The sequence below is a fragment of the Quercus lobata genome, chromosome 9 (assembly GCF_001633185.2).
Source record: "Quercus lobata isolate SW786 chromosome 9, ValleyOak3.0 Primary Assembly, whole genome shotgun sequence".
In the NCBI taxonomy this organism is placed as follows: Eukaryota; Viridiplantae; Streptophyta; class Magnoliopsida; order Fagales; family Fagaceae; genus Quercus; species Quercus lobata.
In genome coordinates this window covers 13205077-13277165 of record NC_044912.1, presented here as the reverse complement: position 1 = coordinate 13277165, position 72089 = coordinate 13205077, and the positions used below count along the sequence as shown (strand labels likewise).

Sequence of the window (72089 nt, the reverse complement as noted above, 5' to 3'; positions counted from 1 at the left end):
ATTCAGGGGTCTTCTCCACATTAATGTGGCCAGAAAGATAGTTGTAGTGCATTCAATGTGGTGGTGGCAACTTTTGCTGAAATATTTTGTGTTTCCACCTTTTTCACGTATTTAGGGGATGGGTTTCAGTGGCTTGGACGTACCTCTGCTCTGGGTTTTCAGTGTCTGAGGAGGAATTCCTCCTCGAACCTTTTTTCTTTGTCTCCCGTGATAAGGCTTAAAACGTGGATCGCTGAGCCACGTTGCCTACTCGGACGGGCCTAAGGCCCAACTCATTATTTTGGGCCGTAGCCCTTACAATAGCCCCTCAAAACTCCGGTTTTTTATATCCATCCAAGGAGAAAAGCAGGGTTTTGACTTTTGAAGGGGCAGGACCAATTAATTTCCAGTTTGCACGTGTGGGGAACAGTTGATCTTGACGCGTTGTAAGTTACGAGGCGTTACTTATTAATCCAAGCGGCTTTATGTCTCCCATATCCAACGGCGAAGCGCAAATCCAACGGTTGGCATTTCTCCTAGATCTTTGAGTGGGAATGACCTTCTCTTTTTCCCCTTGCTATATAAAACCCTGAGGAGACTCTTTTTTGCTTTTCTCCTCTACTATCATATAAGAAGTCCAGAGAACTCCAAAGAACTCCAGCGCCCAGATATTCACGAACAGTCCAGCCCTTTGAATTTCCGTAGTTATTTTCGTGAGACGTCTTTCCCTGAAGAGATTTCTAAGTGCTTCAGAGATTGTTGTAAGGACACGAGTAAGTTTTCCTTCCTCTTCGTAATCTCGATTTTCATCTCGGCCCTCCTTCTCGGCTTATCAAATTGTCTAGATGGGTAAATTCAAGCGTCTAGTAGATACTCCGGCCGCCATGGAGGCCTTTAGAGCTAGGTATCGCATCCTGCAGGGGGTGGTTTTGGAGTATTGTCTTCCGGAACGAGTGCTGACCGATAGGGAAGAGGGTCAGGTCATCATTCCCATGATCGCTTTTATAGAGGGAGAAATGACGCTTCCCATGCGTAGGATTACTCGGGATTACCTGTTTAACCATAGGTTGACACCACATCAATGCGCTCCCAACCTATTTAGGGTTTTGGGTAGCATAGACGTTTTGAACGAGCAGATGGGCTTAGGCCTTACATGGCACGACATAGTCCACCTGTACGAGTGTCACCATTTTGACAAGGCGGGGCACTACCTTAAATCCCGGTCTGAGGTCGTTAGGCTAATTTCCTGTCTTCCTAAGTCCAATAAGAGTATGAAGAATGACTTCCTAATTGTCTTGGGGGAGTGGAGTGACGATCTTCATTGTCCAACTCGGGCAGGAGAACCAGGTGCGGTACCTTTAGGATCAATCCCTTGGGAAGGGAGTTTAGCCCTTTAGTCTTACTTCATTTGAAGATTTAAACACTTTTTTTTTTTTTTTTTTTTTAACTACAAATTTCCTTCTCTGTTGTTTTACAGATAGGCGCCACGTCGCTCCTCGGCTGAGTCTCACGAATGTTCAAGCCTTGAACTACCTCCTAAGGTCGAAGATCTTCGTTCATACGGACGAGCAACTGCGTGTTGCTCATTTGATCCTAGGTTACGAGCCTTTATCCCGCGCTTTCACGGACGTCGGCCATTCTATAAGAGTTGGTAGTCCAAAGTTGGCCAGGATTGACGTGTCGAAGCCAGGATTTTTGGCTTGAAGGGACCTCTCACTTGTGGTTTTGCCCGTCTTTCAGAACCTTCAACCAGCCGCATTGCCTCCCCCACAAGAAAATCTTGAGGCTGCCACGTTTGTTGAGGAGGAGACTGAGTCCTCTCGTCTCTCTTTAGAAGAAGAGATAGACGAATTTTACTTTGAGAAAGATATCCCAAAAGCTCATTTGATCGAGCTTTCAGAACTTGAGGGAGAATAGGATAGGAATTCCGTGGTCGGCGTTCCTCTTGTTATTACCTGCTCGAACGACTCTTCAGATGAGGAGGTGGACAACATGGCCTCTAACAAAGGAAAGAGTTTGCGAGAGCTGATGGCTTCCCGAGGCAAAGGGCAATCATCGAAGGTGCCCTCCAAGTCCCAGACCCCTATCCTTCCTCTCGTTGCTCCACAACTCCCTGCTGATCTTGGCTTAAAAGTTAATCCCGACCTGAAGAAGAAAAGGCCGGCTGAGTCCCTTGAGGAAGGCGAGGTGGGTCCTCGCCAGGGGGGTAAACAGCAAAAAACGACTCGGGAGCATAGGGACAAAAGGGCTCCATCTGTAGAGAGCCGAGAAGAGATGGAGCGGGCTGAAGTGAGCGTTACTCCGCGTACTTGGAGCCCGAAACTTGAAGTGGACTGAGCCGCCATTCCCTATACTGCTTCAGTCTGAGAGTACAACAGGGGCCGAGCAGGGTATATAGCTGAAGCCCTAGAGCAGGCCGTGCTCCTTCCCAGGGATATGGAGGCTTACAGGCGATTTTCACAGCCCGAGCTCTTCCTATCCCTGAAGAGAGATCTTGCGATGGTAAGGCAATTCATCTTTTCCTCGGTAAGATCATTAGATCTTATCATGTTTTAACACATCATTTTGTCATTTCTTGGGCAAATTACTCAGCAAGTGTTTGTAGCCGAGGAGTATTGCCACAACAATCGCAAGTTAGCTAACGTCGAGGCCCTTTCTCGTGCCGAGGTGGAGAAGGCTCTAGGAACCCTTAAGCAGGAGCATTACGAGCTATCTGAGAAGCTCAAAGAGGCTGAGAAAGGCCGCAGGAGCACTGAGGCTGGCTTGAAGAATGCTGAGAGTCAAGCCGAAGATCAACGCCAAAAACTGTACGTGATTGAGACCAACCTTGCCACTAAAAAGCAAATCGTGTTGGATCTCAAGGCCGCATTGCAGAAAGCCCAAGAAGAGGCCTGACTTGCAAAGGAAGTGGCTTAGCTAGCCAATGAAGCATCTGAGGCTGAAAAAAGGGTTGCCTACCAACTAGGGGCGGAGGAGACTGAGGCTAGACTTTCCGAGGAGCTGCCAGAAGTATGTAGGGATTATTGTAGTATTTCATGGGCTCAAGCTCTTGATGCTGCAAGGATCCCTGCAGATTTTGCCTTGAGATTGCCTGAGAGTGTCTTCTTCCCTCCAGAGATTCGGGAGATCCTTGCCGATACCGCTGAAGCTTCCGAGCAGCCTATGGCCGTTCTTGATGTCATTCCCTTAGCTGAAATTGCTGGGGGCTTTGGCCAGGTCGAGGATGTGGAGGAAGAGAAAGGTAGGGGCAAGGGTAAGGGAAAGAAACCCTCCTCCAAGGCCAAGGATCCCGCTAAGGAAACAATCACTGAGGCTGAAGACCATGGGGCAGATTCACAGGCCAAAGATGCTCTTCCTCCTCAGCTAGAGCAAAAGTGTGATCCTCCTGCTGAGGCTTAGTTCCTAGGGTCCTTACTATTAATATTATCTTTTTTGCTTAGGACGAAAGTTGTATTGCCTTTGGCTTTTTGCATAGACCTCTTGTGTTATTTTTGGTTATCAATACAAGTGCTCCTTTCTTCATTTTTTATGATTGATGTTGATGGAATTTTATTATATTGTTCCGAGTTAATGTTATTGTTTCTTTAGTTGATGTTTGCAACCCTACCAAAATAAATAAATGAGAAGAAATAGAACTGTGTAATGAACTTAGAACAATAAATGCTATCACGCCTGACTATGAACATACCTTAGAATGGGATAGAAGTCCTGAGTTGTTAATTTCCCCTAAGTCTGTGGTCCGAAGAGCTATGAAGGACTTAGGTTCTGTTTAAAACTTGGATATATGCCATAAGTTATTAATTTCCCTTCGGTCTGTGGTCCGAGGAGTCATGCAGGACTTAGGTTCTGTTTAAAACTTGTATAGATGCCATAAATTGTTAATTTCCCCTAAGTCTGTGATTCGAGAAGCTATGCAGGATTTAGGTTCTGTTTAAAACTTGTATAGATGCCATAAGTTGTTAATTTCCCCTAAGTCTGTGGTCCGAGGAGCCATACAGGATTTAGGTTATGTTTAAAACTTGGATAGATACAATAAGTTGTTAATTTTCCCTAAGTCTGTGGTCCGAGGAGCCATGCAGGACTTAGATTCTGTTTAAAACTTGGATAGATGCCATAAGTTGTTAATTTCCCCTAAGTCTGTGGTCCGAGGAGCCATGCAGGACTTAGGTTCTATTTAAAACTTGGATAGATGCCATAAGTTGTTAATTTCCCCTAAGTTTGTGGTCTGAGGAGTCATGCAGGACTTAGGTTCTGTTTAAAACTTGTATAGATACCATAAGTTGTTAATTTCCCTTGAGTCTATGGTCCGAGGAGCCATGCAGAATTTAGGTTCTGTTTAAAACTTGGATAGATGCCATAAGTTGTTAGTTTCCCCTAAGTCTATGGTCCGAGGAGCCATGCAGGACTTAGGTTCTGTTTAAAACTTGGATAGATGCCATAAATTGTTAATTTCCCCTAAATTTGTGGTCCGAGAAGTCATGTGTTGACACCCTATTTTGCAACCCGTATTTAATCTCACATGGAGGGTAAAAGGGTAATTTCACATTGGAACTATGCATCTTGATTCTGGTCATTAGATCCTTAATCTCATTTCACCAAAATTATCTTGATGTTGTAACGATCAAATCAACTGGTCATGAGCCATAATCGGACCATTAGATTAAAAGTTATCATCAAATCAAGTTTTAATGGTTGAGATGCACTATCACAAATTGAGTCCGACTATATGTGATTATGAACAATTGATTTCAATTGGTTATAAGTATAATCAATTTGAAATCGATGATGTGTCATAATTTGATTGGTTAAGACTATATTTTATGGTAGGGTTACGCACACCTAATTAACTAGATAGTTAAACATTAATTATTTAATAAGTAATTTGTGCAATTATCTTTTAATTAGGATAAATTTGGAACCAATTAAGTCTGAAATGGGAGTGATTTGAGCTATTTAATGTTAATTGGGAGCTAATTTGGAATTTATTAATGTTAATTGTGTTGAAACCATTTTCTAATAAATGACCTCTACTCACCATTTCATCAATATCTCTCAGAATATTTTGAATCTGTGAATGAGGTTAATTTTCCCAGAAACTATACATCCCGGGCTTCAATTTGAGTACAAGAATGAGACAATTCCGATCAGAATTGTGTCAGATATGATTATTCGAAATTGGCTTTACAAGCTGTTACAGCAGCTACGGGAAAATCGAATTTTGGTTTGCTCCTCACTCCTACCAATCTTTCCATTTAATGCACCAGATTTCCCCCAAGGCTAAAATGAGGTCTAGGTTTATGATTCTTTGTCAACCCTCATTAAATGGCATTTCATTCATATTTCCTCCACCACTACTATATAAACCCCCCCTCTCCTTCATTCCAAAGCACAAAAAAAACCCCCTTCTCTTTTCTTCTCTTGAGTTCTAGTGAAGTTGAGTAGCCTTGTCATATCTTGGTCTTCCTGAGGACTCAAGATATTGAGTGAGACTCACTCTCCCTCTCCTAACTCTTCTTTTCCTCCACCCTTAGAACCTCCATGAAGAGTTCCTTCTTCCACCATATAGATCTTGCATGAAAGTATAATCCCCTTCACTAACTGTTTGTTTATGTTGCCATGATGAGAATTTAAGATTAAAGTATGATAATTCCCTTGAATATGTTTGAATGTTCTTAATTGTTCTTATGTGTTCTTCACATGTTCTTGATTGTTCATCATATGTTCATGCATATCACTAGATTTAATCTTAAATCCACATAAAAAATATGAAAGACATGTTTGTTTAATAATTCTTTCAAATCCTCGAATCTAGGTTATCACCATCCACACACATTCACTAGAATTTATTTTTCAATCCAAATGTCATGCTTAATAAATTGAATTAGGGTTTATCACATGCACACACATTAAATTCAACATGCAAATTGATTGACATATTGGATGATATGATATGAATGTTGACCACCATAGTCTAGAAGACCGGTTTCACCGGGTAAGGTGGGTGCCTAACATCTTCCCACCTTGTAACATAGCCTCCAAGTTTAGATCAAGGGTTAGTAGATCAAATGCTTATCTATGTAATTTTTGATTTCTAGATTGTAACTAGGAAACATAGCCATGTACTTTATCTTAGATTGTATCTAGGACCAAAGTCATGTAATTTTCTTATGATCAATGTAAATTCAATTTCAAATTAATAAAATTAGGAATTTTTCAATTATGATTTTCTTATTTTTCCAACAATTAAATAAGTGGCAACTCTATTGTAAAACCCTTAATCTAAAGGGAAAAGTATAACTAGTCGAACCTCCATTTTGAGAGGTAATAACACGACTCCACCCATTCACGTGGATTTGGCCCAACATCCTATAAAAATGGGCCGGGGGCGCGGTCTCTCACACCATGCAGGACTTCGGTTCTATTTAAAACTTGTATAAATGGAAGTGAGTCGACAAATGCGCGATAATCACAGGATGCGACACAGGCATAGCTGTTTTCATTAATAATAATATCTTTTCAAATTGTTTACATTCCATGGGCGAGGTACAGTTTTCTCGTCTAGATCTTCCAGATAATAAGCACTTATTCCTGCCACTGAGGTGATGCGATATAGTCCTTCCCAGTTGGGTCCCAGCTTACCCCAGGAAGGGTTCTTGGCCCTGCCAAAAATTTTTCTCATCACGAGGTCGCCTGGCCCTAGCGGCCTTAGTTTTACATTAGTATCGTACCCTTACTTTAGCTTTTGGTGGTAATAGGCCAATTGGATCATTGCCTTTTCTCTTTTCTCCTCGTCTAAGTCTAGACTCCTCCCTAGCAATTCGTCATTATTCCTTAGGGTAAAAGTGCTGGATTTCAACGTTGGGAAGCTAGTTTCCAGGGGAAGCACAGCTTCAGCCCCATAAGTCATTGAAAAAGGGGTTTCTCCCGTTAACCGTCGTGGCATGGTTCGGTAGGTCCATAAGACATGTGGTAGTTCTTCCACCCACCTTCCTTTTGCATCATCCAATCTCTTTTTCAGCCCATTCACTATGACCTTATTCACAGCTTCGGCTTGCCCATTTCCTTGGGGATAGGCTGGAGTGGAATATCAGTTTGTGATTCCAAAGTCGCCGCAGTATTTCCTGAAGGTTTTACTATCAAATTGAAGGCCGTTGTCAGAGATGAGGGTGCGAGGAGTTCCGAAGCACGTAATGATGTTTTTCCAAATGAACTTCTTTGCATCCACGTCCCTGATATTGGCTAATGGCTTGGCCTCTACCCATTTGGTAAAATAATCAGTGCCCACTATTAAGTATCGCTTGTTCCCTGCTGCTTTCGAGAAAGGGCCGACAATATCCAGACATCACTGAGCGAACGGCCAAGGACTGGAGAGGGGGTTAAGGAGTCCCCCCGGTTGGTGGATATTTGGGGCAAATCTCTGGCATTGATCACACTTCTTTGCATATTCTTGGGCCTCTCTCTGCATGTTCGGCCACCAGTATCCCTAGGTGAGCGCTCTGTGTGCTAGCGATCTCCCTCTCGTGTGGCTCCCACAAATTCCCTCATGCAATTCTTCAAGCAATGATTTTGATGCCTTTGGGTGTAGGGGTGTCAATTCGGGTTAGCATGTCGAGTTCGTGTCGTGTCAAGGTAGGGGTATTCGACTAAATGGCTCAACCCTAACCCGACCCATTTAATAATCGTGTCATGATTCTTCAACCCTAATCCGACCTGTTAATAAGGCGGGTTGACCTGACCCAACCCATTTGACACGCTTAATAAACGAGTCGTGTTGGGTTGACACGAATGTAACACAATCCATTTCAACCTGCATAATATTAAATATAACATCCATCTAGAAATAATTTTTTTTAATCCCAAAAAGCAGTGCATACACTTTTAGTCTTCAACTCACATTCAAAATAATATAGTTCAACAAAAATATAACATTCATCTAGAAAATAAGTTCTTTACACTCCAAAAGAAGTGCATACACTTCAACCCAAATTCAAAATAACTAAGTTTAACAAAAATAAAATAACATAGTTCAAAAAATATATATATAATATCCTTAGAACTCGTCAAATGCTAAGTATTAATATTGAAAGAATTTGAGTAAACAATAGACTAATCTTGACTATGACCACGATTATCATCCATAGATTCTTTGTTGATATCCAAATTCATAACATCTTCCACAAGCTCATCCAATTTTATTTGTGCAAGTTCTATGCCAAAAAAGAAAAAAAGAAAAAAAAAAGTATTAGTAGTTCTAGGGTCTGTAAAGTTTCAATTTCCAATTATATCCCTTATAAATTTTTGTAATTACTCACTTTTATTTTTAAATTTAAAATATATATTGGATATAAAAGGTATTTGACAAATCTAAATAAAATAAATATTTATTTGTTAAATGAGTTAAACGGGTTGTGTTAAGTGGGTCATTTCGAGTTGACACAAATAAATTGACGTGTCAAATGTGTCTATTGCGGGTTATGCAGGATCGTGTTGCTTTCGAGTCGACTCGTTTATGACCCAAACCCATTAAGGTCCAACCCTAACCTGAAAAAACCCGTGTCGGGTTCGTGTCGTGTTCGCAGGTTAGGTCGAACATTGACACCCCTATCTGGGTGTACGCATAGTAAGTATGGCCCAGAGTAGGAGCCCTTGTATAGCTTGTGGTCTTCTGACAACCAGAACTGAGGAGCATTCCTCCGTATCTTCTCGGCCTCTAATTTCTCTTCAGGTAATATATTATCTTTGAGGAAGTTCACTATGGGATCCATCTAGCTCGGATTCCTTCTGACTTGATGGATTCGAACTGTATACTCTGTGGTTGTACCTACTTGCATAAATCCTCAACAAGGATCATCTGGGGTAGATCCTATGCAGAAGACATGGCAAGCATGGCCAGCGAATCTGCATGTGTCTTCCCACTCCTAGAGATATGCGTCAAATTAAAAAATTCAAAGTCTGATTGCAGGCGTTTGACTCGACCGAGGTATTCCTGCATTCTTGCATCTCTAGCCTCCAACTCGCCCTCACCTGGCCTACTATCAGTCTGGAGTCCGAAAACGCTTCTATCGCCTTTCTGCCCATTTTTTGCACCATGACCATTTCTTGCAGCAAAGCCTCATACTTGGCCTCATTGTTTGTAGCCGAGAACCCAAGTCTTAATGATTTTTCAATGGTAATATTCTCGGGCGATATTAGAACTAGCCCTACCCTAGATCCTTTTTGGTTTGCCGCGCCATCCACATAGACCTTCCATCGCGAGGCTCCTTGTGCAGAGATTGTTCCAATCGATTTTCCATCCATATTTTCATCCTTGGTTACTACTTCTACAGTGGGTTCAGCAAATTCAGCGACTAGATCCGCGAGGACTTGGCCCTTGATAGAGGTTCTAAGCATATATTTAATATCGAAAGCCCCTAGAAGTGTACTCCACATGGCGATTCTTCCTGTGTAATCGGCGCTTCGGAGCACCGATCGGAGGGGGAGTTGAGTCAGGACAATGACCATGTGTGCCTGAAAGTAGTGGGGAAGTTTTTGCGTGGCATACACTACTGTAAGAATTGCCTTTTCCAGTGGTAAGTAGCGTATTTCAGTGTCATGTAACAATTTACTTACGTAATATACCAGTCGCTGTATCCCATTATTAACTCGTATTAATACCAAGCTTACAGCGTGAGAGGCCACTGCTATGTATGCGAACAAAACCTCGTCAGCCTCAGGGTTGGACATGATGGGTAACCGGGACAGGTATTCTTTAAGTTGCTGGAAGGCTATGACACAGTCCTTGGACCATTTGAATCCCTTCCACTTATTCACCAAGAGGTAAAAAGGTCGATATCGGTCTGCATATCGGGAGATGAACTGATTCAACGCTGCAATCATACCAGTGAGTTTTTGTACTTATTTCGGCTTTCGAGGAGTTTGTAGGCTATTAATCGCTTTGATTTGGTCCGGGCTTACCTCTATTCCTCTGTGGGTTACCACATATCCCAGAAATTTCCCAGAACCGACCCCAAATGAACACTTAGAAGCATTGAGGCGCAGCTTGTGCTCCCTTAAGATGCCAAAGATGACTTCAAGGTCTTTCACGTGCTCGAACACCACTTTACTTTTTACTACCATATCGTCTATGTAGACTTCAATAGCCTTGCCTAGCTGTGGTTCGAACATTCTGGTCATCATCCTTTGGTAGGTTGACTCTGCATTCTTTAAACCGAAAGACATCACCTTATAGTGGTAGTTTCCGACGGGTGTCATGAACACCGTTTTCTCCTAATCTTCTAGAGCCAGTGGTATCTAATGATAACCCTGGAAGGCATCCTGGAAGCTCATTTTAGGGTGGCCTACAGTGGCATCTACTAATCGGTCTATTCGAGGCAACGGGAAAGGGTTCTTTGGGCACGCCTTGTTTAAGTCTGTGAAGTCTACGTAGACTTGCCACTTCCCTGTCTTCTTCTTTACCACTACTGTATTTTCCAACCATTCGAGGTAAAAGACTTCTTTGATGGCCCCTGCCTTTTTTAGCTTCATCACTTCATCCCTAACAGCGTTAGCATGCTCTTTCGACGGGCGCCAGGGTAGCTGCTTCTTTGGAATGGAGGACGGGTTAACGTTCAGGTAGTGACAAATGAGGCTAGGGTCAACCCCCGAGGCATCGTAGGCATCCCATGCAAACACATCGACGTTCCTCCTCAGAAACCTTACCAGTTCCTCTTTTTCTTGAAGAGGTAATTCCGAGCCGACTTGAAAAAATCTTTCTGGATTATCGTCAATGGCAACCCTTTCTAAACTTTCACATTTTATCTCCTCGGCTAGTTCGCTGACTTGTGCTGCCAAGGTGGTTGATTGCTATAAGCCCTTCACAGAAGCTAAGGATTCGGCATTGGACCGGCCCAAGATGGCGGCCACAATGCATTACCTAGCCATGGCTTGATCTCCATGAATTTCTTCCACTTGGCCCCTAGATGGGTATTTTACCTTCTAGTGAAGCGTAGAAGACACTGCTTCCAGGGCATGGAGCCAAGGTCTGGCTACTATGGCCGGGTAGGGTGAGTAGGCATCGACCACGATAAAATCTACCTCCACCACATCTGATCCGGTTTGTATGGGTAATCTGATCTGCCTTTTTGGTACAACAGTCTTCCCTTCGAAACTTATAAGAGGAGAGTCATAAGCCGTTAAATCCTCAGGCCTTAAGTTCAGCCCTTTATACAGATCAGGGTACATTACTTCCACTGCACTGCCTGGATCTACTAGTACCCTCTTCACGTCAAACCCTCCAATCCTCAACGTAATCACTAAAGCATCATCGTGAGGTTGGATAGTTCCCCCCTTATCCTCGTCCGAGAACCCCAATATTGGTGAGTTTCCCTTTTTAGGTCTTTTGGACTCCCTCTCACCGTCCTTGGTGGGGAGCCGAGCCACGGTCAGTACCCTAGAGGGAAAAAGCCGGTTCTTCCTAGGGCGGTGAGGATGACGTGTATCGTCCCCATGGGATGTCTCAAAGATACATCTTTCTGAGGCTCTTGAACTGCTTGACCTAGATGACTGCTGGAGGAGTGTAAAAGGTGACGTAACTTTCCTTCTCGGACCAACTGATCCAGGTGATTCTATAAATTTCTGCAATCCTCGGTGGTATGCCCGTGGTCTTGATGATAATGACAATACAGGTTCTGGTTGCGCTTCGAAGGGTCTCTGACCATTTTACTTGGCCATTTGAAGAAAGGCTCGTTTTTTACTTTCTTCAAAACTTGTTGCACCGACTCTCTGAATATGACATTAACCGTTTGCATGTTGGTTTGTCCAGCCTGTCTCGAAAAATCCCTCATTGGCTGGTTACTGTTATATCGTTCCGACCTATAATCATTCCCTTTGGGGGGGATGATCTTCTCCTTTCCTTTCTCTTGTAGCTGGTCCTCTTCCACCCTCTTATATTTGTCAATCCTAAACTTTACACATCAGAGCCTCATTCTGGGAATGGATAGCCATTCTCTGGTTAAACTGGCTCATGTGTTCCATAGGGTCTGCTCGGCCGTTGTAGATGGCAAATGTAGGTTGATTGAAGCGCCGAGGTAATTTAGCCCCCTCTATCCTGTGCGCGAAGGGTGATTTGGAGATCTGATCCAGTGCCTTGTTCATGGCATCATTACCCAAACCCTTACTGGATGGGCTCTTATATCTCTGTTCAGGGCGTAACTCCTTCTTGTAAGAAAAGGTTTTACTTGGGGGAGTTCTTGACTTCCGTCTGTAACTGACATCCTCCTTCTCGTTAGAGGATGTATCTGAGTTGGAAAGGGACTGTCTTTGCTGTGCACGGCGCAACTTCTTTTTCAGGTCGTCTATCTCTCGCTGCATGGTTTGATAATTGTTTCGCCTTTGGGATATGCGAATACCTACTTGGGAGTGGCTTTGGCTCGTCTGAGTAGTATGTACGCTTCCCTCTCAGGTTCTTCCATTACCTGGATTTGGCCCAGGGTTAGGAGGATTATTTTGCCACTGGGGCCCAATAGGTTCTGTCTGTTAAGGATTAGCTTGGTGTGGACCTGATCCTGCCATGCTTAGCCGTTGTACTTACTATCACTTAAGTTCTCCCCACAGATGGCGCCAATTGTGGGAGGACAATTTTTGGAGCCCAAACCCCAATCGTGTGAAGTTTTGATCCAAAAAGCCCAACACAATGAATTTAGTAGAGTATGGGTTTAAGAACTAAGATTAGATAAGTTAGACAAAGACTTGCATGGGACAAAGGTACATATGAACAAGAACAAAAACCATTACGTTGAAAAATCTTCTAGTCCGAGGAGATTCAAAGTTATATTTATGTATACAGACCAGTACATTAGGATTTATTTGCATGCCACAGTATTCTTGCCTCTCTTTTTTTCTCCCCCCTCCTTTTGGGGGTTTCTATACATTATATAGACCCTTCTTTATTATCTGGGCTTTATACTTGTTGATCATCCAAGTCTCCACTTGAGCACCCATCTCATCAGACATCTCTTTCAGTCCTTTGTGAGTTGCGATGGCCAAGGCAACACTGTTCAGAGGTCTTTTCCACATTAATGCGGCCAGGAAGGTAGTTGTAATGCATTTAATGTGGTGGTGGCAGTTTTTGCTGAGATATTTTGTGTTTCCACCTTTTTCACGTATTTAGGGATGGGCTTCAGTGGCTTGGACGTACCTCTACTCTGGGTTTTCAGTGTCTGAGGAGGAATTCCTCCTCGGACCTTTTTTCTTTGTCTCTCGTAATAAGGCTTAAAACGTGGATCGCTGAGCCATGTTGCCTCCTCGGACGGCCCAAGGCCCAACTCATTATTTTGGGCCGTAGCCCCCACAAGTTGGACAATACTTTTGAACATACTGACTGATGACATCTTTAAGTCCTTAAAACAACAAGGAAATTCCTAACTATTCAAATTAAAGCTACCTGGAAACCAACCGAGCCGTTTATTTATCGTAAAATGCTGGATTTCTTTTCCCACTGTGGTACATATTTTGTCACATTATAGTCTAGATGTTAGTTTTTTTTTTTGGGGGGGCTATATATTATATCCTTATGAGTTTACCATTTTTTTTTTTTTTGGAGAAAGTATGAGTTTACCATTTGAAATAAATAATTTTTTTTTTTTAAAAAAAAAAAACTTGCATATATTTTCCTGTTCTTGAATTCATTATTGAGTCTCTAACTTAGTAATTTCCATCAGCCTATCATTTTGTAATCCAAATATGATTTTACCATGTCTGACATATCACAACATTGCACACAGATTACAGAAATGGGAAATTTGCTCTTAACATGTTAATATGTTTGCAAAAAAATGTAAATCTTGAGACAGAAATGGGAAATAAATAATCTTTGCCCATTTTCTACAATGTCAGCTAAGTGCATGTACAACATACATTCAAACTGGATCTAGTTTGAGAGATAACAGGACTCTTTAAATTTAAACATCTGCAACATGCATATCCAATTACGCAAGATACTGCTAATTCCAGCTATGAAAATTGGAGTATCATAATGCCACACTAATATGATACCTGAAATCACAGGTTGAACACTGTTAAGAACCATGGTCACACCAAGGAAGATTGCTAGGCGAGAGACAGCTTCTTGTAACTCTGTACTGCTTGTAAATATGACAGCAAAATAGTCTTTAGTTATCAGGATAGCAACCATGAAAAAGATCCCAATAAGGAGAGACTGAAAGACTGTCACATAAACAGAGTGTTTGGCAGTTCTTGGATGCCCCAACCCGAGCTCTTTGGAAACTCGGACACTGCCACCAGGAAGGAAGAAAATTAACTATAGAGTAACAAAAACTTTTAAAAAGGGAAGGACAATTACCCAATAAAATAACGAGATTAAATTATATACGGATGTGGTGTAAAACCTAAGTTTTATCATTCCAATCTTAACATGCCACATCATCATATTACATATTATAAAACAGACACAGAAACACTCATTCAATTTTAATATCCATTTAAAAATTGAACTGAATTGTGAGTTTATTGAAATGTTATTATGTATGGTAGAGTGTATTGAGTTTTAAGTAAAAAGTTGATCTAACAATATCTTATTGGATGGTGTAAAACATAGGTTTTACATCCGATCCTTACTAAATTCAGACTCTAAAATAATATTTATAAGAATGAAAACACAACAAGGATAGACCAAACGCAAACACACACTATAGCAAGATGCACACAAATGCACGTATTCACATGGGCGCTCATAGTTTGTCCAAAATATGAACATCTTCTCAAAAATATGTATAATTTGAACGTCTTTTCAAAAATATGTATAATTTGAATTGTATAATTATAATTATTTTTAATTGTAGTCGTGCATATGCACGGGACTACACACTAATTTCTATTAATTGTTGGATATTGTATAAGGCAGATGAAGTGCATTTATTTTTGGTGAAAAATCAAAGCCACAACCTATGTTTTTGGAAAGGAAAGTAAGGTGTAGAAAAAATCGAATGACTTTTATCCATAACTGGAGAAATTATACGGTCCTCATGGTAGATCATGTCATTTGTCCACCATTCCAGTAAAAGATTCTCACCTATTTAAAATTGCTGAGTCAATATTTAGTTTTTATTTAAAACTCTACAATTTTAAACAAATGGGAGTCTTTTACTGGAATGGTAGACCACGTCACTTGTCCACCATGAGGACTTTATAATTTCTCCCATAATTGATAAATGATGGAACAAATATGGAAGTGATAAATCTTATTAGAATATGCTAGACAATAGGCTCATGAATTAATAATTCACTTAATTTGTGTTGATATTATTCTTAGTTGGGAAAGAAAAGAAAAAAATTGCCAAATAGAGTAATTGTTTTAAATTTAATTTCACAGGAGATACTACTGTATGTAGCTGAAACAGGTTTGCATTAGATTTAAATTTTTTTTTTTTTCAAATGTAGTTATTTTGGTTAATTTTGAATACTTGCTTGAATTTTAAATGCATTAGGATTATGATTGTCTCAAGTGAAGAGACATTTTTCAAAATTTTCATTCAACCAGCCCCTTGTTGGTGCATCTTCACATTTTGAATTTATATTGATTTAATTGTTATTCCTATCTTGCATGCTTTCTTTGTAGCATAATCGCTAATCATGATAAGCTTGCATATGTAATGTGTGGTCTTATTAATAGTTAAATATATATGAGGGAAAGTATATATCTTAAATTCTTGTTGTAATTTGGTAGTGCATTTTAGTTTAATTTTGGTTTTTATGATTTTAAAACAATTAATAATACTGCATTTTTTATTTAATTAACTATTCCGTTCATTGCATGAGTTAGCAACTAATAATTTAATAAGAGTCCTATTTTAAAAAAAAAAAAAAAAACCTTAATAAGAGCAAAAACAGTGCACTCTGAGAGAATCCTTAACAGTAAAGATTAAAAAAGAAAAAAAAAGAAAAAGAAAAAAAGAAAGAAGCTTTGAATTTGTTAAAAATCGTAGTCGTACAGCCGGATGGAAAGAACGCATCTTGGTCTGAGTTGGCCCAACTGTAGGTCCTAGTTCAGGCTTGGAGTTCTTGCTAAGCTTTGAAATGTATTTATTTTGCTTTAGGGCCTTCAACCAGTTTTAATGGGGGGAAAAGAAAGTTTTTGTACAGTTCTCATATAGCATGAGAACGTGAACTTCGATCTTAACTCAAGAACTGAATAGAGGTGGAATTGCGACGTTTGAATATAAGTATACAAGTTCTATCTATTTGGCCCAAATTTTTGTTCAATCGAATTTAGTCAAATTCTATCCATTCAATATGTTTTTTTTTGGCTCAACTTGAAATTTAACTGAATATAATATAAGATCGATAGTAATATTGTTCTCCCCAGTAGTCTATTTAGAACGAGTACTAACAGCCATTAGTGCACACAAGGCCAGCTCAACAAACTTTAGGGCCAGTCCAACAAATTTTGACGCCTAAAGCAATATATATAAATTGGGCCATTTTGTTACTATTTAAATAATATTTAACTAGTTTTTAATATCATAATTTTTTAATTCTTTATATCTTGTAATATGGTTTTTTTTTTTTTTTTTTTTTTTTGTGAAGAAATGCTAAAACTATAACAAATTTTACTACAAAAAATTTACTAAAGATGTAGTAATAAATGTGATTAGTGATACTTTAAGAAAATAATAAACAAGTATTTGAATGAATGATGTTAGAGATATTATAAATTTTATGAGGTTTATAAAAATGTATCACTAATGTTAGAATTGCATAGAACCCAAGTTGGTAAATGCATCAGCACATTGAGATTGACTTCCCTAAATAATTGTTAAAGGCTTAAAGTGTCCTGAGGTCAATTTCAATCAATGTTATTTTCCATTAATTTTATCAAAAGGGCAACAGGCATTTAGGTGAGAGTTTGTACTTGGAAAGGTTGGCCTATTTGGTTGTGTTGTTTAAACAACACAATACGTATTTCCACAATACTTAAAATGTTACTAAGAAAACAATACAAACGGGCCTATTGGTATCAATGGTGAAGTCCAAATTTCAATTCGAGGAAGGCAAGATTTAAAAACAAGATTGGAAGCAAAAGAAAGTTGTAATACTAATATAATATAAATTTAAATTGTAATATATCTTCCTAATACTTGGTTAAATTTACTCTAGGGGTGTCCACCGGAACCCAGAAACCGACCCACCCACCCAAACTACTCGAGCCAACCCAAAAACCTGTTAACCCGACGCTAGTGATGGTCAGAGACAGGTCTTCACCACCAAAAACCGACTTAAGGTGGGTCAAATGGCGGGTTTTCTTCTTCAAAACCCGATTTACCCGATTCGATTGACGAAACCCATGAAAGAAGGTTGGATTTACCTAGATCAGTTCAGATTCATCGATATTTCGGTGAAGGTTTGGTAGTTTTTGGTTAGATCTGGTGAAGATCTAGGTTTTCTTATTTAGATTTGGCAATGAGATGAAGATTTTGCTCAGATCTAGGCTTGATGTGGTGCTTTTGCTTCGATTTTTACTTAGATCTTAGTGATGAGATGAAATTTTTGCTCAAATTTGAGTTTGATGTGGTGGTTTTGATCTTTGATTTGGCAATGATCTGATGGTTGTAACTCTATACCAAGGCCGACTTACCCAACTATTGTCTATCGGAGATCGATCCAACTTGACCTGAGGTCGTCTGCGGTCAGCGGTTGGTTGTTCAACCGTCCACCCGATGTAAGCGGGTCGGTTGTGGGTTGGGCATAAACCCGACCCGTGGACACCCCTAATTTACTCAGTTGCCATTAATGTTTTTCATTTTTGAAACGATTTTTTTTCCATATCTAATAATTTGATTACTCAAAATAATAATAGGGAAATGTTAATGAATGTCCTAAGTGCATTGGTTTATAAACTATTTTTACAAATATTTTATGAAAAAATGAAAAAATAATTAACTTTTTTGACAGTTTTTTATATTTCCCATGAAAGTGGTATTAAAAACTTTCATAATATATTTTATTAACAATTTAGGGCACTCGTTAACATGACCCATAATAATATACTTGGAGAGTTGTCTACTTTGTGCCTTAATTGCTTTTAAAAAATTATATAGATTTCAATCTTTCTTTCTATATTCTTTTAATTATTTAACAAATTTAATTTTATAACAAAAACCTAGAGTTTGAACTTTAAATAGTGAAAGAATCAAGAGATTGATAAAAAAATATTAATGGAGAGATGGAGTCATTGGAGAATTATTGTTGTGAACTTTAAATAGTGAAAGAATCAAGAGATTGATCAAAAAAATATTAACGGAGAGATGGAGTCATTGGAGAATTATTGTTGTGAGAAAATAATATACAAATAGTGGATATTTTAAATTATTTTGAATATAAAATATAGGATTTGATTTAAACAGAAACGATGTTATGATATGGGATATAACACATTGAGTTTCAATTCCAGTAAAAGACTACTATTTCTATGGTAATTTTTTTTTTTATTTGTCATATGGCAAAGAAATAATCCCATTTTTAAAATAAGGATTACAAATACCACAAGAGAAATGCCAACTACTTCCACAATGTCTACTTCCGGATAATGCCAAAAATAGTTGTGGTAATAGCCTTCCTCAATCCTCACTCGATTAAGCTAATAATAGACACAACTTTTTTTTTTCTTTACAGTATTTGGGTACAATTTTTTTTAGATTTCATTTTATACCTTAATTTTTTATATTTAAATTCAACCATATAATTTTATTGTTCAAATTTTCAATGATAGTTAAATTTAAGGTTAAATTACAAATTGCACCCTTTAAATTTACATAAAATTCAATCCAGTTTTTTCACTTTATATTTGCTCAATTCAGTCATTTAAGTTTCAGTTTTATTTAATTCAATCTCCTGTTAGTTTATGTAAAAATTGTGCCAAAACAACATAGTTTTAAAATTTTAATTAATAAATAAAAAATATTTGTTTCTAAAAAAATATAAAATATATATTTTATTTTATTTGTAACTCTTTAAAGGAAGAGAGAGACAGAGAGAGAAATATTTAATTTTGTTTTGCACATGATTAAATAAAATAAATTGTTGGGTCAGTCCGTTTGATGATTTGATCTTATTCTGTTCCACTACATACATACAATACATACATGCCACCGAATCTAATCCATTCCAAATGTTCAAGAAAAGATTTTTAACTTTTACATGCAAATAAGACCCGGTCCAAATTTGGAACTTGCAGTTTCCGTTGACTTCTTCTTGGTCCAGAAGTAGAGAACATACCTCTTTTTCAGGTTAGAAATTGTTTGTTTTTACATTTTTTTTTTTTCGTTTTCAGAGAGAGTTTCATTAACAAGAAGATTTTCTCTTGCTGAGCAGCAAAAATGGCTTTGGCTTCTCCTGTAAAAGTGGTTCTAGGCTCAATTGCTTTTGCAATCTTCTGCATATTGGCGGTTTTCCCAGCTGTTCCTTTTCTTCCAGTTGGGAGGACTGCAGGGTCCCTCCTGGGGGGCATGCTAATGGTCATATTTCAAGTCATAACTGCAGATCAAGCATATGCTGCAATTGATCTTCAAATCCTTGGTCTTCTCTTTGGGACAATGGTTGTCAGTGTATATCTTGAAAGGGCAGATATGTTCAAGTACTTGGGAAAGTTGCTCTCATGGAAGAGTAGAGGGGCAAAGGATTTAATTTGTCGAGTCTGCCTGATTTCTGCCATTTCAAGTGCTTTTTTTACTAATGATACCTCTTGTGTAGTTTTGACTGAATTTGTCTTGAAAATTGCAAGGCAACATAATCTCCCACCTCATCCTTTCCTTCTTGCCCTGGCCTCTAGTGCAAATATTGGGTCGGCAGCAACTCCAATTGGCAACCCCCAAAACTTGGTTATAGCCGTTCAGAGCAAGATATCTTTTGGAAATTTTCTAAAAGGAATTCTCCCTGCAATGATCATGGGTGTAATTGTCAATGCCCTACTTCTTCTATGTATGTACTGGAAGTTGTTATCTATCGAAAAGGTTGAGGAAGATGTAGATTTAGAAGTTCTTGCAGAGGAGGAACTGAATTCTCATCGTTTTTCACCAGCCACAATGACACATTTTACACCCTTGAATTCTCAGGAATGGAACTCTAGATTGGAAGTTATGGCTGTGCAAAGCTCTCCTGGCATGAGTGTTCCCATGGGACATGTTGAGAACCTTAGGAACCGATCAATTCCGAGTGAGAATGAAATCCAAGGGGTTCCTAGTGGCACATCGGAGTCTGCAAGAAATCAAAAGAGGCAGCAAATGATGTATCTTCTCAGGTAAAGGAGGAAACAATCCCTTCAAAGAGAGGTACTTTCTGTACTGTCTTCAGAAGGAAAAGATGATTTGACCACGAAATGGAAAAAAATATTGTGGAAATCACCACCGGATTGAGCCTAAAAATCACAAAATTTAAGAAATTCACAAATGATTATAAATTATAAAATAATGTCAATCGTACAAATTTCAAGGCCATGGCATATAATTACAAAAAATTTCAAATAAAAATTGTAGTGGAAATTGCACGGACCGTTGAAACCACGAACGGCTGCGGAGACAATTTCTTGAGTGCGAGCCTGATAGACCTGAAATGTGTTGCCTCTTCGCTGAAAATCCGATCTACAAAACAAAAAAATTCAAAGAAAAGTGAATTTTTCAAGTTTTAAAACCCTAAAGAGAAAGAGAAAAAGGAAATTTGAGGTTAGTACTTAGTATCGAAAACGAATTTGGAGGAGTTACACAGTTCAAATTTTAAAATCTCCTCCAATTATATAACAAAAAAATAAAAATAAAAAAAAAGTGCAAACTCTCATTAGAATTAAAATTTTCAATTTTTTTCATCACTAAATTGAGGTTTTACAAAATCAAACATTATCCATAAACACACAGACACATTGAAATATAAGGGTTTTTTTTTTTTTTTTTCTCAAAAATAAAATTGTCCTACTAGAAAGCATGACACACAGAAACCTATGATAATTTTGTTCTCCGTTTGGTTTGTTTGTTTAAGTACCAAAATAATTTTTTTTTTTTTTTTAAAAAAAAACCTAAAAAAATGTTAATTGGTGAACCAAACTGAGCAATGGAATATGAAAAGGAACTCACCGGAAGCCATTGTTGGATGGATGGTAATAATTAGTAATTTAGGGCTTAGTTGGTTCTTTCTTGGTGAAGGAGAAAAACCTGAAACAAACTCCTTCAGAAATCACAAGGCGTGGAAGGGAGAGAATGAGACTCAACAATCCGGTGGTGATTTCCACAATATTTTTTTCCATCTCGTGGTCAAATCATCTTTTCCTTCTGAAAACAGTACAGAAAGTACATCTCTCTTTGAAGGGATTGTTTCCTCCTTTACCTGAGAAGATACATCATTTGCTGCCTCTTTTGATTTCTTGCAGACTCCGATGTGCCACTAGGAACCCCTTGGATTTCATTCTCACTCGGAATTGATCGGTTCCTAAGGTTCTCAACATGTCCCATGGGAACACTCATGCCAGGAGAGCTTTGCACAGCCATAACTTCCAATTTAGAGTTCCATTCCCGAGAATTCAAGTTTGTAAAATGTGTCATTGTGGATGGTGAAAAACGATGAGAATTCAATTCCTCCTCTGCAAGAACTTCTAAAGCTACATCTTGCTCATCCTTTTCGATAGATAACAACTTCCAGTACATACATAGAAGAAGTACGGCATTGACAATTACACCCATGATCATTGCAGGGAGAATTCCTTTTAGAAAATTCCCAAAAGATATCTTGCTCTGAACGGCTATAACCAAGTTTTGGGGGTTGCCAATTGGAGTTGCTGCCAACCCAATATTTGCACTAGAGGCCAGGGCAAGAAGGAAAGGATGAGGTGGGGGATTATGTTGCCTTGCAATTTTCAAGACAAATTCAGTCAAAACTACACAAGAGGTATCATTAGTAAAAAAAGCACTTGAAATGGCAGAAATCAGGCAGACTCGACAAATTAAATCCTTTGCCCCTCTACTCTTCCATGAGAGCAACTTTCCCAAGTACTTGAACATATCTGCCCTTTCAAGATATACACTGACAACCATGGTCCCAAAGAGAAGACCAAGGATTTGAAGATCAATTGCAGCATATGCTTGATCTGCAGTTATGACTGTAAATATGACCATTAGCATGCCCGCCAGGAGGGACCCTGCAGTCCTCCCAACTGGTAGAAAAGGAACAGCTGGGAAAACCGCCAAAACCCAGAAGATTGCAAAAGCAATTGGGCCTAGAACCACTTTTGCAGAAGAAGCCAAAGCCATTTTTGCTGCTCAGCAAGAGAAAATCTTATTGTTAATGAAATTCCCTACCTGATGCCATATTATTGCAATATCTACATGCAAGAAAAGAAATATGGTTAGAAAAAACCAATTAATTAATTTAAAGTGGGTTTCTGAAGTTATCAGTCATTCAATGCAATCTCATGATACTTAAGCTACAAGATAGAGAAATTCATGGAAGAACTGTTGGGTGCCTTACCGTGTGGGTCCAGTCCACTTGCTTGCCATGCCTTGTCAAAGCTCATTTATGAGCTTGGTTCCAAGAGTCTTCAAATTCAGCTTTCCGTTTAATGAGAAGTGTTCCAAAGTCAGCATGCCATTTTCCTTGGGCAGTGACTTAGGCGTGTGAGACACGCCGAAACTGACAGAGAAGAAAAGAAGAAAAACAGAGAGCCATTCTCAGCCATTGTGTGTGAGTTCCAGAGAGAGCAAAACACAGAAAAGAGAGAGCTTCAGCTGGAGGTGCAGTCTGAAAAATAGAGAGAAACGTAGTGAGAGTGTGAGAGAGTGAAAAAGAAAAAGAAAAAGGAGACTTTTTTTTTGCTCAAGTTACACAAAAGGAAGATAAATTGGTGGAGTTCTCATGGAGTTTTTGAGTGCTACAACCATGAAGAGTTGGAGTATTCAAAGGAAGATTTTGCTACTGGCTTTATGGTGAAATTGTATTTACTCATTGAGATTAATTTGTTGTATATCCAATTTATTGTGAACATGAGTTTAGCATAAACTTAATAGTTGTAATCTCTATTTATAGTGGATATTTTTCGGAGCTGCCCGTGGTTTTTCCCTCTACACTAGAGGGTTTTCCACGTAAGATTTGGTGTTCTTGTGTTGTGGTTGTGTGGTGCTTGCTGAATTTTTTTTTTGTTTCCATAATATTGCTATTGTTTGATAGTTATATATTTTAATTCACACATAGACATAAAGGGGATTAGGATTTTTTTCCCAACAAGAACAGTGAGCAAACAGGCAAACAGCTAGAAGGCAAATAGTAAGCGTGTAACAAGTGCTAGGAAGATAAGCAAGTAAAGTTGTTGCAGCTATTAATAGATTATAAGGCATATTAAAGTAACAGAACATTCAAAATCAAGAAATGTAAGGGATTGGGGAGTTCAACTAATACTAACTAACAATATAGACTCTTTTTTTTGTTTTTTCCCTCGTTTGTTCTTATTTTTCCAGAACTTCTTAAGAGAAGAAGCCAGAATTCAAATAGAAAGCAGAATTTAGCCAAATATGATACTTCGCATCTATTGCAATACCCATAAATCTTGATATTAACAGAATGAATTATTTGACTATTTTCAAGAAATGTCATTTCCATAACCATCTCAGTAAGATTCCAAGGTAAATCTCGAAAAATCAGAAATTCACAAATTCTCAGTGCAAAGAATTGTAAAAGCATACATTGATATGAACCCAATAAAGCGCCACACGTATGATCAAATGCAAAAATGTCAGACTGGCTTTCTGCATGACCCCACAATTTATATCGCATGCAACTTGATTCTTGAACAGCCATTTCAGTCAATTTCTAAGCTAAATCTCAACCAAATATGCAATACCCAGATTCCAAAACTCTCTCTGAAAACGAAAAAAAGTGTAAAAACAAACATTTTCTAACCTGAAAAAGAGGTATGTTCTCTACTTCTGGACCAAGAAGCAGTCAATGGAAACTGCAAGTTCCGAATTTGGACAGGGTCTTATTTGCATGTAAAAGTTAAAAATCTTTTCTTGAACATTTGGAATGGATTAGATTCAGTGGCATGTATGTATTGTATGAATGTTTTCCAAAAGAAGTGGAACAGAATAAGATCAAATCATCAAACGGACTGACATATATAAAAAGTGGAAGCTTGCTTCCCCAAAAAAAAAAAAATGGGAGCTTCCACACCTGATAAGGAGACATTAAAGTGGAGCTTAGTACTTCTCTTTCAAAATCCAAGGAGCCAATAAATAGATCGAACTGAATCTGAATGCCGTGTAACCGATAACGACACGTCATGGCCTCATGGTAACGGTCCAAATCTTCTGTAATATATTTCATGTATCACATTATTTCCACCAATCACTGCACATTCAAGTTTGAATGTGTGACGAGCTATGTTGCATGGACACGGACACAGACACGGACACGACACGGACACGGACTCGGGGATACGGCAATTTTTGAAAAATAAGGACACGACACGGCGGGGACACGGCAGTTAAATAATTAATTAAATTTTATATTTAGGCATATTTTTTAATATTTTTAGACATAAAATACGTTTATGTCTAGAATTTAAATTATATAAGTACTACAAATAAGTAAACTAACACCCAAAGTAGTATAATAATACACATAAAATGTTTAGAGTACAAACCAAAAGTTTAAACAGGCTACATTCAACGTCAAACTAAAAACATTAAGGAAAACCAGATTTAAACTTTTGGGATATATATATATATATATATATATGTAGTGAGAGTGGGATTAAAAAAAAAAAGAAAAAAAAAGCGTCATAACTTAAGTAAACAGAGTACACAGCATCTCTGAAAGAAAGAAAGAAAAAAAAAAACAGAGAGAGAGAAGAGAAGAGGTCGGACTCGGACCTGTCCACGCCGAGAGAGAGAGAGAGAGAGATCGGAAGGGACAGAGAGCACGGCGTCGACGGCGACTGTCTACGGAGCTCGCCGACTCGCCGATCGGCCCGATCTTGCACCGGCGACTGTCTATGGGTTTCAACTTTCACGGTATCAGACTCTAAACTTTCATCGGCGACTGTCAAAATCTGTGATTTTCTGTTTTTTTTTTTTCACTGCTGGCGTGTCCACCGGCGACTATCTATGGGTTTTCAACTTGAGATGTGGGTTGAGAACTTGAGATGGGTTGAGAAATCTGTGATTTTCTTTCTTTTTTTTCTTTTTTTTTTTCACTGCTGGCGTGTCGGAGCCATGTCGAAGCCGTGTCAGTGCCGTGTCGGAGAAGCGAAAAAAAAAAAAAAAAAGAGACACTCGCCGGACACGGGAATCCGGCGAGTCGTACCCGTTCCGGTGTCCGACACGTGTCCGACACCGACACGACGCCAAAAATGGCGTGTCCGTGCAACCTAGGTGATGAGTTCTCTGACCTAGGGTAAGGTGCGCCGAACCCAGTCAGGAGAAAAGTAGTGCCTCCCTTTGATGCGAGGCAGTGTAGTCCTTTTGAAGTAAGACAGTTTGCGTGTAAGGGAGATAGCTAGTGCCAACTATTGAAGTGGGACAGGTGTTGTCCTACTCCAAAATCTAAGGAGCCAATAAATAGATCGAATTGAATCTGAATGCCGTGTAACCGGGTAACACGTTATGGCCTCATGGTAACGGTCCAAATCTTCTGTAATATATTTTATGTATCACATTATTTCCACCAATCACTGCACACGCAAGTTTGAATGTGTGATGAGTTCTCTGGCCTAAGGTAAGTTGCGCCGAACCCAGTCAGGAGATACTTTGATGTGAGGCAGTGTAGTCCTTTTGAAGTAAGACAGTTTGCGTGCAAGGGAGATAGCTAGTGCCTACTATTGAAGTGGGACAGGTGTTATCCTTCTCCAAGTTAGATAGTTGCGTGTAGGGGAGGGTGTTTTCTTTTTGGGTTACTGATATGGAGAAACTGATGGGTTCGTGGGAGAAGTTGTCTCTTTCGGAGTCTGAAGGGAGCAAGTTTGCTACTAGGGATGATCAAGAGGCTGAGGGACAGGTGTTGTTCTTCTTCTCCAAGTTAGATAGTTGCGTCTAGGGAAGGGTGTTTTCTTTTTGGGTTACTGATATGGAGAAACTGATGGGTTCGTGGGAGAAGTTGTCTCTTTCGGAGTCTGAAGGGAGCAAGTTTGCTATTAGGGATGATCAAGAGGCTGAGGAACATCTTTTGGCAGCGAAATTTCTCACTAGAAGAGTGCTCAACATGGAGGCCATTGCTAAGACATTCACATTATTGTGGAAAACCAGGAAAGGGTTCGAAATAAGAGACATGGGAGACCACAGAGTTATGTTTGTATTCCCAGAAGCCTTGGATATTGACAGGGTATTGATGGGAGAGCCTTGGACTTTTGATAGGCACTTGGTGTTGCTAGAGAGAATGAAGAGAAGTATGCCATTGAAGAGCTGAAATTTAATCAGACAAGCTTTTGGGTGCAAGTCCACGATCTACCAGTTCGGCGTTCGTCACTAGAGGTCAGGGCCGGCTCAAGGCCTAGGCCTAAGGCCCACCAAAAAACAAAAATTTTCTTAGAAAAAAATGCCCCACATTCCATAAAAGACCCAAATTTTTATAAAACTATATATATATTTTCTAAAGGTTGTACATTTTTTTTATTAGTGATGTTAATGATACTAGCTTACAAATTGTCATATTATTAATCACAAAAAAATGATATAAATATTCATTAGTTAAATTGATGAAGTTTATCAATGAGAGACAATGTCACATTATATTTTAAACATTTTATAGTGCTTTTAATTAACGTATTTTTCTTTTTAATTTCTATTAAGACTCTCAAATTACGAGATCAATAAAACCTTAACTCAATAGAAACCCTAAAATATTTCAAAAAGATGTTGCAAATGTGTTAAATCATCAATTATAGATTAATCTCCCCTGATAATTTGAGACTTTGATTTTTATAAACTAATATCCTACAAAGCCACACACCAAATAATATCTATCTCTCTCTCTTAAAATCAAAATATAAAATTAAAAATTAGATTACAACTTTATTTAACTATGCATCGTCTTATATCCAAAATAAAGTATCTTTTTCAATCGCAATATATTTTTATTTCTTTTTATTAATATTTATAATTCAACTATGATATTCAATTCTTTATATGAAATTAACATTAGTCTAGTTGGTATTATTTATGTATTTAATGTATCAAATTAACCTTAATTTGATTAGTATTAAATAATTTTGTTTAATTAATATTTACATATTAAAAGCCCCGCATAAATTTTTCGCCTTAAGCCCTAAATTATGTTGGGCCGCCCTTGCTAGAGGTTGCAATGGAGATTGTATCGTTGATGGGGAGAGTTGATGTGAGAATGTCGCGAGAAGGGGGGAGTAGCAATTTCAATTTCTTCAAAATTAGAGTCAATGTTGACATAACTAAACCCCTATGTCGTGGGCGTAGGATTGCTTTGGCTAGTGGAAAAGAGGGGTGGGTGAGTTTCAAGTACGAGAGACTACCCAATATTTGCTATTGGTGTGGTAGACTAACGCACAGTGATAGAGAATGCCAATTGTGGGTCAAAAGCAGAGGCACCTTGAAGGTGGAAAACCAGCAATTTGGAGTGTGGCTGCGCGTGTCTCGGAGAATGATGATTCGGGTGGTGGGGTTGGATGAAGAGAGTAATGGAGATGAAGATGGCCAACAGAATGATAGTGAAGGGGTGGAAGAAGATATCAGACCAGGGAAGAGAAAGGATAGTACGGCGGAAGATGCCATGGCTGCTGGACACGAAGAAGCTGACAGTGACGTGTCCGACAAAATTAATGAGGGTGCTGCTGTTACGGAAATCCCATTGATTTTAGAATTCCATTAAAGAGGGTCATTTAATCATGGAAATAATTCCTAACAACCTGGCTCCATCAAACTCGAACTTAAATAATCAGAGGGCAGTATTCTCGGCACAGTTAGAGGATATTGATAATGAACTTTCAAAGTTTGATAACGTACAAGTTAGAGAGGAGGAATATACAGACAGTACATCTAATGGGCTTGGGGGCCTAGAAAGTGAGTCTATGAGTATTGGGCCTGAAGTCTTGGGTTCTCAATCAATTCATAATGTAGCAACGGGAGAAGGCTTTACTCAAAAAAGAAGTAGGGTCCGTAGGGAGCAACACAGAGGTGAGCCCAGTGGCAAAACCTCCTCAGTTTTAAAAAAAAGACATACCAGGGAGCCTGAAGTAGAAGACGGGATAACAGAAGGGAGTAGGAAAAAGATGACTAAAGAGATTCTTTTAACATCAGCGAAGGCTGGTTACTAGCTTCGCCGGGACCAATGAAGCTCATAGCCTGGAACTACGGGGGGCTTGGGAACCGCCATGCAATTCGAGAGCTTGTAGATATCGTACAGGCACAAGATCCCATGATCGTGTTTTCGTTAGAAACATGGTCAAGTTGTGAACGAATGGAATGGGTTCAAGCTCAGTTGAAATTTGATGGATGCTTTACTATTCCTAGTACTGGCTGGGGAGGTGGATTAGCTCTTTTGTGGGAAAATGAGGACATAGTGTGGGTGGATAGCTTTTCAAACTATCATATTGATGCTATTGTGCATGGAGGCTCAGAGAATGCATGGCGGTTGACAGGATTTTATGGAGAACCAGAGACAAGCAAACGTAATGAGGGTTGGAACATGCTAAGGATGTTGAGCATAAAGCCGAAGTTATCATGGTGCTGTTTCGGTGACTTTAACGAGTTGTTGAAGGTGGCGAATAAAAGGGAAGTGCCCCACAATCTCATAATCTAATGCAGTCATTTCGAGAGGCATTGGATGATTGTGGATTTCTTGATTTGGGTTTCTCAAGACCGAACTTTACTTGGCATGGGAAAAGAAGAGGAAAGTTGGTTTGGGAGAGATTGGATAGAGGAGTGGCCAACTATGAGTGGCTGAATAGTTTCCCCATGGGTAGAGTTCATCATCTACATTGTTTTACATCAGATCATAGACCCTTGCTACTTGCTCTTGATCCAAATGGGGAGAGTCATAAGTGGAGAAGGAAACCATTTAGGTTTGAGGCTGTGGCTAATGGATCCTGGTTGTGGTGAAACAGTGTCTAGAGCATGGGCACACCAAACCGAAGGCACTCCTATGTTTCAAGCAACACAGAAGTTAAGGAAATGCAAAAAACTGTTAAAGAAGTGGAGCAAGGCCCAATTTGGTAATGTAAAACAACAAATAAAGCAAACTAAGGAAAAACTTTGGCAAGCAGAGGTGGCTTTGGCTAGGGATGGGAAGGATGATGAGGTAGTGCGGTTGAAGGTTGAGCTGAATACATTATGTGAGAAAGAAGAGCAAATGTGGCATCAAAGATCAAGGTTACAATGGATTCAAAGTGGTGAGAGAAATACCCAGTTTTTTCATGGGACAACAACTCAAAGGAAGCGAAAAAACTTCATTAAGGGGCTTAGGGATAGTGAAGGGAGATGGCAGACAAAGGAGGGCATTTACACAAAAATACTTGTGGACTTCTATGTTGATTTGTTCACAACATCCAATCTTCACAATCTTGATAAAATTATGGAAGGAGTGCAGGAAGTGGTCACAGAGGAGATGAATGCAAAGCTTACAGCCATGTACACAGCAGAAGAGGTGGAGTTGGCAATTAAGGAGATGGCACCTCTAAAAGCACCGGGCCCAGATAGAATGCCACCTCTTTTTTATCAGACTTATTGGACTGATGTGGGTATGAATATTTCTCAAGCTGTACTTTATTGTCTAAATTCAGGTTCTCTTTTAAAGTCCATCAATCATACTTTCATTACTTTAATCCCAAAAGTAAAAAACCCGGAAAAAGTATCTGAATTTAGACCAATAAGTCTATGCAATGTAATCTATAAAATTGTTAGTAAGGTTATAACTAATAGGCTTAAACCTTTTCTCAATAATATTATCTCTGAAACACAAAGTGCCTTCACTGCGGGTAGATTGATCACTGACAATATTCTGATTGCATTTGAATCCTTGCATCACATGAAGACTAGCTATTTAGGAAAATCTGAGTACATGGCTTTAAAATTAGACATGAGTAAGGCGTATGACAAGGTGGAGTGGATTTTTTTGGAGAAAATTCTCTTGAAGTTGGGTTTCCAAAATTCTTGGGTTTCTTTGATTATGGAGTGCATCACTAAAGTGACATATTCTATAATGGTTAATGGGGAGCCACAGGGTATGATTACCCCCACTAGGGGACTTTGTCAAGGGGACCCATTGTCTCCTTATCTTTTTCTTTTTTGTGCGGAGGGTGTTGTGAAATTTTAAAATACTCGCAAGTGTACGGACCGTACCGAAGTGTAGTTGGACAAGAACAAGGTCGAACCCACAGGAACTTGTATGAACGTAGGAAAATTAATTAAGCCTTAACCAAATTAATCCTAATCTAGTTTAAATAAAAATTGGTTGGTTACAATAAAATAAACTAAGCAAATAATAAAATTAAGCAAATAGTTAAACTAAGCAAAATATATAAAGCAATGAAAAGATGTAAACAATCAAGGGAAAGGAATTAAGGTTTTGGAATCCGCCTTGTAAGTCATATCAGCATATATTTATGATCATTAATTTTTCCCAACTCACTACATGATAATCTAGAAATCAATCTTGCTATCATGGAAAATATCATCATTAAAACTTATGTTTAAGAATCTAAAGCATGTTCTTCTTCGCTTCTTAAGTATAAAACCAAATCATCAATTATATCCGTAGCCAAACAAATCACAAGATATATCCAATTTTAAAAATCAAATCATAAATTGTATCCATTGACAGACAAATCACAAGCGATATCCAATTTTATAATTAAGAATTAATAAACCAAGCGTTCAATTAATTAAGATAAATCCTAAATCATGAGAAAAACATGATTGAACTCATATCTAGAATCCCATCTTAGTCAATTGATATAAAGCAAGAACAATTTAAATCATTAAAGAACAACTATTGTGGGAAAAATCAAATCACATAAATATTATTGATAATCCTTAACAAGGCTTCGTCTTCAACTCTAATTATAAATTTAGCTACTCATAGTAATTGAAAGAAAACACAAAAATAAAATACTAAACATTAAATTAGACAAATAAAATAAAACTAACTGTCATGGAAGAAAACCAAAGAAGTAGCCGCACTCTCTATGTACAGCCCTCAGCCCTAGCACTAGCCTCCCTGAATTTGCCCTAAAGAGTCTTTAAATAGGTCAATGAATCCTATTACAAGTTGAATTCCCGTTTGGAGAAAATCCCAAATTTTTAGGCTTCACTTAACCGACGGTTTTGGCCCATTTAACGTCAGAATTTGGACTTTTGGTAAACTACAAAGTTGTAGCCCTTTAAGTTAACGTTCCATCCCAACTTGAATCATCTCTATTGGACATCTGAGCCGAAAGTTATGCCAAAAATACTAACTGATGTGCAGTTTGGAATCCTAATCCGAATTGGACTTGGATTTGGTACAAATTTCCTTTGATTCCTTGCTCCAATTGGACTTAAATTTAATTGGGTTGGTCTTTTCTTGAATTCATGCCTGGCTAAATGTAAGTTGGCTTGATTCAATTGGCCTAGCCCCACTTTGCATGTAAAGCCCTTGTTACCTACAACACAAAGATATTATATAATCAGTCACAAAATAACATAAAAGTAAGGGTAAATATGTAGATATGTGAGTACTTTATTGTATATATTTCATGCACATCAGGGCCGGAATGCTATCCTTCAAAGGACAGCTAATGATGGGGAAATCAATGGTTTTTCACTTTGTAAAAGGGGGCCGAAGATTACTCACCTCTTTTTTGCAAATGATTGCCTATTGTTTTGTAGGGCAACCTTGGCAGAATGCGAGAAAATAAAAAATATATTGAACATTTATGAAGCTGCCTCTGGTCAAATGGTGAATAAGTACAAGACTACTCTATTCTTTAGCAGAAACACAAATGAGGCTACCCAAGAATCAATCAAAGTCTCCCTTGGTCTTCCGGCTATCCAACATTATGAGAAGTATTTGGGATTACCCTCCTTTGTTGGTAGGAACAAGAAGGCTTGCTTTACTCACATCAAGGAAAAGATTTGGTCCAAGATGCAAGGATGGAAAGAGAAGTTGCTATCTCAAGCAGGCAAAGAAGTCATGATAAAAGTAATGATCCAATCAATACCGGCCTACTCTATGAATGTTTTTAAGTTGCCGGTAAGTCTATGCAAGGACATTGAGGCAATGATTCAGAAATTTTGGTGGGAAAATGGTGAAGGAAAAAAGATTCATTGGGTAAAATGGAGTACACTTTGTTCCTCAAAATCAATCGGAGGTATGGGATTTCGAGATATAAAAATTTTCAATGAGGCCATGCTTGCAAAGCAGATTTGGAGACTTTTCCATCAAAAACACACCCTACTGTACAAGGTATTTAGTGCTAAGTATTTTCCGGGAGGTAATATCTTAGATACACCAATGCCTACTAATTGCTCTTATGCTTGGAAGAGCATCCTACAATCTAGGAAGGTGATATAGAAAGGAGCTGTTTGGAGAGTAGGGAATGGGTGGAATATAGACATCTAGGATCATAATTGGTTGCTTGAACTTGGTATGAGCAGAGTGGTGTCGCCAAAAATTGATAAAGGGCTGAACCGGGTGTGTGACCTCTTTTATCCTAATACAAAAATATGGAATTGAGAGGTGCTGCAAAACTCATTTTACCCGTGGGAAGCTGAAGCAATAAGGAACATTTATGTAAGTGAGATGTGCAACATGGACTGCCTTGTTTGGCCCAAAACAACTGATGGGTGTTACACGGTTTAGTCCGCATATCAAATGCTTGCAACAGAGGCGATCAACGAAGCGCCATCATCGTCAAATGGGGAAGATTCGAAGGTGTGGAGGAGTATTTGGAAGATCAGAGCACCTCCAAAAGTCAGGCACTTCATGTAGAGAGCAGCAAGGGATTCTCTACCTTCAAGACAAAATCTAGTTCGACGAAAAATCGCCTTAGACGAAACGTGTTCACTGTGAGAAGAGCAGCAATAAATGGTCATGCACGTGTTATGGTTGTGCAACCAAGCCAAGGCTGTATGGAAGTCCGTCCCTAGCTTCTCACGTGGAAGTCCGTCCCTAACTTCTCACGTTTGTACCAGACTAGGTATCGGTCTTTTTTTGATCTATTTGAAGTGGTGCTTGATCACAGATCAGCCTTCACAGTTGCTTTGTTTTCAACCATAGCTTGGAGCTTATGGCAGCGACGGAATAAGATTCGGGTGCGACAACCTTCATGGCCTCTACATGAAATCAGCAAAAAAGAGAAGGAATTAGTGGTGGAGTTCTTCGACAATCACAAACGACCCCTTAGGCCAACGGTGCAAACTTCCCCAAGTGCGATGGACAAAGCCTCCACAGGATTTTTACAAAGCCAATTTTGATGCAGCTCTCTTTGATAGCAGTAACATGGCAGGAATAGGAGTGGTGATTAGAGACTATAATGGAAATGTTATTGGTGCTCTGAGTCAGAAAATAGCTTTGCCTCAATCAATAGAACATGCAGAGGCACTTGTGGCAACTCGAGCTGTGGCTTTTGCAAAGGAACTCAGCTTATTCAAAGTAATATTTAAGGGAGATTTTTTACGAATAATAAAAGCTATTAACACCAAGGAGCCTTGTCATACTCTGTTTGGCCATATCATTGAGGAAATATGGAGTTTGAGTTCCTCTTTAAGGACATGTAGCTTCCAACATGTAAGAAGAGAGGGCAACAATTTGGCACATGCCTTAGCTAGACAAGCAGTTGTATCTGCAGATACTGATGTATGGGTATAAGAACTACCCTTGGATTTGGATGATGTATTCAATCTTGATTTAACTTAATAAAATTCACTTACTTGATTCTCAAAAAAAAAAGTTTAAAATAGAAAAAAATTATACATATGGTAAGTAGTGATTAGTGGAATATAGAGTAGTACACAAAAAGTAGTACAAATGATTTACATTCATGGTAATGCTAGGGACAAATATTTTTACTATTGGTGGTGACGTTGAGCTCGTAAATTTTATTTTTTATTTTTTATTTTTTATTGTTCATTATTATTCTTAACTAGTTGCTAATTCGTGCTATGCATGGAAAATTACCTATTTGTGAAGTAGACTAAAATAATTTTATAAAAAATTAAAGAAACTACACCATTGCATGAATTGCTATTGTATGACTTCAATTTGTGTTATAATTTGATGAAGAAGTCATTGCTTGAACGTGCAATGTTTTATAAGAAATTTGTCAGACAGTTTTAGATACTTCAAAAAAAAAACTCAAAATTTCAGATATTAAAACTTCTGAAAGACCAAAAAAATATTAAAAAATCAGATGATTCACTGCTTTGAAATTATTGAAACAAAGATGGGTTACAATCAAAAAAATAATTTCAATTATTGCAATCTTTTTTATCTTGTAAAAAACAGCTAAAGAGAGTTTAGTGGTTCATGTACAAAAATTACTTTTAAAAAATACATGAAAAACCATAATATATAGTAAGTGTCCTATACAAAAATAGAAAGATATATAGTAACATTTATAACTGAAATGAGGAGTCATTGTGCGATAAGATATTGTAACTTAGTCTAAGTGGTATGGCTAAGATATATAGTAACTTAGAAAGTGGTATGGCAAGTGGTAGTAATGCCCTATCGTGGGTTAATATCATATTTTGACTCTCTTTTTTAAACAATAAAATTTGGAATTTGGAGCATCTATTGTACAATTGCAATGTCTTGTTATTTATATTTAAAAAAGCAAGATTTGAAATTTTGAATACATTATCTACATTGCTTTATTATATTATATGTGGGGCCAGAGAACTTATGACCCCGACCCACTTTACGTTAGGGCCCAAGGCCCGAGCCGAGGAGGGACATTGCCGAGGACATACAATGAAAGTCCAAATGGCCTAGAGATATAGTCGAGGACGATTCTGTCATCGGCATCCCAAAGCACTTCTGGAAAAAAGGGCAAGTACGGTATAGGAACAGTTTAAGGAAAAGCTGAACACCTCCGCATTGATGGAGAAAGGACCCCTGAACATGGGGCGACGAAGGACAAGGGAAAGACTGCCATTACTGCAATTAAATACTCTGCGCCTAACAGAGCAATACTTTTCAGCTTTTGCAACCACCCCCAACCATTTTTGGGTATGGGCTGATAGGACAAGTATCAGCCCTAGAAAGCTGAACCTACACGTGGACGTTAGAGAAAGGGTAAAAGTTAGTATAAAAAGAGAAAGAAGCAGTCCAAATAAGGGGACTGGGAAAAAAAGCCAAGAACTAGAGCCTCCCATGCCATGCCGAGGAGAAAACCTTCTTAGGCAAGCACGGTTCATCCTTGTGCAATTACCATGAACACCATGACCAACCACCGTCCGGTGACTAAGGCCTAGCCTTTCAGCCCACTCTCTACAAATTTTATTGTTTGGGCCTTTAACGTACGAACCCAATACCAGTTTGGGATCGTTACAAATTGAGTCCTTACAATTGGCGCCGTCTGTGGGAAAGGCTTGTGCGTTGGCACAGGCGGAGGTAGGATCAAGCCCCTGTCTAACAAGGGTCTGCGAAAGCCCCTCCATCATTTCCAACAGCTCGCTGTTGTTGCCCTAGTATAAAGTTCCACTAGGGACTACGCTTCGAAGCGCCAGTGGCACGGGCAGTTCTAGGGACTTCCAACATCATGTCAACACCCCACACCTTGGTCTAGGGGCTAATCTTAGAAACTATTTAAAGAAAATCTGAGTTTTGTACAGAACCAAGGTATTGCATGATTCTCGAACTCAAACCTATAGGGAAACCAACTACTTAAAGAAAATCTAAGTTTTGGATAGAACCAAGGTCTTGCATGGTCCTCGAACTCAAACCTATGGGGAAACCAACTACTTAAAGAAAATCTAAGTTTTGGACAGAACCAAGGTATTGCATGGTCTTCGGACTCAAACCTATGGGGAAACCAACTACTTAAAGAAAATCTAAGTTTTGGACAGAACCAAGGTATTGCATGGTCCTCGAACTCAAACCTATGGGGAAACCAACTACTTAAAGAAAATCTAAGTTTTGGACAGAACCAAGGTATTGCATGGTCCTCAAACTCAAACTTATGGGGAAACTAACTACTTAAAGAAAATCTAAGTTTTGGACAGAACTAAGATCTTAGATGGTCCTCGGACTCAAACCTATGGGGAAAACCAACTACTTAAAAAAATCTAAGTTTTGGACAGAATAAAGGTATTGCATGGTTTTCGGACTCAAACCTATGGGGAAACCAACTACTTTAAGCAAAAATCTAAGTTTTGGACAGAACCAGGGTATTGCATGGTCCTCGGACTCAAACCTATAGGGAAACTAACTACTTAAAGAAAATCTAAGTTTTAGACAGAACCAAGGTATTGCATGGTCCTCGGACTCAAACCTATGGGGAAACCAACTACTTTAAGCAAAAGCTATAAGTTTTGGACAGAATCTAGGTATTGCGTGATCCTCGGACTCAAACCTATAAGGGCTATGAATGTTGTCAGGAGCGTGGCAAAGCCTCCTAGTGCTTGGCGACCCTCTCGGATGGTTCATTTTAAGTTACCCATCCTCGGGTGATCACCCCATATGCAATACAAAGCATTCAGCTGTTATCTCGATTAGTCTTATATGTTTAACCTACTTCAAGTCGGCATTATTGTGCCTATTAGTTTTAATAAGTTCAAAATGATAGCTCTTCGTTAACAAGGGTTTCGGCCCTAAGTATTGTTCAAAAGAAAAGGATACCAACACACCCGTTCACAAAATAATTATGGAAGAAATGAAAGAACATGCAAAATGATATAAAGTTATCTTTTATTAAACAAAGAAGTAGTACAGCGTACAATAAGGGGCTTAAGCAAACCTATACCGAAAGTTAACTACAGAAGCAAAAAGAAAAGCAAAAAGAAAAAGATACAGGGAAACGTTAAATCCTTTAAATTCTACTTTAGCAGCGACTAAGCATGTCAGGATGGCCCCAGTGATGGAAAAGAAGAAGAAGAAGCAGAGGCAAAAGGTGGCACCATTGAAGGAAGAGAGGAAGAAGCAGTTGAGCCTAACCCCAGTACCACCTCTTACTGCAATCAAGCAGGTTTCATATTAGCAGTGCTTGAGAGAGAGCGGATGGTACCGATGATGAGAAACCTCAGTGCTGTCACACCAAAAATTTGATGCGACCTCCACCTGCTTCGGATTTTGGCTGAACGAAGAAGAGGCTCATTTCTTGCCTTGTCAAGAGAAAAGAGTGTCTTGAGTCTTTGTCTCTCTTGCCCTGACCAGGTCATCTTGAGTCTCGGGGAAACCCAATGCTTCTGGAGAGGGTGTGGTCCCTTTGCCCTCATCCCAGATTTGACCATATCACTCCCTAGGGCTTAGTCACACTGGTAACAGAGGCTATGGGCACAACTGGAAAATTAGGGATTTGGAAGGCCTAAAGGGTCTACGAATAAAGAAAATGACCTCCCACCGCACTTCTTATATGGGGGGCAAGCCTGGTGGCATTTAATATGTACAAATCTCTAAGAAAAGCTACAAACGAGATAAGTCCCACCCAACTCCCAACGCCGTCTTCAACCGTTGGATTTGCGTCGTCTCGTAAAGGGAACTTATTAAAGATGCGCCTTGTGCACCGAAACGGCAAGAACACGGCGTGAGTAAAGCTAAGGGAATGTCTCATAACAAGGAGCATGTCCCAAGCAAATGAAGAGACACCGGCATTAATGAAGGACGAGGCTGGGCAAGCAGTGACATAGGCCCGATGTCACCAAAACCCTCCTCTCCGTCCGAGGGGCTGGACAGCAGGATTTTGAGGGACTATTGTGGGGTCAGAGAACTTGTGACCCCAGCCCACTTTACGTTAGGGCCCAAGGCCCAAGCCGAGGAAGGACATTGCCGAGGACATACAATGAAAGTCCAAATGGCCTAGAGATATAGTCGAAGACGATTCTGTCCTCGGCATCCCAAAGCGCTCCTGGAAAAAAGGGCAAGTACGGTATAGGAACAGTTTAAGGAAAAACTGAACACCTCCGCATTGATGGAGAAAGGACCCCTGAACAGTGGGGCGACGAAGGATAAGGGAAAGGCTGTCATTACTGCAATTAAATACTCTGCGCCTGACAGAGCAATGCTTTTTAGCTTTTGCAACCACCCCCAACTACTTTGGGTATAGGCTGATAGGACAAGTATCAGCCCTAGAAAGCTGAACCTACACGTGGACGTTAGAGAAAGGGTAAAAGTTAGTATAAAAAGAGAAAGAAGCAGTCCAGATAAGGGGACTGGGAAAAAAGGCCAAGAACCAGAGCCTCCCAGGCCATGCCGAGGAGAAAACCTTCTTAGGCAAGCACGGTTCATCCTTGTGCAATTACCATAAACACCATGACCAACCACCGTCCGGTGACTAAGACCTAACCTTTCAGCTCACTCTCTACAAATTTTATTGTTTGGGCCTTTAACGTACGAACTCAATACCAATTTGGGATCGTTACAAATTGAGTCCTTACATTATATATATATATATATATATATATATATTCCTATTTAGATACAATAGAATTTAAAACCTATGACGCACATTTCTTAATTATTACTAAATTTATTATCAGATTAAGATGCTAATAAGTTTTTTTTAGGTATAAATGTGTTAGGTAATTTATACTCCGATTGTGCCAATTAACTAAATCATTAAACCTAGGTTATTTAATCTAATTATCATTATGGCTATGGTTAAACAACAAAAACTGTTGTTTAAACAACACAACCACAACAAAAACTATTGAAAAAAAAATCCTACTCTTTTGATTTTATTTGTTCAAAAAACCTATTATTCTATGTGAAAAAATAGTGGTCTGATAATGTTATACTGGGGCTACATGTAATCACCCAATTTCAAGGATGATTAGATTAAAATGCACTTTTGTGAAGACTACATCTAGTTATGATTGCTCGAATGGGTTTAAAATTTCAAACCCTGTGGCTGCTCCAAAAATTCTTTTCAGGGTGGTCATTAAAAAAAAAAATTAATAATAAAACTTGAATATATTAACACAACTATTTTTGAGGAAGGCTATTACCACAACTATTTTTGGCATTATCCAGAAGTAGACATTGTGGAAGTAGTTGGCATTTCTCTTGTGTTGTTTGTATTCCTTATTTTAAAAATGGGATAATTTCTTTGCCATGTGACAAATAAAAAAAATTACCATAGAAATAGTAGTCTTTTACTGGAATTGAAACTCAATGTGTTATATCCCATATCATGACATCGTTTCTGTTTAAATCAAATCCTACATTTTGTATTCAAAATAATTTAAAATGTCCACTATTTGTAAATTGTTTTCTCACAACAATAATTCTCCAATGACCCCATCTCTCCATTAATATTTTTTTTTATCAATCTCTTGATTCTTTGACTATTTAAAGTTCAAACTCTAGGTTTTTGTTATAAAATTAAATCTGTTAAATAATTAAAAGAATATAGAAAGAAAGATTGAAATCTATATAATTTTTTAAAAGCAATTAAGGCACTAAGTAGACAACTCTCCAAGTATATTATTATGGGTCATGTTAATGAGTGCCCTAAATTGTTAATAAATTATATTATGAAAGTTTTTAATACCACTTTCATGGGAAATATAAAAAACTGTCAAAAAAGTTAATTATTTTATCATTTTTTCATAAAATATTTTTAAAAATAGTTTATAAACTAATGCACTTAGGACATTCATTAACATTTTCCTATTATTATTTTGAGTAATCAAATTATTAGATATGGAAAAAAAATCGTTTAAAAAATGAAAAATCATTAAGGGCAACTGAGTAAATTAGGGGTGTCCACGGGTCTGGTTTATGCCTAACCCGCAACCGACCTGCTTACATCGAGTGGACAGTTGAACGATTGACTGCCGACTGCAGACAGCCTCGGGTCAAGTTGGATCAATCTTCGGTAGACAACGGTTGGGTCGGTCGGCCTTGGTGTAGAGTTACAACCACCGGATCATTGCCAGATCGAAGATCAAAACCACCATATCAAGCCCAGATTTGAGCAAAAACTTCATCTCATCACTGGATCTAAGTAAAAATCGAAGCAAAAGCACCACATCAAGCCTAGATCTGAGCAAAATCTTCATCTCACTGCCAGATCTAAGTAAGAAAACCTAGATCTTCACCAAATCTAACCAAAAACTACCAAACCTTTACCGAAATATCGATGAATCTAAACGGATCTAGGTAAATCCAGCCTTCTTTCATGGGTTTCGTCGATCGGATCGGGTAAATTGGGTTTTGAAGAAGAAAACCCGCCATTCGACCCACCTTAAGTCAGTTTTTGGTGGCAAAGACCCGTCTCCGACCGTCATCAATGTTGAGTCAACCAATTTTTGGGTCGGCTCGAGCGATTTGGGTGGGTGGGTCGATTTCTGGGTTCCGATGGATACCCCTAGAGTAAATTTAACCAAGTATTAGAAAGATATATTACAATTTAAATTTATATTATATTAGTATTACAACTTTATTTTGCGTCCAATCTTGTTTTTAAATCTTGCCTTCCTCGAATTGAAATTTGGACTTCACCATTGATACCAGTAGGCCCGTTTGTATTGTTTTCCTTGTAATGTTTTAAGTATTGTGGAAATACGTATTGTGTTGTTTAAACAATACAACCAAACAGGCCAACCTTTCCAAGTACAAACTCTCACCTAAATGCTTGTGGCCCTTTTGATAAAATTAATGGAAAATAACATTGACTGAAATTGACCTCAAGACGCTTTAAGCCTTTAACATTTATTTAGGGAAGTCAATCTCAATGTGCTGATGCACTTACCAACTTGGGTTCTATTCAATTCTAATATTATTAGAGGCCTTTCTCTAGTCACAAACAGGCCAAAAAAAAAAAAAAAAAGCATTAACATTAGATGGCCTACATTGTTCTAGGATGCAGGTTTTGATTTTTTGGGGACACGGTAGCCACCAACCACACAAGCATGATCACGCTCATAAGGTTCAAGAGTAACTTGTTCAGCTGGCCTGAACTGATCCTGCTTTAGCTTATTCACTTCACTGTCAAATACGGCCACAGCAGGCTGTGTGGAATCTATGCAATTAGCCTGAAATGATTAAGGTAGATATCATCAACAAGTACAACACCAAAAGGCAAAATTCTAATTAGGATTTTACTAACGTGTGTTGTAAGGACACACAATAATAAACCATTTTATGAAATTTTTTATCGAGAAAAATGAAAAAGTTTACAACTCTTTTGACAGTTTTTTCAATTCTATATAAAATGTTTCAAAAAATGGATGGTTAATGTGTATCATTAACCAAACCCTTTTAATTATTACACTTTGAAATTGTCAAAAAAGGACAAACACTTCTGTCAATCATGTAATCATGAGTCCAAATACATAATCAACATGAGAAAAAGAACATATACAAACCTTGATGGAAATTACAAAATGACCTTCAGCTTTCAGAAAATATGATGCATTCAAAGCTAGAATCCTTGCCTGCAAAGACAATAAAAGGAAAAAACAGATAAAGTATGAAGGATATGTGAGACATATCAGTTTACATTGTCATCTTTTTGAGGGGGTTCAGTAGTTTTAATTACAAGTTTTGGTCATGAAGATGTATCAACATGAACAGCATCTTTGTTTATGTTTCTTTCTAGGAACATGGGAGTCTACCACCACCAAGTTTAAATTAAATTTTCCACATTTGGCACTTTGATTTATTCCATGATGCTTCTTAAAGATGGAAAATTATCAATCAGTTGGAATTTGTAAACATCCAAGTACTCTATCAAAACTATCGTTGGGAAACAGGACTTATAAGGGTAGTAAATTCATTGAGCATTCCATTTACAGGTGATAATTTTTTCATTATATTAATATCCATCCTAGAAACCATTTTACTATGCAATTGTCAATTTTTCATATATGTATATTTAGAATAATAGCCAATTCTTCCTACCTATAATGTAGGAATAAGTGTTCATCTTTGAGTATAGCAAGAAAATTCAAGTGAAAAATACAAGCATCAGAGTATATGCTCATGATGAAAACAGGATTAAAAGTTCTAAAAATTATACATTTGAGTATATATAATAATTATAATAATAATATTGAAGAAATGACTTAATAACAGCATCAGAAACTCGAGCTTGCATCACCCATTATGTCGGGGATTCCGAGTAACTCATCATATGTGTAATGACATAAAACAAGATACAAAATGTGAAAAATTAAAAGATTCTAGTAAGAATTTACTAGAAAAATGTAGCATTAAATGTTCATCTTTGAGCATAGTAAGTATTTTTTTCCCCCTAAATGATATAGATAAGGCCAAATAACCAAACCCCAATGCCTAACAAGTGAAATATACGTAAAAACATTAAATGATAAAAAAAAAAGATACATATACACAGTATTTTTTGAGTAACTTATCATATTCTCAAGATGAAAATCAGATAAAAAGGTAAAAATAATATAATATAATATAATATAAATTCAAACAATAAATAAGACATAACTAAACAACAGCATCAAAAACTCGGGCTTGCAACACCCAATATGTCTTGAAGCGGAATCTAAAGTAACTCATTATAAGAGTCATAATATAAAACAAGATACAAAATGTGAAAAATTAAAACCAGACAGATTTGCATATAAAGCTTAGGTTTCTTAACTAAAATATAAATCAAATAAGATATTTACCATTAAAGAATGAAGACAAGGAAAACAAACATAAAACTATGCATCTCAAGTCCAAATGACATATAAAATAGTCAAAAAGAGTTTCAAAAAAGAGCAATCTTTTTTATAGGGACAAACCATGCTTAAATTTGTGAATTTGTTTTCCTAATTTAGACCACTTAATACCTTGGGCATCTCTTTTTGATAGAGACCATCATTTCATGGCCCTATCTATTAAAAAAACAGATAAAGAACAAACCTGATCCGGTTGAGCAACATCAGAAAATATCACATCCACCATGCCAACCAGCATTCGATACTTGGAAGGATGTCTAGCATCTTCAATGATTGGGATAACATTAGTACGCTTCTTTGCCATGTTAACCAAATCTCTACCACTTCTATGAGAAAACTCCACTGCATAAACCACTCCAGTCTACAATCAAAGTACAAAAATTTTAACTTTAAGCAACTATTTCCAATAAACCAAAGCATGTAAAGACCACATATTTCTCAATAAATACTCACAGGGCCAATAATGTCAGACACGTGAGAGACTGTGGTTCCAGAAGCAGCCCCAAGGTAAAGTACCCGCGCACCAGGTTTCTTCATTTTAGGAAAAACAAGTTCAGTTCTTTACAGATTTTTAAAAATAATAATAACAATAATAAAAATCATAATGAAGCAAAGACATATACATGCAGTACACGAATGAAATGAAATTGAGAACTAAAAAGAGACACTCACAATCCATATATTATCAACCCCACCAAGAATGGCAGAAGCAAGCTTTGACCGAAATGGGTTCCAAACCCTGTATTCAACTTTTGTTCCATCTTCATTCTGTAGAAGCAAAATGAGAGTTTTTAGAGTCCAAACATCAATACTAACAAATATATTTACCACTATGTAAACAAAATAGGCTCAAAAAATCTAAAAAGTTACTTTTTTAAAATATGTATAAAATATTAAAAATAAAAAAAAATAAAAAAGATCAAATATTTCTAGGTATTCCAACTTTCAACAAATCAGCAAAATGTTTTTTTTTAATAAAAAAAATCAGCAAAATTTTAATCACCAAACAATGAACACAAAAAGAACCTTTCGAACACAAATATATCTACCACTATGAAAACAAAAATAGTTTGTTTTGCCTTTGCTGATTGCAAATTTTAAAAATTGGTTTCATCAAAATAAGCTCAAAAGGTAAAAACATTTTCAGCAAAGCTCATTGTTTTTAGCTTATAAGCTAATCCCAAACACACAATAGGGTATACCTACTTCCATAATTTAACAAATATAAATCCACACACGGTTTTTTAAATCATAAAGACCAAATAATGAACACAAAAATTAAAGGTAAAAAATTGACCTGGACAGAGATCCGTTTCTCGTTGTAGACAGATTCACCAGGGACCAAATTCTTAGTGAGAATAAAATCGTCTTTACCCTTAGAAAAGAACACACCTTCATGCCTATGAGGCTCAATCACCACCTTACTTCCACCTTTCACTCCACCACCTTTACCTCCTCCACCACCACCTCGGCCTCTTCCACCAAAACCACGGCCACCACGTCCTCCGCCACGCACTTTCATGGTACTTCCTCTGTCACCAAACCTTCCTCCTCCTCTGCCTCTTCCTCCTCCATCACCTCTGCCCCTGAATCCACCGCTACGGCCACCGAATCCACCACTACGGCCACGAGGAGGACCCATTGTTGCAACGAGAATAGAGAGCTAAGCACTGAGTGTTTTTAAGTGCGAGAGTCTGAGGCGGTGTGAGTGACCTGTAGTTTTGGGTGCTTTTATAGCGAACATAGGAATTAGGGTTTTTCTTTGGATTGAGATTCGCTGTTACAGCATGCAATAGCTAACGCAGCATGCAATTTCTTGGATACCGTGCAATATCTTTTTAATGGTTGTGATCGAAGGTTAGAAATGTTACTTTAAATATCAACCATTAGATTAAAAAGTTAAAAGTTAGAAAATGTATAAGATGAAAAAGTTGAAATTTTTTGTGAGGGATTTAAAGAGGAATGTACGTCTAATCCAAATCGTGATTTGTAGAAAAATTTGGATATGTTTAATACGTTAAGTATACAAAATTATGAAAATTCAATGAAAATTGTCTAGATTTGAAGTAAAATTGAAATACAATGGATATGTTAAATATATAGATTTTTTTAAATTCAACAGAAAATTGTGTACATTAGATATACAAATTATCTAGATTTGATAAAAAAATTTAGATACGTTGAATACATTGAATGTACGGAATTGTTAAATTTAATGAAAAATTGTGTACGTTAGATGTATAGATTGTCTAGATTTAAAGAAAAATTTAGATACATTAGATATGTTGAATGTACAAAATTGTTAAATTTAACGGAAATTTGTCTACATTAGGAGCTTGTTTGGAAACAATTTATTTAACTAAAACTAAAAACTTTTTTACTGAAAGTACTGTAAATAAAACTAAAAAATAGCTGAAGGAGTACAGTGAGACCAATAAATGGTACCAAAAAGTGCAATGTGACCCATGAATAATAGAAAAAAATAAGCTAAATAATTATAAATAAAAAAAAAAGTTGGCTTTTTAAGCCAATGACAAATGCAACCAAGATGTACCATTTTTCTGGATTTTGAGAAAAATTTAAATACGTTGTATATGTTGAATGTACAAAATCATGAAAATTCAATGGATATTTGTGTACATTAGATGTACAGATAATTTAGATTTGAAGAAAAATTCAAAATCTAGACAATCTGTACATCAAATGTACTCAATTTTCCGTTGAATTTAAAAAATTCTGTACATTTAACGTATCCATTGTATTAAAATTTTACTTCAAATCCAGACAATTTGTACATCTAATGTACAAAATTTTTTATTGAATTTTCACGATTTTGTACATTCAACGTATTAGAGGAATTTAGGGTTCTAGTTTTTTTTTTTTTTTGGTTTTTGGGCCAAAATGGAAAAACATTGTAAACACCCTAGATTTGGGTTAAATACAAAAACATCTTGTATTTATTATTACTAGCTGTGGGGTCCAATAATTTGTGGCCCTGGCCCATTTTTACGTTGGGGCCCAAGGCCCGAGCCGAGGAAGGTTATAGCCGAGGATAGGTAATAGAAGTCCCAAATAGTCTTGAGATACAGCTGAGGATGATTCTATCATCGGCATATCCGAGGTCTCCCTGGAAGGAAGGGCAAAATCGGTATAGGAACAGTTTGGGAAAAAATCTAAAATATCTAGGTCAATAGAGAAGGGTATGCTGGGTAGTATAACGACCAAGGACAAAGGAAAAGCTGCCCTTGCTGCCATTCAATACTCTGCACCTGACAAAGCTATAATCTCCGACTTTTACAACCACCCCCAACGACTTTGGGTATGGGCTGATAGGACAAGTATCAGTCTTGAAAAAGTCGACCGTACACGTGGACGAAGTATAAGGAACACAGGCTAATATAAAAGGAAAAGCAAGCAATCCAGAGAAGGGGCTGGGAAAAATGGCCAAAAACTAGAGCCTCCCAGCCCGCCTCCAGGAGAACGACTCCTAGGGCGAACACGATTTAACTATGTATGAACGCCACGAAAAAGCCACCGTCTGGTGACCAAGGCCTAGCCTTTCAAACCCACGCTCTATAAATGATATTATTTGGGCCTTTTTACGTGCGAACCCGATATCGTTTTGGGTCGTTACAAATCGTGTCCTTACAATTGGCGTTGTCTGTGGGGAAGACTTGTGTTTTGGCACAGGTAGTGGGTTGAGACAGTCCCTCACATCATTTCCAACAGCCGGATGTAGTGTTCTAGCGTAAAGTTCTATTAGGGGCTACGTTTCTTCACTAAGGGCTGCGCTTCGTAGCGTCAGCAACACGGATGGTTCTAGAGGCTTGGCCGAGTTGCTAATCCCCCTAAACCAAGGTCCCACACCATAGCCGAACTTAAAAAATCAAGTTTTGGACAGAACCAGGGTATTGCATGGTTCTCGGACTCAAACCTATGGGGAAACCAATTACTTAAATATCAAGTTTTGGACAGAACCAAGATATTGCATGGTCCTCGGACTCAAACCTATGGGGAAACCAACTATTTAAATATCAAGTTTTGGACAGAACCAAGGTATTGCATGGTTCTCGGACTCAAACCTATGGGGAAGTCAGCTACTTGAGTAGAATTCTAAATCGCTCAGTTCTTGGACCAAATACCAGGAAAGATTAAGGCTATGAAAGTTATTAGGAAGATGGCGAAACGACTTATTACTCAGCAACCTGCAGGGGCTGTACATTTTTGGGTTATTTATCCTCGAATGATTACTTCCTACGCGGCATCGAGCATTTAGCCATCACCTCATTCAAATTTGGGGTATACAACCCATTTTCAGGTCGGTCTTATTATACACGATACCTTTAATAAGCTCACCATAACATCTTCCTTTTCTTCTTAGTAAGGATTTGTATCATTTGTTCAAATCGGCATTATTATGCTGGATAGCTTCAATAAGCACAGAGCAAGGTCTTTTTATTAATTGGGATTTCGGCCATAAGCATCGTCCATAGTATAAAAATCACAGGGTAGTACGTTTATTCACGGCATAAACATTTCAAAAAAAAAAAAGATAAAGTGTACAAAATGAAGCAATGATGATTTTTATTAATATAAAGGGGTATTACAGTGTACAAAGAAGGGCTTAAACAAGCCTATATAGAAAACGAGTTAAAAAAAAAAAAAAAAAAAAAAAAAAAAACAAACAAACAACAAACGAACAGCCAGAAATCTTTTTAAGCTCTGCTCCCAAGTCTTTCCAAATTCTGCCCCATTAGCATCCATATTGAGAGGAGGACCTTCCTTGGTGGGAGAGGAGAAGAAGAGGAAGAAGGAAAAACACCAGGATGGATTTGGTGGTGGAAAGAAGAAGAAAGAGAGGCAAAAGGAGGCACCAGTGAACGAAGAGTGGAAGAAGCAGGGATACTTTGTCCCTGCGTCAGTCCTGACTCCTAACACACTGGTGCCATGTTAGCTATGCTCATGAGAGAGCGGCTGGTACTGATAATGGGTGACCCCAGCTCAGTCACGCCAAAATTTTGACACGACGAGCCCCTGTTTCGGATTTTGGCTGAAAGGAGGATGAGAAGTATCTTGAGTCTCTGTCATCCCTGCCCTGACCGAGCCATTTTGGACTTCACAAGAACGTAGCATTTCTTGGAAGGGTATGGTCTCTTCATTCCCGCTCCTATCTTGGACGTATCACAGTTCAAGGTGTAAGCGAGCAGGTAAGGGAAACTCTGGGGGAGGCTAAGGGTTTTCAGACTTTAAAAGGATTGAAAGGTCTCTGTGTAAGGGAGGTAACCTCTTGCTTTCCTTCTTATATGAAGGGCAAAACGGGAGGCATTTAATCTGTCCAAATTTCCAAGAAAATCTGTAAACGAGAATATGCCCACTCCACTTCCCCACGCCGTCAATAAACCGTCGAATTTAAATGGTCTCGTAAAGGGAAATCATTAAAGGCGCGTTTCGGATAATGAAGCGGCAGGAACGCATCATGAATGAATTCAAAGGAATGTCTCGTAGTCCGGTGTGTTTCCTAGATAGATGAAAAGGCACCCACATTGATGAAGGGCAGATCTAAGCAGACCGCAATAAAGGCGTGGCATTACCAAAACCCTCCTCTCCGACCAAGAAGTCGGACAACAGGATTTTGAGGGGCTATTGTGGGGTCCAATAATTTGTGGCCCTGGTCCATTTTTACGTTGGAGCCCAAGGCCCGAGCCGAGGAAGGTTATAGCCGAGGATAGGTAATAGAAGTCTCAAATAGTCTTGAGATACAGCCGATGATGATTCTGTCCTCGGCATATCCGAGGTCTCCCAGGAAGGAAGGGCAAAATCGGTATAGGAACAGTTTGGGAAAAAATCTAAAATATCTAGGTCAATAGAGAAGGGTACACTGGATAGTATAACGACCAAGGACAAAGAGAAAGCTGCCCTTACTGTCATTCAATACTCTGCACCTGATAGAGCTATGCTCTCCGACTTTTACAACCATCCCCAACGACTTTGGGTATAGGCTGATGGGACAAGTATCAGTCTTGAAAAAGTCGACCCTACACGTGGACGAAGGATAAGGAACACAGGCTAATATAAAAGGAAAAGTAAGCAATCCAGAGAAGGGGCTGGGAAAAATGGCAAAAAACCAGAGCCTCCCAGCCCGCCTCCAGGAGAACGACTCCTAGGGCGAACACGATTTAACTATGTATGAACGCCACGAAAAAGCCACTGTCTGGTGACCAAGGCCTAACCTTTCAAACCTACGCTCTATAAATGATATTGTTTGGGCCTTTTTACGTGCGAACCCAATATCGTTTTGGGTCGTTACAAATCGTGTCCTTACACTAGCAATTAACCCGTGCAACGCACAAAATAGTTTAACAAAAGTTAAATATTTACTTACTTAAAGAAATAATTTTTTTTTTATTTTTTTTATGGGAATTAATAATCACTTGAAAACGAATAAAGCTTCACCTTCTACTCATAACAATGGAAATCTTGAGATGAAATAATTCAACTAAACATAAAACAAAGCTTGAGATGAGCCAGAAATTTAAATTAAGTTTAAACACAAATAATTTTAAAAAAAAAGGTCTCCAAACAAAGAATAAATCTAGCCTATCTAGGTGGAATCAAAGGGAAAGAACACTGGGGCAGTAAGGATAAAAATATACAGCCCATGGTTACTCTTGCCATATCGGAAAATTAAAACTTACAGATTTCAAACGCTTTAGATTCAGCTGTTGCGCTTTTTCATCTTTTTCTTGGTCCACAAAGGACCTGGTTGGTTCGTCAAATTGAGAAACAGGTGATAGGTAGATTAAAAAAAATAAGAAAGAAGTTTTAAGGCTAGTTTATGAATGAATCTTGTTTCTTTCATAGATCCTGACTTTTAATTTTTAAATCATTTTAGGGGTTTTAAAAAAGAAAACTCTTTACTTGTAAGGATTATATCGAGTGAATTGCAATGTGAAGCTGCTGAAGTTGTTTTATCATCCTACAAAATAGCTTGAATAACTTCATTGAACTTAACATACAAATACGATCATTCAAAAACTGTCAGCATGCTATACCGGAAGAATTACGAAATTGTCTCCAACAATCAATTAGCAATTGAGGTTAAAAAAAAAAGTATTTTTGCTGAAGGGTTTCATCATTCATGCTTCTAGCTTTGACATATAATATGATTTCAATGTAAAAGGTCCCAACATTCTAGGCCATTGTCTAAACTACTTAATAAAAGCAATAATGAAAAAGATTTTGCTTGAAATGGGAATGTCAGAAAATACACCTACCATTTATATTATGAAGAAAAAATTGAAATGATTAAATCAATGTGTCATGTGCTTGTTGCTGGTGGTTGGTGCTAGAGTCCAAAGGGTGTTGGCTCATCCCTCTCGTCAGCCAAGCAGTTGTGGAAAATGCATGTACTGATCAAACTCAGAAACTTAGTGTAAGTGGAACTGTGGAAGTAGAACTTAATGCTGTTTTGATTTGTTTGTTTTCTTTGCTTTGCTGCTTGCTTTCTTCTTCTTCTCTTTTTTTTTCTCTATTTTTAGAACTTTCTTTGCTGCTAGCTAGGTCATTTTTATATTAGGGATTTACTAATGCATGATTAATAAACAATTTTAATTTTAATTTTTTTTTTACAGAAAAATGAAAACTTGTCTAATTTTCCTGACAACTTTTTTTTTTTAATTTTTATAAAAAAATTTAATAATAAATAACCAATATATATCCTAAAAGCATACACTAACCGACCTCTTATATAATTATAATACAATTAGTTTTTTTAGAAGGTACAATAATAATTTGTTGTCTGGTTGCTGCATTAAAATAATGTGACTTTCAATCCATTTTTTCTGGGTAAATAAATCCATTATATTATATACTTAACTCTTAAGGCCTATTTAAACAGGCTAGCTTCTTTGGGGGGCCAAGAATTGATGGATTGGATGCTTTTTGTTTGATATGGATTAATTTGATTTTATATTGTACTAGTAATTTATTGGCAAGAGAGAGAAAAAAATACAAGCAGAGTAAAAGACAATGAGAAAGGACTGGTAAAATAAGAACATGCAGATCCCATATACCTGTCTGCTCTCGACAAGCAATACAACCATCAATCATAGCCGTTTGATATAACCGGAGCTTCTTTGAGATTTCAACCTAGTACGGGTAATATCTACGTGGGAACTGTTAACTGGCACCATGTTGTGAATGAGTTATTAAGGTGTGTAATCAATTAAAGATTGGAATGGATTTATGAGAAAGGCTAAAAACACTGGCGGAGCCAGAATGGGGGGGGGGGGGGGGGTGGGGATCCCGACTTTGTAAAAAAATTCCCCAAACTACTAGTTTTGTAGGGGGGGCATTACATTGCTTATTTAAGGTGCTTGACACTTTGACCCACCCTTTTGACATGAAAAAGAGAAAAGCTAGTCCACTCCACCCTTAAAGAAGCAAATTGGAAAGTAAGGAAAAAAGTTTCCCGAAAAGCTAAAGTAAAAAAAAAAAAAAAATGATAAAAATATAAATAAGTGCTATATTTAAAATATTTTTATAACAAATTATATATGTAAGATGTAATTGGTTTTAATTTGAACTTACCACTAAAATTAGATTTTTTTTTTTTTTTGAGAAACCGTTAAAAAAATGTTGTATACATAGTATATCCCTTATTTTTTACCTATTACATTATTCATGGCATTTGTCTTTCTTGTTCATATCAATGAAATGCCATTTAATATATATTTTTTTAACAATATGCAACATTTACTTTTTATTAAATTTGTTTACAATTGTTTATTTATTTCGTTACTATAATCGATTAATGTATTTTTTTTTTTAATACTATCTTTTAATCTTGCCCCCCCTAAACTAAAATTCTGGCTCCGCCACTGGCTAAAAATATCACCGAAGTTACAAGTGAGACTCAAAATTTTTAACTCTAGTGGCTCTACACCTTATAATGTCAATAATAAATCTGACATAAAGTAATTTCTTAGTGGACAATTTACAATGCCTATTAACACAATGCTACTTACATATAACTGTAAGAACTAACGGACACTAGTTACTATTTTGTCAGTAATTACTACCTCACACTCTTAGCATGATGATTACTTCATAATACAAAGTTCTTGCATAGTGGGGGGAGGGGGCAAGAGCCGAAATTTAAGTTTTCAGGAGGAAGTTTCATACACATATATATTTAGATTAGGTTAGAGTATAATTCATATCTTGTATAAAAAAAAAAAAAAAATTTAAAAAAAAACCTCACTTAATGACTGCAATGTTATTTTTGTGCTTTTTTTTTTTTTTTTTTTGTGTGATAAGTCTCATCACATTTCTTTTTGTAAAGTTGCGATTTACAACTATATTTTATGTTGGCTTTATTTCATAACAAAAAGTATTGTATTTGTTTTAATTTTGTTCCTTGTATTTTGTGGGATTTTATTATATTGAGTTTAGTATTAAGTTGGTGAAGACTCAAGCTTAACTAAAGATTAGTGCATTTCGCGACTAACTCGCGAGAAGGGTTCTCGCGAAAAGGGCATGTGAGGAGCACATGATTGGAAGCTGAAGAGTCGTGCCACGCTGTCGTTTTCGCGAGGGTCTCATGGGTAAGGCCTTCCCGCGAGGTAGTCGCGAAATATTCTGCCTGGAGGATTTTTGAGTGTGACTTTCTTACCCTTCACTCATACTATATATACCCTCATTACCCACAAATGTAAAGGAGGTCATTCAGAGAAAAAAAAAACCCTAGATAGGTTTTCTACAACACACATACCCATCTTTTAGAGAGAGAGCTATCCATTTTTAGTGAGAAATCATTATAGCCTCTTCTCCTTTCCTCTCCCATTGTCATACCTTGAGAGGAGATTTATATCCAAACACAACCCACACATTTTCAAAGTGCAAAGAGTGTTTTGGAGTTTGGGAAACTTTGGGGAATTGCCAAAAGAAGCCGATGAGGCTTAGTGGATGCAATCGGGCGTATTGCGGGATCCGGAAAGTTAGACAAGACACGGTTCCAAGAAACCTTATTGGAGTAGGAGCTTGGAGAGCTTAGGTACATTGGGTAGATTAGACTTGGAGGGTCTCTTGCTAACCTATGTATTCCAACTGATTGTCTAGTGGATCGATTACCGCTTAGAGGGCGGCGGAGAGGTTTTATGCCGAGAGGTTTTATGCCGAGTACTTTGATTTCCTCTTCGATAATACATCGATGTGTTATCTTGTGTTTGCATCTTTTTTTCTTACTCTTTTACCTTTCATTTTACTGCTGTGTTATTATGAATATGGGTTAGAGTAGTTTGTTTGTTTATACACTTGCATTTACTCTTTTCTGCACTTAGTATAAGTTAGAGTGAAATCTATTGAACCGTAATTTTAATTTTGGGGTCTAAATAGCTCTTGTGTTTTCACACATTTTAGAGCATTCACTTTTATTTTAGTGATTGATTGACAAACGCACAAATAAACTTCATTACACAAATGTATAAATCTTAAAAAAACTTTCATAAATAAATAAATAATAATAAAAAAAGGTTCTAAACACAAAAATCTCTTCCTCTCCTTTTATATGGGTTTGAGTTAGTTTATTTATTTCAAGGAAAAAACAAAACATGTCAATTTTGAATATGCTTTTAAAAGAAAATTTTTGTTCGAAAATTTTAGCTTTTAATCGATTCTATTATAACTAATTATTATGAGAAATGATAAGTTCATAATAATTTCACAACATTTTTACAACAAATCTTAAGTGGCAGGTTATTACTGATTGTTATTGTAAGGACACGATTTTTAACGACCCAAGGATGACGTTGAGCTCGTATGTAAAGGGCCCGAACAATATGATTTGTAGAGAGTGGGTTTGGAAAGGCCTGCTCTTGGGCGCTGGGCATCGGTCTGGTCCTATTTGTATGAGAGCTCATACAAAGATAGGTTTGGACTGTATAGCTGAGCCTTACATCGATGTAGTTTGAAAGGTTTGACTCCTCGGAATTAGTCCGAGGAGCATTACATTCTCACCATTCTTCCTCCTTTTTCGTCATCCCCCATCCTTTTTTAGCTCTCTTTCCCTTTTATACTAGTATTCACTTCCCGTTCTTCATCTACGTGTCAGTTTTTCCTTGTTTGGGGTAATTACTCGTCCTATCAATCCATACGTCAGAGTGGTTGGGAAAAGCTGGATAGCATGGTATGGAGTATGGGCTTGTCAGGCGCTGGGCTCCACATTATGGTGTTGGCAACTTTCTCGTTTGTACTGCTCTTGTACTGAGTTTGTCCTTTTCTTCAGGCGTTTTGTGAGGTGTTGAGCGTGAGATCGTCCTCGGCCACATTCTTGGGCCATTAAGGGGCTTTCATCATACGTCCTCGGTAGTAGGGCTCCTCGGCTTGGGATTTGGGCCCTTAATGTGAAGTGGGCTGGGATTTCGAATTTCAGGCCCCACAGTTATTATTGGGGCAAAAAAAGTAATCTTAATGTTAGATTCAAATTTGAAACAATAACAACTAACCACCTATGATTGTTGTAAAAATGTTGTGGATGTAGCATCTCTCAATTATTATTATTTGTTTTTTGGTTTTAATTGTAGAGAAATGCTATGTTCACAACAAATTTTAAGTGGCAAATTATTATTGGTAGTTATGGTGGGTAAAAAAGTAATTTAAGTTGTAGATTCAAATTAGAACCAATAACAACTTACCACTTATGAAGTGTTGTGAAAATATTTTAAACGTAACAATTCTATTGTATTGTAGGCTAAGATAAAATTTAATGGATTATTGAAAAGTAATTTAAGGCTAATATTTTAATAGTTGTTATGGGTGGGAAAAAAAGTAATTTAAGTTGTGGATTCAAGTTAGAACTAATAACGAATTACTATCTATGAAGTGTTGTAAAAATATTTTGAGCGTAACAATTCTCTTGTATTATAGGCTAAGATAAAATTTAATGGATTATCGAAATTTGAATATAGTTTTGTATTACAAGTTAATTTTAAATCATTTTTGTGTAATTGATTGTATTCATTTGTGTCTCTCTTTTTTCTTCTTTTTTAAGTGCTAGGTCTCATAACATACAATTGTTCAAAAATTGTCAGCATACTATGCAGAAGAAATGATGACTTTGGCTCCAAAAATCAATTAGCAACTGTGGTGTTAAGAAAACAAGGTATTTTTGCTGAAGGGCTTTTTGTTTCTAGCTTTGAGATATTATAAGATTTCAGTGCAAAAATCCCATCATTCTAGACCATTATGATATATATAGTCTGAAGACTCTGAACTACAATTTTAAGGCATAAGTATAGAAGCATTGCCCAAGAAGACAACATATAAAACAATAAAAGATGTATATAAATATAAATATATCAACACATTAGCCAAAGGATGAGCAATTTCTTCTAGTGAATAGTGACAAATGTTCAAATGATTTTTTTTCCCTGTTTTATTTATAAATGAAGGTAGAACAAATGTTCAAATGGTTTTCTCCTCCTTCTTTTCTTTTTCTTTTTACTTATTTCACCAGACACCAGTAGTACAATAATGGTCCTTCTAAAAAAAAAAGAAGTACAATAATGGTGGTAGTGTAAAGTGTAAACCATAAAACTTCTCTATTGGATTGAGTTTTGAATTACCAAGATAATTTAATCAAAGTAAAGACCTTCATTAATTTATACTTGAACCCAATTTCCATCCAATGGCAATTTTCCCAGAATTAGTGGCATGTTCTTTGCCAAAGCGTTAGTAAAGTGTAGGAAAAAAAAAGGGTCGGGGGAAAAAAATAAAATAAGAAGAAAAAATTGTCAGAAGTGGGATTTGAACCCACGCCCTCGTTAGAGGACCAGAACTTGAGTCTGGCGCCTTAGACCACTCGGCCATCCTGACTCAGATGTTGAATCTGTGAAGCTTTTTTACTTTACTATTTAATTCATTTTTATAAAATATCCACCATCAATATATAGTTCCTTCAGTTTTCCTCAAATGTTGGACAGGATTGGAGAAACTAAAACACATGCCTTCTCAGTCCTCATTCTAAGATCTTACGTCACAACTTTTCTCCCTCCATTCAAAAATAATGTCTATAATTTTAAAATTGCTTCACTTAAAAATGGCTAGCAGAAATTAATTCCTTTCAAATAAATCCCTTCGATAAAATTTTTAAATTTTTGAATATTCATGTTCATTAATTAATTGGTGTGCATTTTACATCTATCATCACAATTATCAATTCACAACACATCCATCTATAACTGGTATCACAATTATCAATTCACAACACATCCATCTATAACTGGTAAATCGCACCATGTTTAATGGAGCATAAGTTAGTAGAGACAATTTGACTTTTAACCGCACCGTAAATGAATGGGAGAGGGGGAAGGGTGTTCCTTCGCATATATATTTTATAAAATTACAATACTTATATCCAAGAAATGAAATTAATTTAGGAATGTACATTAAACCCAATGATTTGCCGGACACAACCTAATCCAACCCAACATTTTGGATTGGTATTTCATGGTTTGATAAGTTGAATTGAGTTCTAAGTTAATTTGAAACTTTGGTTGGATTAGGTTAGGGCTGTCAAAATTTTTAATTCAAGTAACCCTATCCAAAGCACAATATTAATTGATTAATATACATATGTGTGTATATTTTAGGTTTCTTAGTTCGATTTATTTTAGATCATGGGTTTATTTTAAATGTGTTAGTTTAATTTATTTTGATTATTGAGACTTAATTTTACTGGAATTGGAGAATTAGGCTCAATTTAAATTGTAATAATTTGATTGAAAGATGGACTCAAATAGATTTGAGAAAATGACAAAACTTAGGTACAGTACCTTAGGTGCTGTTCCTCAAGTTCCCCTCTCAAAATTCTGCCACGTAGATACTTAACTAAAAAATACACTTCTATCGCATGAGAAAAAATTCACATAGCATAATTTTAAGAAGGGAACCTAAGGAATAGCATCTTAGTACTGTACCTAAGTCTTACCCTTGAGAAAATAGCCCAATGATCCAACTTACCAATTCGGTTGGCTTGGTTTTTGCTTTTTAGAGCTAATATCAGGTTGAATTGAAGATTTCTCAATTCGATGAAGTCAAATTGGGTTGGAAAATACACTAAACTCTGTACAATATAACACGATTCATACACAACCTTATGCAGAGTTTTCATATATCCACTCAGAAAATATTTCTCAAGATCCAAAAGTCATAGAATTAAAATGTCAAACTACTCGCTGGAATATGCATTTGTATCATATAGAATGTGCAGAGCAGTGAGACATTGAACAAACTGGCTGATGACATTAAGTCCCTAAAACAGAAAGAAAATTCCTAACTATTCAAATGAAAGCTACCTTACTATCACAACATTGCATACAGAAAAAGGAACCTCTAAAACTAGAAGTAATAAAATTTACTTATAACCTTTTTGTTAAAAAAGAACTTGTAAACATTAAGACAAAATGGAAAATAAATAATCTTAACCATCTTCAATAATGTCAGCTAAGCTTACAACGCATACATTTAAACTGGATCTAGCTAGTTTCAGAGATAGCAGGACTCTTTAAATCAAAGATCTGCAACATGCATCTCCAATTATGCAGATGCTGCTAACTCCAGCCTCAAAATTGTGGCCAATATGAAAACTGGAGTACTACAATGCAAAAACTAAATGTAACACCCCGAACAACATTAACATGCAATGTCTTAGGGCGTTAGTTATTTTGAGACCATTTAAAGGACTTCAAAATTGTTGGAACTTGGAAGTAATAATAATCCAGTTTGTTAATAAGCAAGTTCACACATTATCGGTTATCTTCTCGATGTTGATGTCTTGGCCACCCCACTTCCGCATGCGTTCAGTTGTTTGTTCCACCTGACAGTGACTTCTTGTCAATATTTGAAGGGATATGAACATACACACATACTATGAAAGAGTTTAGGAAGGATCCATCTATATATATCAGATGTAAAATCAATTATCAGGTTGTGCACTTTCTTTTTCTTTTTAAATAAAAATATTTTTAATCCATCATCAGCCAAATGTTTCCAAGGCTAAGTAAATTAAAAGCTTCAAAACATCATGCTAATATATATATATATATATATATATTTGTACAATGAAACAATCACCTACTGCTTCATGTCATAAGCATAACTTTATAAAGAATCTAGTGTGTAGCTTGTAAAAAAAAATCCCTTACCTCCTTGTTCCAGTTGGTTTTATAGAGTACAATCAAGAGAAGCAAAGTTTGTAGAGCAGTTCCACTTATCATGCCCCCCCAAAGTCCCTACAATCCCGAAATAGATTAGTGAAGGAACTAAAGGAGAGCAAAAACAATGGAAGTAAATATGTTTTCTTTCTTCTTCCCTCTTTCAGGCCTTTATTCCCTTTAATAGCCAATAAGCAAAGATAAAACCAAATTGCAACTATCAGACTACACTTTATACTTGCAGATTATTATGGAAAGTAAAAAAGATATAATAGGCCCTGTTCTGTTTCTGGAGACAATGACAAAGCTTATATTGTGGCATTTATAGGAAAGCTTTTTCAAAGCAAATAACTTAAAAGTACAAACGGAATTGAAATGTTTTACCATCACTCCTAAATTTGCTTTATAACCAAGAAGGTATCCAAATGGAAGCCCGAAAATGTAATAACAACCCAAGTTTATATAAGCCACCAATGCTTGCCACCCACCGCCAACGGCAACCCCTACAAAAATGATTCCATAGATATTAAAAGGGCAGGAATTCCGTCGTTTACTATAGAACATAGAAGTAGGAGAAGCCAAATAATATGATACCTGAAATCACAGGTTGAACACTGTTAAGAACCATGGTCACACCAAGGAGGACTGCTAGGCGAGAGACAGCTTCTTGTAGCTCTGTACTGCTTGTAAATATGACAGCAAAATAGTCTTTAGTTATCAGGATAACAACCATGAAAAAGATCCCAATAAGGAGAGACTGAAAGACTGTCACATAAACAGAGTATTTCGCAGCTCTTGGATGCCCCAACCCGAGCTCATTGGAAACTCGGACACTGCCACCAGGAAAGAAGAAAATTAACTATGGAGTAACAAATTTTTTTTTTAAAAGGGAACGAAAAATTACGCAATAAAATAATGTATGTAAGAATGAAAACACAACAAGGATAGACCAAAAGCAAACACATACTGTAGCAAGATGCATACAAACACACATATTCACACCAACAATTACTAAATGCAGTGAGCAACATAATTTGTCAACCTAGTGCATCAAAACAGGGCCACATTATGCCATATACAAAGCATTCTACAAGGTGCAAAGTTTCCATGGAACCCAACACAGTATAAAGCTCTTTATACTACAGCAATTTCCATCTCAAGCAACTCCTGTAATCAATTTGCCAAAATTCTTTAAATTTTTTTAATTGAATCTTAAATTCATGGAGTATGTTACAACAACACTTGATAATGTCATAGTTTATATCATAATTACTTATTTTTAGGTCACCCATGTCTAATTTGGTGCCTTAAGTGTCAGTTGCCATAAAATGCTGTGAAAAGAATTCAGATTATAGGTCATGTACCTTATAGCTGCATTTATTCCAATGAACAACATGGCTTCCCACCCATTGATATTCATGCTGAAAAATAAAATTTAATCAATAAGTAAGAAGCAAAGGAAAATTCAGAATATTAAACATAGAAATGAGACATAATAGTCCAGACCAAACCAACAAAAGGAAAACAGGAATATCAAGGTGACCAGTTAAAATTATTATGCCCAAGTATATGTTTCACATAGAGTCTGCACAAGTTATGTATCTTACCAAATAGATAGGGAACCAACAGCAACCACTGCATTATCAAGGTGACCAGTTAGAATTATTATGCTCATAAAATACCAGATCTCTAAGCAAAGCATCACTGCTGATGCAAGGGAGAGCCTAACAAAGGCCCATATCTCTTTGAATGCCGACCAGGACAACCCAGTCCACCCTTCGTTGCACCAAACTACAACATAGACAACCTGACCTATAGCAATTTCCCAACTTGTGATGTCAAATGCTATGGCTGCACCAGCTAAACCCCAATCGAATACATAAATGAAAAGCCAAAGCAGTAATACGTGTAATATTAGAGCCACAAAACCGATCCAGGCAATCACATTAACCTTGCTCTGGGCTTGAAGGAATTTCGACGTAGGGAAATTGATGGCAAGTGAGAATAACTGAGGAATAATTAATATAGTAAATCTTCCTGCAATATCAGCTACATCATCTTCTTGCCCCAGAAGCTTTAGAACTGGGGTCGCAAAGATGTAAATTGGCAAGAGAATGATGCAGGTAACCCATAGGATAATCCATGATCGCTGCATGTAAACGCCAAGCAAGTGAACTTGTCCAGCACCAAATGCTTGACCACAAAGCGTCTCGAGCGCACTCCCCATACCAAGCTACAAATTTGTATAATAAATTCAGGCTTTGTTTGTCCAAACAAAAATGAAATATTGGTAGATGAAGATATCAACATTGACTAATAAGACATCTATACAGGGCGTGTGCTACATATTTACTATAGAACTAATTGTATTACATGACAAACATACAATGTGCATAATCAAGCTATTCCCTGAGAGCGAACAATGTAAGCTTTGACCATTAGAAAGTAACTCATTAGAGAAACAACTTTCATCCACTTTGGATGGTTATGATATGTTTTTCAGTAGAGAAATTATGAGAACAAAAAACAAAAAGTTGAGACTGACCAACCCTTCTTAGCTTAAATGATGCACAAACCATGGAAATTTCATGTTTTTCATAAGGCTTATCGATGAACAAGTCGCTTTGTAGGATTGACATTGCAAAGGTACATAAACCAAACACAAAAATTGTGATGTTTCCACCTAAACCTTTTTCTTAAAAAAAAAAACACTTTGGGACTCAAATTAAGAAAAGTATATAATACAAAATACAAAGATTTATATAATACAGTAAACCTTTGCTAGTTGCCCAAGACAAAAAAGAGGACAGAAGAATTAAAAAAGATTCACAAGAATTCAAGGCATTGAGTAGTATAGGTTTAGCCTAGAGTTAGCACCTATATATACCCTATTTAGAGCATTCACAATAAAACATCTAAAAATTTTAGTTTTTAGCCACTCAAAACACTATTTTATTTATTTTAACAATCCACTTTATAATACACCCTACAACAAATAACAAAGATTTTATATTAACATTCAACACATTAAAATAATATAAACAATACAATAAAATAATATATCTAACACAATAACCAACAACCACAACCATCAATATATTAAAATACTTTTTTATAGCACTTTGCATTAAAATATTCTTTTTTGTTTTGAGTTTTGAGCTACAGGTGGACTGCTATAGATAGAAGCCTACCGTAGCTCAAAGTTAAATTTTTTTAAGTTTAGCTACTTTACTGTAGCCACAATTTTAATTTGAAGAATTGGTTGATAGCACCCTCACTGGGATGCTCTTAGAGTTCATTGTAACACAAAATTAATGTATATCTATACCCTACGAAATCTAACTTTTTCAGATAACTTTAAGTTTCAGTAATAGGCAGCTTGTTTTGGGATTTAAGTTTTAATATAGTGATAATGACATTCTTTACGGTATCACAAATCTATTGGTCATTGCAATCTCCCTCACCACGATCTATCTACCTGTCTCAAAAACCAAAAAGTCTAAATCTTATCGAATATGGCATGTGGAGTACCTAAAAAAAACACATAAAAAAAAAAAAAAAGCCATTTGAAAACAAAAACGAACGAGCTTCATTGAATAACATCGACATCGTACACGCAAGCAAACATACAGTCTCTTTCTCTCACACACACATAGACATGAATGCATCCAGCTTTGTATATCTACATGTAGTAGCAGTAGACTGGTAGTTGGTTAACCGACACAAATATAACAATTATTTTTTGGGACCACAAACACACAAAGAGAGAGAGAGAGAGAGAGAGACCATGAAACCGAAAGAGAAAGTTCCGATAACAGAGAGAGCAATAGCTACGCCGGAGAGCTCGACTGCACCGATGTGTCCGACGAAGATGTTGGTGATGGAATTGGTGCCGTACTGACAAATAATGTTGAACGCAATGGGTCCAGCTATCTTCCACACCTTCACTGTCTCTCTCCAAAACACCCACCTCACCTCCGCCAAGCTCCTCGCCGGCGTGTAGTCACCGCTGTCGATCAACGGCGTCGTCTCCATCTCTCTGACTCTCCGGCTGGGCTCAAGAGGACACGTGTCCTCCTCTCCTCACTCCTCGACTACTAGAGCAAAGTAGTTTTTTTTTTCGCTCCGTTGAAGACTTCAACAGTGACTACTAAGTCGTCAAGTCGTTGGTTTTGTTTGTTTTGGTTTTGGAAACTCTATGATATCATAAGCTGTTTTTATAATGCTCATGCGTGTAACGTGTGTGAACTGCATCCATCTATTTGGCTCTAGAATTAAAAGAGTGATGTTAGGTTGCTACTTTCTTCTACCATTTTTTATTTTAATATAGTAAAAATTGTACGTAATATTTTTATACGTTTTCCAAAGTTTACTTTTCTTATATATATAATAATAAAAAGAATAATAAATTAAGGGAAAATTACAACGACTTGTAAATTACACACCTTGGTCCTTTTAATTTTATAATCTTCTTATTTACATTACTGGTTCAATACATATAATTTCATTAGAGAATAAATTTTACCTTTTAAATTGTTTGTGACAATCTCTTTACGTTACTTAGTCAATATATGCAATTTTTCTTTTTGGCATGAACTAAAAATGGATTTTTTTTTTTTTTTGTTGTTGTTGTTGTTGTTGTTGTTGTTGTTAGATATAGTGTAATTTTAACCTATAACGTCTACTCCAAAATAATTGTCTTTTATTATTAAGCCAAGACACTAATCGATTTTTTGTATAGACAATTTTTTTATTTGATGGAAATTTTTTTTACCAATTAAGATAACTATAACCCATAAAAATAAAAGTGCTTGTTGCAAAAATAAAAGTACTTAAACAAGCGCCTATTAAACTTAGACAAAGAATTTTTCTCCAAAAAAAAAAAAAAAAAAAACTTAGACAAAGAGTTTTTTTTTTTTTTTATGATAGTAAAAAGAATACTTTTCTTTATGAAACTTTTTTTTTTTTTGAGGAATAATTTTTAAAATTTTTTTATGAAACTTAGACAAATAATAATTTTGGCTTCTCAATAAAAGTAAAAGAATAATACCAAAATTGTGGGTTTCAGTTAACTCAACTCGTAAAGTCTTCAATGGTTGTATAAGAGATATGAGGTTCAATCTTCGCCTACACCAAAAACCAATCGGTATCTTGGTCTGATGATAAAAAATTATAACAGACACCATAAGTTGAAACTCTAAAAAAAAAAAAAACCCAAAATTTTGTAATTATTGCAGCCAATAAATGCAAATTGCCAACTCATGTGATTATAATTTTTGTTAGAATATGAGCCCAACTTGTTAGCTAGGCCCATCGTACTATTGTACTGCACCACATACTCTACCCATATAAAAAGGCAATCTTTCGCGTAATATTTTACAAAGTTCAATACAGTAAAACTTCAGTTTTTTTTTTTTTTTTTTTGAAACTGAACTTGGATATTTCATTAACCTGAAATTGGCGTACAACAGAGGCCCAAAGAAAGGCATATACAAGGAATTCAATAACAAAATTAGCATTTAGCCCTATCCACTAGAAGAATCCTCTGGATCATTGGGGGCTCTAAACCTCTCCACTGTTGAGATATCCCAGCTGCCTTAGCAACTTGTGCCAAAACATGTGCTGCCTTGTTGTATTCCCTTTTCAGGTGCCTCAGCAACTTCAGTTTTTATCATGGCAGCAACTTGCAAAAGATTTTGTGTTCGCACCGTGTCCCCACATTACTCCCACTTAAAATAAAAATAAAAAAAATAAAAACTTGGGTGTATTGCTGGGTCACATGAATAAAATCAAGTTACATCTGGGTAATTTTAAATGAAATTACGCTATCTAATAATTTTTTATAGGGTAGTATTTTGAAAATCTCATTGTTAGATTATATATTCTCTATGTTCTTAACACAAATTCATGCAAATATAATGTTATTTATCATGTAATTCATAAACTTATTTTTTTATGTATAATTGGTGGGCTCAGATGCAAATTAGTAAGAAGTTGGCCACAACAACAATTTGTAAAAATGTTGTAAAATAGTTTATGACTATAGCATTACTCAATATGTTTAGTTCTTTAGAACTTAATGTGAAATATTCTTACTATTAGGGAAATGTTAACGAATGCCTTAAAGACATTAGTTTAGGAAATATATTTAAAAATATTTTATGGAAAAATGATAAAATAATTAATTACGTTGACATCTTTTTATATTTCCTATAAAAATAATATTAAAACTTTCCTAATATTCTTTATAAACAATTGCCCTATAAGCATTTGTTATCATGACCCTTAATTTTATATGGGAAGGGGGAAAAACATACATGTAAGGACTCAATTTTGTAACGACCCCAAATTGGTGTATTGGGTTCGAACGTTAAAAGTTCAAACAATAAATTTGTAGAGAGTAGGCTAAAAAGCTAGGCCTTGGTCATCGGACAGTAGTTAGTCATGGTGTTCATGATAATTGCATAGAAGTGAACTGAGTTTGTCCAAGAAGACTTTCTCTCTGACATGGCCTGAGTGGCTCCAGTCATTGGACCTCGTCCAAAAAGCTTAATGTTCTTATTATTCCTTTTACCTTAGGTTACAATGGGCTTGATATTGAGCTCGAGCTTGGTTTGACTAATGAATCAAGCCAAGCCAAGCCGAGCTCAAGTTTTTATATTTTATAACGAGCTCAAACTTGGACATTATTTGTAGGCTCATATCAAGCTCAAGCCAAGTTTGAACATTCTATTTTTGCTGTCGAGCCGAGCTTGAACATTTACTACTCGACAAAGCTAAGCTCATTTACAGCCCTAGACTTAAAGCTTATACTCCCAAGGTTTTTTTTTTATTTATTTATTTTTTTCCTTTAATTTTTGAGAATCCAGACCTCAAAGGTCTAATTTATTGGATAAATACTAAAAGAGACTGCATAGAATCACGAGTGACAAGAAGAGCTATTTCATCAGAGCTATTTCATCAGTTTGAACTCAATCCAAACTTGCAGCTCATCAGTCATCACCATGCTTAGACTGACTGATCGTTTTATTGAGAGAAACGACAGAAACGAAAACCAGTAGCTAGCACGAGATAGACAATCATTCAGAACATGATCAAAGTTAGTAAAATATAATTGGTGTAAAGAATCCCTCGCAGGTTGTTTGTGAGCCATGTAAACGACATACGAAATTAGTGGTATAAGGTCAGTGTGCTATAACTGGGCATTATAAACGGTCGTAATCCAAAATGCCAGCAACCATCGTATCATCAAGGAGATTGGATTCAACTAATTTAAGTAACACAATCTTTTCTGTTTAAGGGCCAAATTAAAGGAGTGGGGATTTGGTGAGAGAGGATGATGTGAATTATTTTTTATAACTACTTGTACTTGATGACAAGTATTTAATTATTTACTTTAATTCATGTATACTTCTTTAAATGGTAAATAGTATTGGATTAGTTGTGCAATAAAATTCCATAATTAATTGAAGAAAAAGATAATAAAAGTAGCTTTAGCTTAACCTAAACTAACTTGTAATCTCATGCATATGCATAGAAATACTTAAAAATATATAATAAGATGCATAATATAATTTAAATATTATTGATAGTCATTTTTATATTTTGTTAACTCTTTAAAAAAAAAATTTAAGGACATTATTAGGTATAAAATGTAAATTGTCCTTTTTTAAAAAAAAAATTATTGTGAAGCACTTTTTTTTTTTTAAGATTCATTTATTCTAGACTCTTTGGTTTTTGTACTTAATAACTCACTTGGATGAATATTTATGATGTAATTTCACATTTGATTCTAAAATTAAGAAATTTAATAAAACTCTTTAAGAATAAATAATTTAGAACACATGGTGTAAAATTGGAACTATAATTTGTAATTTTAATTTGAGTTTCTCTAATTAGTTTCACCTATTATAATATATATATATATATATATATATATATATATATTTATAGATATTGCAGACAAAGCAGTGTGTCTTTAAGGCTGCAGTCTAAGGTCAATCTAAACGACATAATGCGATATTTGGTGGTAATGGGATAGGTAACATTTATCTCACTTGGGGTTCGACCCTATACTTGTAGGAATTATCCTAATGTGAGAGGAGTGTTATATACTTATATACATATTAGAGACAAATTAGAAATTAGTAATTAAAACTTTTTTGAGTTGCAATTTTTGTTGGATTAGTAGAGTTTGTAACGATGCAGCCCATGCTACTTTTAAACTGGTTGGTAATCTTAAAAGGCTTTTTTTTCTTTTTTCTTTTTTCTTTTTTCTTGTAATAAGTTCAATTTCTCTCTTGTTATTGCTGATGTTTGTAGGGATGATTGTACTTCTTTTGTTCCTTCATTTTTCTTTCTTAATAAAAGTTCAAGTTAAAAAAATAAAAAAAAGAAAGAAAAAGGTAAATTCCACTAACATACCCTGAAGTTTGGGCTAATACCAACTAGGTCCAAAACTTTTCAAAACAAACCAATTGGTCCTTAAAGCCAACTTAGTCCCTAAACACTATTAGACTAATTAGTTATTTTTTCTCAGCTGTTTTAGGGACTAAGTTGGCTTTAAGGACCATATTAGTTAGTTTTGAAAAGTCTTGGATCTGGTTGACATTAGTTCATATCTTAAAATATGTTAATAGAATTTACCCTATACATATTTAGGAGTGGAACTAGAGCCAAGGCCTCCCAAGTCCCAACAACCCCCCCACCCCCCCAAACCCCTTTTTTAAAAAAAATCTTTTACATTACCTATATATATATTAAACATTTTTAAAGACATAACCTATAAAAATAGGAGTTGGCCTCTAACAAAAATTTATAATTCCGCCTCTATTTATATATATATATATATATATATATAAAAAAAAAATAGGACCCATAAAGTATGAATGTAGGTACCTCATTAGCGTCACTGTGTGACTATGAAGAGTGTGAATTGTCATATAGCAGAAGAAGGGATATGAGGGGGGTGTATCAACTCTCACCCATTGTGTTGCTACGGATGTATGAGTTGGGTTAATCATTATCCGATATTGTGTCAAATAAGCGTATAGAGAGAAAGGTATCTAACTATCTAAACCACCACGTGACCAGATTTGTCGATGGTTTAAATTACCATTACCTAACGCAAAGGACATAGCTCACCTCTCTAGTAAAATGTAAAACATTCATATTTTAACATGCATGTTTGTGTGTAATACTAATGGGTTGAAGGAGTTGAATACTGGGATTTTACATTTTCTTTGTCACGACTCACGATCTCCTCGCAGTAGAGATGAACTTTCTAGTTACTTCTTTCAGTTCTTTGTGATCCTCTAGGGGACTTTCGAGATTGCGCCAATACTTAGAGAGCATTTGAATCTTGATTATAAGCCAATTTATAACTTATTTTTCTTATTATTTGTAAGTCTCACATGAGTCACCTACTTATTTTTATTTACTTTTTACTTTTTATTTACTATACTTTCAACAAAAAAATTTCACTAGAGAGCAAAAAATAATGTATTAGCTATGGAGTGTTTCAATAAGAAGAATGCACATTTTTCTTTTGACACTAGTCTCTTATTTCTAGATGGTAGTTCGGAGTACCATTAATGGAAATAAGATTTTAGGTCTGTTTAACACTCCAACTAAATCTTCTTTAATGTGGTTACGCATTTGTTAATTTCTCAAACACACTTGGTTCCATCCATATTTGGTTCTGGACCAATGATCTTGGTTCAGTCCCTCCACATGTAATTCTTTGTTTTTGAAAGATATCACTCAACTTTTATGTTTTATTAAAACCAAAACAGAGACACACTTCTAGAGTGCCCTCAAAGAATATGTTTTGAAGTCTGTTAAATCAAATATGAAGATACTCCACAAATGATGTCCTTTTGAGCTATGTTTGTTTAATCCAATACATTGTTTGGAGTTGGTATTTGTAAGATTGATGGTGTTGCACGAGTAGACAACTGTTTTTAATATTTATATACTAGTCAGTAACCTATGCAATCTATAAAAAGTTTTAATATGATATAATTTTTTTCTCTTTTGTTTTTTGTTTTACTGAATAGACATTTTGTTATGATTCTGTTTATATATAGAATTATTCATTTTTCAATAAAAAAAGAGATATGATATGATGTACTAAGATTCTATTTGAGGGTTTAAATAAAAAAAATAAATTTTAAATTCAAGTGATATATATATATATATATATATATTAGAATAATGGTGTATAAAATTGTGAGACCTCAAAAATTTATGTGGCAAAATATTATAAAATCAACCAATATATTATGTAGATATAAGTCTAGTCACTTTAGGGGGAAAATTAAAACTTTAAAGATGGGCTTTTCATTACATTTAAACTTTAAAGCACCCTGTATTAAATTGCAAAAAACGTTTCATTGCATTTAAAACTCATTAGATATTGATCTAATAAACATTACTTAAAAAATAAATACAATATGCTTCTACTCTCGCCGTTCGAACCATTTCCTCTCTAAACCTTTGACTAACATTGCTAATTTGTACAAATCTTTCCATTTGTTTTTATATTAATTAGTTATTAGTACATCATTAATTTTGGTTCAACCTTCATTCCAACCCAAATCCATCTTCAAAACCTTATTAGTACATCATTTTGTTTTTATAAAAGTTTCTTTCTCGCCAGATTCTCAACCAAAAAAAAAAAAAAAAGTTTCTTTCTCGCCAAGATTTTAGGACATGACCAGAGCCTAAAATGCAATATGTGAATCTCTGTAAGGGCCACATGCGGCCCAATTTATATGGAATAATACATTTGAAATATGGCTGTGGCCTAAGGGACGCGCTTGTTGAAGTGTTGGACTGAGCCCCCTGAGGAACGTGTATTGGGCTTCAAACTGCACTTTTAAAAAATCTCACTTTTTCAAAAAACCCAAATTTTAAAAAACTGTACTAAACTCCCCCTCTATGAGCAAGCATGCCACAAAGTAATGAAAAGGGCTAAAGATTCCTTTTTAATTTCTGACCCAATGGGCCACTTCGTATTATCATTAATATCAGATGTTCAGCTTCAGATATCTACTACTACGTCCAATTTCTTGGTTACTGAGAGAAACTAATTTGAATTAAGGCAATGTTCTTTTATTTATACAAAATCATAAGGTGATAAGCTGTAATGCAGACTTAAAAGTAATAGTACTTGCTCATGAATCCAAATTCAAAGCCTTTGAAATATAAAAGTAGAACACAAAAACCAAAACAAAGTATTTGTATTCCATAAATCCATCAATGCCATAACTTTTATTATATATCTATAATAACATGTTACATCAACTATTTTAAAAAAAAAATATTGTGTTACTAAACTTATATTTTGAATAATATCCCTTAGAACTTATCGTTTCTTTTAGTCTTGTCCAAAGACAGAGAAGATTAAAAAGTATGATAGAAAATAGAAGTACTTTAGGCTACGAGCTAGTACTAGAAAAACTCTTTAACTACACATTTCCATTTCAATATAAGAAGACACCGTTAGCTACAAAGAGACTTCAATTTATTGTAGAGTTACTTTAAAACAACAACACAAATATTAGCAACATCAACATTGACAATACTATAATGTAAATTAGCACCTATTGTTAACTTATTACTTATTAGTCTGCATCCTACCAAACCACGTAAAAGGGACATGAACTATTATTATGTAAATCAGTTCAGTGTTGTGACATGAAAGATGCTAAATGAGCTGTACACAATGATTTTAACTTAGATTCTTAATTAAGCTAATGAAGCCTGTGGACAGTGAAAAATTATTATAGTTCGAGTTTAATTGGTTTTGACAGTTTAACTTATCATATTATAGCGGGTCAAGTCATTGATAGTTTTGAATAAACTATGATGATGAGACTAATTTATGAAAATTGATTTTAAAAGTCAAATTCAACAAATCAATATGTTAAACAAAATTTACTTGACTTCTTATTAAAAAGATCAGCTTAAATCTGGGTTACTGTGTAATATTATCTTAACCAAGTAACTAAAAATATGTAATCATTTGGTCCTTTGGTGCGATGGACTCAAATCTTAGTGACCAAATGCCTGTTTGATATTGTTTACTTTTGCAACTTTTTAAAATTGAATGGTTTGAAAATTTGGTACTTAAAAAAAGAGTAGAGTAAAAAAGAGTGTATTATTGAAAAGGTATGGTTTTAAACTACCTGCACCAAATGGGAACTAAACAATTTTGCATTATTTTTTCTTATCTCTTCTATTCTATTTGTAAATTTTATTTGAATTTTAATAAAATTAAAATGTATTGGCTAAAAATATTTTACACACTTTGTAAATTTAGAAATTGGTCAAAAAGGAAAAGAAAAATGCACATCACAAAGGACATGATCATCACATGGAATCCCACACCAAATTAAGCTTTACTCTCTCTCAACTCACTAAATGATCCTGTTACACAATTTTGTTAACCTTTTGACGTCGTAACGCCCACGCCAATGCTTATTGATGTCAAAGAAAGACACCATCATCAAATTACAAGAAACAACATAAGTCTTAGGCTCGCCATATTGTTAGAGAGAGAGAGAGAGAGGGATGGCTAATAAACGAAGAAGAAAAAGAAGAATGTCAAAAATGAAAAGGAGTGGATTGTGGAGTATTGCCCATATTATAGGGAATGGAGTATCATAATGTAAAAATAAGTTATATTTCTAGTGAATGTTATAGCCAATACCTATTCTCATATTATAAACATTCAAAATGATATAATTTTCCACCAACCTAGTTTAGAGGAAAGTTCTTCCTTCATATAATCCACTATGTGGCAATTAAAAAAATATTAACATGAACTTTTATTTACATAATCTACTTAATAATCATGCAATTTGTTTAAATGATTTAGTAATAAATCATGTAATTTAATACATATGGATGATGTTTTGAATCGTCAATTAAAAATATAGGGTTGTGTTAACGGACAGGTGCTTGTTAAGATTTCCCAAAAAAAATATTATTAAACTTGATTTTGAGGAAAACTTAGTTCTTAACTAGAGCGGACCAAAAAACTAATCAATAAGATTTAAAGTAATATATTATATTTACAACTTTTTCCACAACAAATTTCATAATTGTTGAACTAGTAGATTATAAGTGATGGACATAACCGAAATTCATGAAACCACCACTTTCTCCATCACTCAAAATCTACGAAGTCAATAATTTGTGAAATTTATAATATTTGTTTTCATTTTTTTAAATGATAATGGCTAAAAAAAAATGGGAGTGATTGGCGTCCAATCAAAAACTATGTCTAAATCTTGGCCACCCCAGGTAGTAACCCATGCATACTGATTGGGGTAAGCTTTTATACATAAAGGATGTAAGTTCACTGACAAACGTATAATGCACCACCAAATAGACATTCGACACGTGCTCATGACAATACTTGAATTCTCGATGTAGATGCTACATAGTTGGTTCTCATCCTTCAGAGACTACGAGTGTAATAGAGCATCCGTCGACAAAAGGATCACCCTAAGATGATCATCTCATGGCTATTGAGAACGAATCAAATCAGATGGTTCTATTTCTCAATCTTTCTGACTTGCTCCTATGGAACCCAGGTTGAAAAGATTGAGAAAAATAGGTCATTCACAACCACTGATAAAGGATTCCTCGAAAAGTCATACAGAGCTTTTTAAAAAAAATTAAAAACAAAAAATCCAAAAAAGTGAGATTTCTGCAATCGTGTGCCCGTGACGTAGACTGCCACTAGTTTCAAGATTTGACAATTCACAAATCTATGACTGTCATCGGCTATACCCGGTCATTGCTAATAATAATAATAATAAAAATTAAATGGCAATTCTTAACATTTTTATAACAAATTTCAAGTAGTAAATTATTATTGATTGTTGCTAAAGGTAAAATGATAGTTCTACTGGTAAATCTAGATTAGAACCGAATAACAATTTGGCATTTAAGATTTGTTGTGAAACAGAAATGCTTTATCCAGAACATTTCACAACAAATCCTAAGTAACATATTATTAGTGGTTGTTATAAGCGGATTGGAAAAGGTAATT

General features: G+C 36.3%; 3 protein-coding genes, 3 non-coding genes and 1 pseudogene across 6 annotated transcripts; 1 reads left to right on the top strand and 6 right to left on the bottom strand.

Annotated features, from left to right (window-relative positions):
* Window positions 1-19300: 19300 nt before the first annotated feature.
* On the top strand, window positions 19301-20399 carry LOC115958929 (annotated as a pseudogene).
* An 852-nt stretch (window positions 20400-21251) lies between these two features.
* Window positions 21252-24140, bottom strand: LOC115958930 (silicon efflux transporter LSI2-like). Its single transcript, XM_031077199.1, has 3 exons — window positions 23908-24140; window positions 22483-22739; window positions 21252-22336 (listed from the first exon to the last, which is right to left on the bottom strand). The coding sequence occupies exon 3, from the start codon at window positions 22263-22265 to the stop codon at window positions 21342-21344; it is 924 nt and encodes a 307-aa protein (XP_030933059.1). The 5' UTR covers window positions 22266-22336; window positions 22483-22739; window positions 23908-24140; the 3' UTR covers window positions 21252-21341.
* A 16523-nt stretch (window positions 24141-40663) lies between these two features.
* LOC115960805 (probable mediator of RNA polymerase II transcription subunit 36b) lies at window positions 40664-44515 on the bottom strand. The gene is made up of 6 exons (XM_031079795.1): window positions 44110-44515; window positions 43485-43580; window positions 43266-43343; window positions 42997-43173; window positions 41481-41549; window positions 40664-41147 (listed from the first exon to the last, which is right to left on the bottom strand). Exons 1-6 carry the CDS (start codon window positions 44452-44454, stop codon window positions 40971-40973), a joined length of 942 nt encoding a protein of 313 aa, XP_030935655.1. The 5' UTR covers window positions 44455-44515; the 3' UTR covers window positions 40664-40970.
* Window positions 42188-42253, bottom strand: LOC115962365. Its single transcript, XR_004085409.1, has one exon. It is a non-coding gene; the product is annotated as a small nucleolar RNA snoR60 (small nucleolar RNA).
* On the bottom strand, window positions 42583-42654 carry LOC115962367. Its single transcript, XR_004085410.1, has one exon. It is a non-coding gene; the product is annotated as a small nucleolar RNA snoR60 (small nucleolar RNA).
* Window positions 44516-55601: 11086 nt separating the features above from the next.
* TRNAL-CAA lies at window positions 55602-55685 on the bottom strand. The gene has a single exon. It is a non-coding gene; the product is annotated as a tRNA-Leu (tRNA).
* A 1579-nt stretch (window positions 55686-57264) lies between these two features.
* LOC115960184 (protein DETOXIFICATION 35-like) lies at window positions 57265-62259 on the bottom strand. Its single transcript, XM_031078953.1, has 7 exons — window positions 61811-62259; window positions 59632-60257; window positions 59389-59445; window positions 58619-58857; window positions 58409-58527; window positions 58016-58102; window positions 57265-57687 (listed from the first exon to the last, which is right to left on the bottom strand). The coding sequence occupies exons 1-7, from the start codon at window positions 62057-62059 to the stop codon at window positions 57610-57612; spliced, it is 1455 nt and encodes a 484-aa protein (XP_030934813.1). The 5' UTR covers window positions 62060-62259; the 3' UTR covers window positions 57265-57609.
* Between the last annotated feature and the right edge of the window lie 9830 nt (window positions 62260-72089).

Bases quoted from the DNA above. Each gene is read 5' to 3' on its own strand.
- LOC115960184 (XM_031078953.1), bottom strand. From the start codon at position 62,059: ATGGAGACGACGCCGTTGATCGACAGCGGTGACTACACGCCGGCGAGG. The intron at 58,528-58,618 runs GTATCATATTAT...TCATTTTTGTAG, and splicing joins TGTTCAACCTGTGATTTCAG to GGGTTGCCGTTGGCGGTGGG. The intron at 58,103-58,408 runs GTAAAACATTTC...TCGGGATTGTAG, and splicing joins AAGCAAATTTAGGAGTGATG to GGACTTTGGGGGGGCATGAT.
- LOC115958930 (XM_031077199.1), bottom strand. From the start codon at position 22,265: ATGGCTTTGGCTTCTTCTGCAAAAGTGGTTCTAGGCCCAATTGCTTTT.
- LOC115960805 (XM_031079795.1), bottom strand. From the start codon at position 44,454: ATGGGTCCTCCTCGTGGCCGTAGTGGTGGATTCGGTGGCCGTAGCGGT. The intron at 41,550-42,996 runs GTTTGTTCTTTA...TTGTCTTTGCAG, and splicing joins ATGTTGCTCAACCGGATCAG to GCAAGGATTCTAGCTTTGAA. The intron at 41,148-41,480 runs GTTTGTATATGT...TAATCATTTCAG, and splicing joins ATTTTGTAATTTCCATCAAG to GCTAATTGCATAGATTCCAC.